Source organism: Pinus tabuliformis, chromosome 6 (assembly GCF_031772625.1).
Source record: "Pinus tabuliformis cultivar Carrire ecotype Pingquan chromosome 6, CPIR1, whole genome shotgun sequence".
In the NCBI taxonomy this organism is placed as follows: domain Eukaryota; kingdom Viridiplantae; phylum Streptophyta; class Pinopsida; order Pinales; family Pinaceae; genus Pinus; species Pinus tabuliformis.
This window is the reverse complement of record NC_142292.1, coordinates 625127705-625199793: the sequence shown is the minus strand read 5'-3', so window position 1 is coordinate 625199793 and position 72089 is coordinate 625127705. Positions and strand designations below refer to the sequence as shown.

The 72089-nt window shown below is 35.6% G+C and overlaps 1 long non-coding RNA gene across 1 annotated transcript; it reads left to right on the top strand.

Annotated features, from left to right (window-relative positions):
- The first annotated feature begins 39733 nt into the window (after positions 1–39733).
- Positions 39734–57768, top strand: LOC149260173 (uncharacterized). The gene is made up of 6 exons (XR_016248041.1): positions 39734–39988; positions 40176–40272; positions 47760–47804; positions 48246–48341; positions 57403–57564; positions 57685–57768. It is a non-coding gene; the product is annotated as an uncharacterized LOC149260173 (long non-coding RNA).
- Positions 57769–72089: the final 14321 nt, after the last annotated feature.

The following is a 72089-nucleotide window of genomic DNA, read 5'->3' as shown; positions in this document are numbered from 1 at the left end:
TAGACAATCATCTCTCAGAGTGTGATATCCATCCAATGAAATGTACTCCCAGAGGACATTGTGGGATTGAATTGTTTCTTTTAGTGGACAAGTCGTGATATATTTTCTTAAGCCTTAGTGTTCTGCTTCCCTAAGGTTTTGACACTACCCACAGCTACCACCTTCATTTGACTGAGTGAGGTACTCATCATGGAAAGTTGAATCATTTTGTCTCCACAATCGAATATGATGTTGGATCAGTCTCATGATCCTAAAAACATAGGTCATAATAATGAGGAACTTTTACTATGGGCAAAACAATATCCAAATTTAAGGAACATGACTCTTTTAGAACAAGCAATAAGGATATTTTTTACACTGGTCTTTTCCTTTTCCATTTGTTTTGACAAGTAATCTATTGCCTTATATTTTTAACATGTAACTTAGTTGGTATGATTGTGCCTAAGGTTTTTTTGAAGGTTGAATACTAAGTTCCTAAGGTGTTATTTTCTATGGTGACATTTTATTTTCTTTGTTTATATAGTTCATTGAGCTGCATAGTAGCCACTATTGAATGTTGAGGGATATGTCGTATAAATATTTTATAGTATACTTTATTTTATATTCAAGTACTCATTGTCTTTCATGTCTTATACTCGACATTGTATCTACTTTTAGTTTCAGGAGAGGACCTCAATATTGATGGTAAGAAGCAACAATTAAAGAAAGAGGAGAACAATAACACTGGAGCAACAAATAAAAAATGAGAGAGAGAAGAGAATATGTATAGTGATAACCTTACAGCCAATATCTTTCATAAGACACACACATAGAGACTAATGGTCAATCCTTCAGAGTTGTTGAATTCAATTGCAATTCTTTGGAAACACAATGATAATGTTTTTAAATGATTAAACAATATTTCATGTGTAAATTGTAGTCCAACCGACATTAAATTGGAAATTCATATTGCAATACTTGATATTTTATATAATAAAGTTTATATGGTTGAAATTTTTTTTATTTTCACTTGATATTATTTAGTCTTGTAATTAGCATATGTAACTTTGTGTTATCATATTAGATAAACATGCACATTGTATGGATTTTTTTAAAAATTTAGTCGCAACACCATACTAATTAATTCATGTTGATTAATAATGAACACCTAAAATCAATCTAAAACTACTAAATTATTAGTTTATGTTAATTAATGATGAACACGAATAAAATACACATATGAGTAAATTAGTCATTTATAATGATTATGAATGAAATTAAATGAAATAAATAAAAACTACTAAATCAATTATTTATATAATGAATATGGAAAACCCAAATAAAGGTAAATGACTAGTGTAAATGATCATCTTTTTAATTAAAATGATGACTAAATTTTGCATATATATGACTATTAGTAGCTAATTTACAGTATCTTATAACATGACTAAAATTTAGTCATATTTCTTTGGCCATAAATTTGTTTCAGATGATGACTAAAATTTGCATATATATGACTATTAGTAGCTAATTTACAATATCTTATAACACAACCAACATTTTGGTCATATTTATTTTTTCGTTAATTGGTTTTCTTGATGATTCAGATAATAATATATTTTGTTGTATATTTGGTCATTAATTGCTACAATTAATGACTAAACCAATGAAAAATTAACGACCAAATTAATGACTAATTATACTACTACATGGTAAAATTGAGAAAACCAATTAATGACTGAGCTAAAAAAGACTAAAAGTTGGTTGCGTTATAAGATACTGCAAATTAGCTACTATTGGTCACCGACTAAAAAAATGGTTGTTTATATGTAAATTTTAGTTGTTTATTAGTAATTGATTAGTCATTTTGGACTAGTGAAGGTAGGGGAGAAAGGGAGAGAGGGGAAGGACGAAAGGGAGGACTTGATAGAGAGGATTAGAGAAGGATGGATAGATAGATGTGGTTGGAGGGTTAGAGAGAGAGTGAAGAAGAAGGACATAGAAAGAGAAAAGTGGAGAGAGAGAGAGAGGGAATGAGAAGGGAGAGATGTAGAGAGAGTGTGTATGTTTTGGGGTGAGATAGAGAGACAAAGAAGGAGAGATGGAAGGAAGAGGGGAAAGAAGCAGAGAGTAGAGAGGGAGGGAGATAGTGACAAAGTTTGAAGGAGAAGAGAGAGAGGGGGATGATAGAGTTAGGTAGGAGAGAAAGGGATAGAGAGTAAGGAAGAGATAGAGAACATAATAGAGAGAAGAGAGGGAGGGAAGGAGAGGGAGTTGGAGGGGGAGAGATAGGTAGGTAAGAACAAATAAATAAAGAGATAAAATTGGAGAGAGGGAGAAAGTGATAAGGCAGAGAGAGAGAGAATGATAGAGGAGAGCAGGAGGGAAGAGAAATAGAAGGGGGAGAGAGGGAGAGGTAGAGTAAAAGGGAGGGAGAGATAGATAGGTATGGAGAAAGAATGTATATTATTTGGGGGTGATATATAGAGAAAAATGAGAGGTAGAGGGATATAGAGATATAGATGGGTGGTGAAGAGAGGGAAGAAGAGAGAGATAGAGAGAGGGAGTGAGCGAGCGAGCGAGGGAAATATATATATATATATATATATATATATATATATATATATATATATATTCGAGAGAGAGAGAGAGAGAGAGAGAGAGAGAGAGAGAGAGAGCATGTGTGTTTGGTGGGGTGATATAGAGAGACAAAGAAGGAGAGATGAAGGGAGATTTAGATATAGATGGAGGGGGGAGAGAGGGAATAAGATTTCTTGCACAATATGTATTTTTCAGTGGAGATCATGACTTATAATCCTATTTTATTTCTTGCACTAGATGCATTGATTTTAGCATAGATGTTGATATCTAATTATATTTGATTGTTTGCACTAGATGCATTGATTTAAGTGTAGATGTTTATTTCTATTCCTATTTGATTGCTTGCTCTAGTGTTGGGTGTGGAGCATGACTATTTAGAGGTCTTTGCTTCAGCTGGATGTATACCCCAGGAAGTTTGTACACCCCTCCACACAGGGGGGTGCGGAGGGGACTTGTCCCTCTCATGGGGGTTTGGGGGGGGGGCATCCCCCTCAGCTGGGGGGTTCAGGGGTTAGCGGTCCCCCGGTAGGTGTTTCGGGGGCAGCGTCCCCAAAGCTAAAAACATATGTAAAATTGCCTTGTAAAAGTATAGTAATTTCTAGTCAATCTAGGTCGTTCATTAGGCGGATGATCTAACGGTAGAACTTATGCTTAGTTTAGGGTATTTTTCCCTAGAAGGAAACCCCTCTCTTCATATGAGGGCATTGTGTTGATGCTGTGTGATAGATGTGTATTCTTTGAGCGAGAAATAGAGAGGTGAGACTGTGAGAGAAAACAGAGGATATTACAACGGATTTGCTGTAGGTTGTGTCTCTTCATTTTGCTAGATAATAGAAAGGAAGGACTGACTATTTGGGGTGGATGTGGCCCAAACTGGGTGAACCACGTATATCTGTGTCTCTTTGGTTTTATGTGTTTTTTGTGTTTATATTTATGCAGTATTCTATGTGTTCCATTGCTTTGTAATATATAATTTTCTAACAACTGGTATCAAAGCCGAAGGTCTATTTGGATGATAAACTCGCAGGAAAGAAGGGTTCCTCATTCAAGTGGGAGCAATGACGGAAGATGTTAAGTTTAGGGTTGAAAAATTTAACGGCAAAAACTTCTTGCTGTGGAAGATGCAGATGGAAGATTATCTGTATCAGAAAGATCTGTACCTACCATTGGGCGGAAAAACAAAGATGCTGATGGGTATGACAGATGAAGAGTGGAACCTTCTTGATAGAAAGGCACTCAGAACAGTATGGTTGTGCCTCACAACGTCAGTCACCTTCATCATTTTGAAGGAAACAACGACAGAGGGTTTGATTAAGGCATTGGCGAAACTATATGAAAAACCCTCAGCCTCAAACAAGGTATTCCTTCTGAAACGATTATTTAATATGAAGATGTCGGAAGGTGGATCTATTGCAGAAAATTTAAATGATTTTAATACTGTTACAAGTCAGTTAATTTCTATAGGGGTAAACTTTGATGATGAAGTTAGAGCTCTGTTATTCGTGTGCTCATTGCCAGAGAGTTGGAATGGTTTAGTAATGGCCATTAGAAACTCTGTTTTTGGATCTAGTACTTTAAAGTTTGATGATGTTGTCGTTTCTATCCTTAGCGAGGAAATGTGACGGAAAAGCTCTGGTGAGACATGGGGTAATGCTTTGAGTGCAGAGTCTAGGGGAAGAAAAATGGAAAGAGAAAAGAGCTCAGGATATCGCAATAAATAAAGGAAAGGTAGATCCAAGCCCAGATCGGGGATAGTGTGCTGGAAATGCGGAAAGAAAGGACACCTAAAGAAAGACTATAGATCTTGGAAGGGAAAAGAAGGAGATGCACAACAAGAAAATAATCATGATGCAAATGTGACACGTGAGGTGTTACAAGATGTTTTGATTCTTTCTTTCAAAAATGTTACTGATTCCTAGGTGGTAGATTCAGGGGCCTCATTCCATGCCACACCTGATAAGAAATACTTTCATGACTATGTTCAAGGAGATTTTGGACAAGTCCATTTGGTTGATAATAAACCCTATAAAATTGTTGTAATGGGTAAGGTTCTTGTAAAATAGCAGAATGTAAACCAATGGCTACTAAAGGAGGTAAGACATGTTCCAGATCTGAAGAAAAATCTGATTTCAATAGGGCAGTTAGGCGGTGAAGGTTGTGTGACAAATTTCATAGATAAAGCTTGGAAGGTCACCAAAGGAGCCCTGGTAATAGCAAAAGGAGAAAAGGTTGGTACATTGTATTTATGCAATAGTATTTCTAACTCGGTTAATGCTTTAACTTCCAAAGGAGCAGATGCAACATTATGGCATCATAGGCTCGGACACATGAGTGAGAAGGGGATGAATATTCTTCACTCAAGGAGTTTGTTGCCGGGTTTGAAGAATGTTGATTTGGACTTCTGCGAGAATTGCATTTATGGAAAACAGAAGAGAGTCAAATTTCTTAGAGTTGGGAAAGAAAAGAAGAGTGAAAAATTAGAGCTTGTGCATACAGATGTATGGGGACCTACTCAAGTATCATCTCTCGGTGGCTCTCATTATTATGTTACTTTTATTGATGATGCAACTAGAAAAACTTGGATTTATTGTATTAAGAATAAATCTGATGTATTTGATACCTTCAAGAAATGGAAAGCTTTGGTTGAGATTGAGATAGGAAAGAAATTGAAGTGTCTTAGATCAGACAATGGAGGTGAATATTGCAGCAAAATGTTTGATAGGTATTGTTCAGAGCATGGAATTTGCAAAGAGAAGACAATTCCAAGAACACCACAAGAAAATTGTGTGTTAAAAAGGATGAATAGAACAATCATGGAATGTGCAAGGTGCATGAGATTGCATGCAGGATTGTCTTTACAATTTTAGGTAGATGCTGTAGATATAATTGTTTATCTAATAAACAGAGGGCCTTCAAGTTCCTTGGATGGTGGTGTTCCAGAGGAAACATGGACAGGTAAAAAGGTAAACTACTCTTTTTTAAATCCTTTTGGTTGTGAGGCCTTTGTCCATATTAATAAAGAAAATAGAACAAAGCTTGAGGCAAACTCAAAGAAATGTACCTTTATTGGATATGGTGTTAATGATTTTTGTTATTGCTTATATGATTATGAAAATCACAAAATCATTAGGAGAAGAGATGTAAATATACAATGAAAAAGTCTTGTATAAGAATTAGTTGCAGGAAAAGAAATAGGAAAAAGAAAACAAGGAATACACAGTTCTTGATGAGATCACTGAAAAAGTAAAGGTGCCTAAAAATAATAATAATCAACAACCACAAGAACAACAACCACCACAGCAGCAACAGCCACCCCAACCACCTGAAAGTGGTGTTAGAGGATCTACTAGGATAAGTATACCCCCTGAACAATACTCTTCTTCATTATATTATTTATTATTGATTGATTCTGGTGAACCTGAATGTTATGAAGAAGTAATGCATGTTGAAAGTAGGAAGAAGTGGGAGCTAACCATGGAAGAAGAGATGGAATCCTTAATGCATAACCAGACTTGGGACTTAGTCAGGTTGCTTGCAGGTAAAACTACATTGCAGAATAAATGGGTTTATAGGCTGAAGGAAGAAGATGGAGGAAAATAGAGGTACAAAGCTAGACTTGTGGTGAAGGGGTTTGCACAGAAGAAAGGTATTGATTTTGATGAAATATTTTCTCTTGTTATTAAAATGACTTCAATCAGAACTATTTTATGTCTAGTAGAATTTGAAGATTTGCATCTTGAGCAGTTAGATGTAAAGACAACCTTTCTCCATGGGGATTTGGAGGAAGAGATATATATGCAGCAGCCACAAGGATATGAGGTGAAAGGGAAGGAGAAACTAGTGTGTAGGTTGAAGAAGAGCTTGTATGGCTTAAAACAGGCTCCAAGGCAATGGTATCTAAAATTTGACAAGTTTATGTCTGAACAAGGTTATACTAGATGTCACTCTGATCATCGTGTTTATCTGAAAAAGCAAAATGATGGAAGCTATATTATATTGTTATTGTATGTAGATGACATGCTTGTTGCAGGGTCTAACATGCAAGAAATAAATGTGCTCAAGAGAAAATTGGCAAATTCATTTGCAACGAAGGAATTCGAAGCTGCAAAACAAATCCTTTGTATGAGAATAACTAGAGACAGAAAAATCACAAATTAACATTGTCTCAAAATGAGTACATACAAAAGGTGTTGAAAAGATTTAATATGCACAATGCAAAACTAGTTAGTACACCTTTTGCTAGCCATTTCAAACTTAGTAGGGAAATGTGGCCAAAGACCCAAGAAGACATGGATTATATGTCTAAAGTTCCATATGCATCAGCAGTTGGAAGCTTAATGTATGCAATGGTCTGCACAAGGCCTGATATTGCACATGCAGTGGGAGTTTTAAGCGGGCACATGAACAATCCAAGAAAAGAACATTGGATGGCAATGAAATGGATTCTCAGATATTTGAAAGGTACCACAAATCAAGCATTATGATTTGGTGGTTCAAACATTTCTCTACAAGGATATGTTGACGCAGATATGGTAGGTGACAAAGATAATAGGAGGAGCACTAGAAGATATGTATTTACTGTAGGTGGAATAGCTGTCAGTTTGGTTTCAAAAACCCAAAGTGTTGTTATAGTTTCAACAATAGAAGCAGAGTATGTTGCTGCTACAGAGACTAGTAAAGAAATGATTTGGTTACAAAGGTTTATGAGTGAATTGGGTAAGAAGCATGATATGGACACAATATACAGTGATAGCCAAAGTACCATTCATATTGCAAAGAACTTAGCATTTCATTCCAGTACTAAACACATACAGCTCAAGTACCATTTCATACGATCATTGTTGGAAGATGGAGAGTTGAAGATGGAAAAAATACACACTAGCCAGAATCCTGCAGATATGCTAACAAAAGTTGTAACCAAGGAGAAATTGAGAATATGATCAGTTTTAATTGGTCTTCAAGGATGACGATGAAGATGAGAAACAACCAGGTCCAAAGAGGAGTCATTGTCCAGCAAATAAAGCAGTGGTGGAGTTGCTACAATCATTCTCCAAGTGGGAGATTTTTGGGTGTCGAGCATGATTATTTAGAGGTCTTTGTTTCAGCCAGATGTATACCCTAGGAATTTTGTACACCCCTCCACGCGGGGGGGTGCAGGGGGCGGCCATCCCCCCCAAGTGGGGGGTCCAGGGGCTAGTGGTCCCCCAATGGGAGTTTTAGGGGCAGCACCCCCGAAGCTAAAAACAAATGTAAAATTTCCTTGTAAAAGTATAGTAATTTCTAGTCAATCTGGGTCGTTCATTAGGCGGATGATTTGACGATAGAACTTATGTTTAGTTTAGGATTTTTTGCCCTAGAAGGAAACCTCTCTCTTTGTATGAGGGCATTGTATTGAGGATGTGTGATAGACGTGTATTCTCCGAGCGAAAAATAGAGAGGTGAGATTGTGAGAGAAAACAGAGGATATTACAGTGGATTTGTTGTAGGTTGTGTCTGTTCATTTTGCTGGATAATAGAGAGGAAGGACTAGCTGTTCGGGGTGGATGTAGCCCAAACTGGGTGAACCACATATATCTGTGTCTCTCTAGTTTTATGCATTTTCTGTGTTTATATTTATGCAATATTCTATGTGTTCCATTGCTTTGTAATATATAACTTTCTAACATCTAGATGCATTTATTCCAGTGTAGATGATGATTTCTAATCCTGTTTCATTGCTTACACTTGATGTATTTATTTCAATGTAGATGTTGATTTCTAATTATAGTTGATTGCTTGCACTACATGTATTGATTTCATTGTAAATGTTGATTTATAATCTTATTTCATTGCTTGCATTAGACACATTAATTTCAGTGCAGATATTTTTTTCTAACCCTATTTGATTTCTCTCATTAGATGGATTGGATGTTGTTAATCTTGAGACTGTAAATTATTAAAAATAATTTTCAATATTAGGTTGATGGGAGAGAGGGAATAATATTTCTTGCACTAGATGCATTGATTTCAATGTAGATGATGTTTTCTTTGAATTATATTGAATTCTTTGCACTAGATGCATTGATTTCAGTATAGATGTTGATTTCTAATCCTATTTTATTTCTTGCTCTAAATGCATTGATTTTAGTGTAGATATTGATATCTAATACTTTTTTATTGCTTGCACTAGATTAATTTATTTTAGTGTAGACTTGGATTTGAAATTCTATTTGATTTGTTTCACTAGATGCATTGATTTTAGTGTAGATATTGATTTCTAATCTCATTTGATTTCTTGCATTAGATGCATTGATTTCAGTGTAGATGTTGTTTTGTAATCTTATTTGATTTCTTGTGTTAGATGAATTAGATGTTTTTAATCTTGATGATGTAGATTATTAAGAAAAATTATTTTCAATATATATATGTAGTAATACCCAAAAGGAAACCATTAAGAATTAATTAGGTGTCAAAAATTGTGATACCTAGAATTAAAATGAAATAGATGTGTAGAATCAATCCTCCTTCAAAGTGAAAATTAATCCTTTATAAGATAATCTCCCTTCTACATCAACAACTAATTACTATTAAACATTTACATATATTCAAAGTTACATATATTTAAATTTACTAATAGATAATTTTGGTAAAAAATTATAGCTGTTGGATGTTTTGCTCTGACTATTTAACATGCAATCTAGATTTCATTCTTCAACTTGTCCTGACGATCAACACCACTGGTTGGTTCGAAATGCATCAACAAATGAAATATCATGTGATTTATGCCAAAAAATCTCTCATAAACTTGATATGGATCACAGAAGCCTCAATTCAACAGATAATTTCATATGATAATGTACTCATAACATTTAGAAGAGGAAAATGTATATTTATAAACATTGAAAACAAAACAAAATATTCTTGAAGGATATGTCATAATTGTTTGGAGAAACAAATAATGTAGAGATTTTGTAATTATAGCCTGTCATTAAATACAAAAATTCAAAAATACATTATTTCTTGTTGTTGACTATATTATAGATAAAAAAATCCTCAAAATATTCTTGAAGGAAATAAATTATTTCAAACATTAGCATAAATTTCTTTATTTCAAGAGTAATCTTGACACAATAAATTATTAAAACTACTCTTCAAGATATATTTACTAATACTTGGAGCGACACTATTGAGAATTAATTAGTTGTTAGAAGTTATGATGCATAAAATTAAATGAAATAGATTTGTAGTACCAATCCTCGTGTAAACTATTGACAATATTTTCTCCCTTCTTCATCACCAACTAATTACTAATAAACAATTACATACACATATAAAAATATAACACAAGAACCGTAAAATTAAAAAACTTTATCATCCAAATCCAAATACATAAACACACAAACCACTCAAAGCATCCAAACAAAGATGTACAAACCATTTAAGGCAAGCAACACAGACTAAGTTAAAGAAGAGAATGATATGGTCATACCAAGCAAAAAAAACATTATGTGAATTCCGATGTTAATCTCAAACATATACATAATAATGATAGTCTAAAAATGTGACATTGCTTCCCTCAACTGGAACCAACTTAGATCCATCTAACATTGGATCTATCATGCGTCGAGAGGGATCAAATCCCTCGAGGTGCCAACCTTTCCTCTAGTTATAGACTCCAAAAAGAAGGTTTTCACCTCGAGGCATTTGATCCCTCTCGGTGCATGATATATATGGTGTTAGATGTATCTAAGCTGGTTTTAGGTTGTTGGATGGAGTGACTATTATGTTTTTATGTTACCCGCCTAGGTTAAATCAATTAGAGTTATCTTAGGTGGTTAGTCAAGATGAATATTATGTTGAAACGATGAGTTAAATACTTTGATTAATAAAAAAATACTTTAAAATATATTAATAAAAAAAAGACAATTGAATGTAGGCAATTTGATATATAAATAAAATATTCCACCAACCATATTAAATAAAATAATCGACTTTTATTTAAAAATATATGAACAAAAATGACATTTTAATCTAGAGATTCATAAAAATAATAGTTTGATGTCAATTAAATCACTATTCTACATTTTGACTCTTAAGTTATATTTAGAATTACAAGCTTAACATATGTAGTCTACATAATTCAAGTGGCCAAGAAATTTTTCGAAGCATTGAAAATATATATATATATATATATATATATATATATATATATATATATATATATATATATATATATATATATATATAGTGGCCAAAAGTATATATATATATATATATATATATATATATATATATATATATGCTAACTTTTATTTTCTAAAAAAAAGGTTTATACCTTAAGAGAATTATAACTCATATTTTTTTATTATATAAAAATATTTTATTTTAATTAAAAAAACATGTATCAACTCGATATTATACATTTTCTTCCTAATAAATTGTAAATTATATATATATATATATATATTGATGATGATGATGATGATGATGATGTCCACTGAGACCAAACTTTGGTCTATCGGACTTAGAGAAACAAATTATTTAGTTTGATTTAAGGTTTTATTTCTATGCTCGAAAAGCTTGGAGAGAAGCCTCCCAAGCTCACTGTAATTTGGACATTGTAAAAGGCTAGGAAGGTTAGTATTGTGATAAATATTATGAAACTGAGATATAATGTGGTTGTACGCGGGGCACTCTAAGAGGAAGTGGTTTTCATCCTCAATGTTCCTATTATCACAGAGATGGCAGATTCTTTCCATCCATGGTGTTTTAGGAATTGTCCAACGACCTCTTTCACTATGGAGCTCATGAGAGTTCGTTCTAAACTTTGCTAAATTAATTTTCTTCTTTGAGCTAGCTAAAACAGAGAGATACTTTTGATCTTCTAGGGTGGGGTTGATGACCTTCTTATAGTAACTCGATTTTCTTTTAGCCGCTAAATCTTTCTCACACCACATTTTTTCTTTGAACTTAGAAGTAACAATATCTCTAATGTTATTAATGTTTTGTAGTGCATCGTTCTCGTTGATCTGCCAATGGTTCATCCAAGCCCTCGTGTCTTTATACCACCCCCGTTTGAGCCTTAGATGGTTTTGGCTGGAATTTAAAGCTAGCTTGGGAAGTCTATGATCTCCTATGTTATTAAGCTTGTGGTTGTACAACAAAATCCTGGTCATAGCTAGGCTTTCGATATGGGAAAGACCTACTTCTATAAGGAGAATAGGGTAGGGTGTATTGCTTTTAATTTTCAGGTTATACGTTATAAAGCGCTTTTGGATTTGCTCAATATTTCTCCACGATTCTCTAGAGATGTTGCAACCCCAAACCTCACATCCTTATAAGATAACAGGAGTGACTAAAGTTTCAAAGAGGAACTTCTTTTTATCCCACATTACGAGGTTTTTCGTTTTACAATTATTTTCAAGACCAAAGTAAGCTTTCCACCCCCATTAATCCTTTTCTAAATGCTATAGTTCCAGTTGAGTTTGTTATGAATATCAATTCCTAGGTACTTGTAAGAATATACTTCTTCCAAGTTATTATTGTCATATATAAAATTACATAGGTGTTCTTCTTGGATTTGATAATCATAACTTCTGTTTTGTCAGTGTTAACAGTCATACCCATGGTAGAGAAGAAATCCTTAAGAAGTCTAAGCTGCTTATCGAGATTAGATGGACACCTTACGAGGAGAACAATATCGTTAGCACAGAGAAGAAGGATGACAACTAGCACAACTAAGAGCATGCCAGCACATCCTGCTTCCTCTAAATAACCTTCGAGCTTGTCAATGTAAATGAAAAATAGGTTAGGGGAGAGGGGGCAACCTTGTTTAACTCTGATATTACACTTAATATCTTTCAACCACCCCTCATTGCTTTTTACCTTGGCAATGACATTCTCGTATAATCTAATAGTGGCAGCTCTCAACTCGAAAGGAACCTTTAGCTCTTCTAATCTATTCCAAAGGTTGTTTCTAGGAACCATATCGAAAGCCTTTCTAAAGTCCACAAAGCAACAAAAGAGATTGGATTTATCATTGCGACATTCCTCCACAATGATTCTAAGCGTAACGAGGTGGTCTATTGTTGAGTGATGCCCTCTAAAACCCATTTGGCCTTTAGCCCGCTTATCTTCACTTTCAAGCCATATGCTCAACTTCTTTTCCAAAATACTACCATATAACTTAGCTAAGAGAGGGATGATTATAATTGTTCGATAGTTAGAGGGGTTATTTGTATCCCCATTTTTAAAAATAGGGATAATGAGGCTCTCAGTCCATAACTTAGGGAACCCTTGCTTGACTGCTTAATTGAAAAGCTTGTGGATGTGGGGGATGAGGACAGGGCTTCCAATTTTTAATATTTCTGCCTGGTAGCCTTCAATATCCTTAGCTTTCCCATTATCCAGACGCTTAACCCCAAAATCAATGTCTTCTAGAGAGAAGACTTCTTTCATTGTGGGCAGGGTTTCAAAGCTATTCATGATATTCGAAGATTCATAGAGCTTTTTAATATAGGAATTCCAATTGTGTAAAGCAATTTTATTATTATCCTTAGATTTCCTAGTTAGGATCTTCCTCCAATTTTTTTTGGAGATGCCTTAGAGAAGTGTAAGAGATTCTCTTGTCTTTTACGAATGTACTACCTCTTTTTTCTTTTAGTTAGGGCTTTGTATATTTTTATCTGGTCCATTTTAAGAGATTCATCAACAACTTCCTTAATAGCTCTCCTCGCATTTTTACAGTCTTTGTCATACCATGGGTTGCTTTTTCTATTTCTTTTATTATTTGAAACATCAATTGAGAACTTATTAATATAATATGGGAGGGTTGTAGTAAAATTATGGTAGAGGTCTTCTATGTTGCCTATGCTAGATAAAGGAAGCAAATTAGTTTTTAATTCTTTTAGAAAGAGATTGTTTTTATTTCTATCAAATATTAAAGTCTTTTGGCTATAAGTATTATTTTCTATGGGATCCCCATGCATGACAAAGTTGAGAGTTATAAGTAAAGGCCTATGATCAGAGTCAGGCTCGTGGTCATTTAAGATGTCAAGATTTATTATTTCGTTGTATAAAGGGAGATCAGAAATAACATAGTCTACCACACTGCTACCAAGCCCATGGATGCAGGTCATCTGGCTAGAATTGGGCCACTTCTTTAGACCGTTGCAAATTATGAGATCCTGAGCACTACAAAGCTTGACTAGCTCTGACCCAAACAGATTCTCCCTGAGGTCTTCAGAGCTTCTTTTGTACCTACTAGCCAGAGTAGGGTCTTCGTCCAACCAAAGAGGATTAGGGTTTGAATGATTGCTTAGAATAATAGCTTGCTTGCTTGAAGTTCGAGCATTAAAGTCACCTATTAAAAGGATATTACCTTCATTCCTTAGGCTAGAAATATCATTCTCCAAACCAATGTAAGGACTATTTTTATCTAGATTCTTCTTCTTATAGAAGTTAGAATTGATGGGGGGAAATAACATATTGCTATGTAGGTCTTTTTATTATTAATGTCGGTGATCTCTATCCAACTATATTGGTTGTAAGGGTTGTTTTTATAAATCCTAGCATGGCGGGGGGATGTTATTTTTAATGTAACAAGCTATTCCCCCAATGCCTCTACAAGAGGTTTGCTTGTTCCAGGTAGACCATAGTGTAAAGCCATTTATGTTAGGGACCTTAGATTCTTCGTGCTCCCAAGTTTCAACAAGCAAAATAGAGATCAAGCTTAGCTTGGGCCTTTGTTCCATGGAAAGCCCCAGCAGTTCCAAGAAAGAATCCGGAGCATGTTGAATTGTTATTTAGTACTATCTTTTTGGTTTCTATCTCAAATAAAGGCTTTTCTATTTCTGATTATTACCCATTTTCCTTCCTTTCTATCTTCTTTTACCTTTTGAACCTCCTTTCTTAATTCTACTTGATCTTCTGGGATGAGATCTTCATTTATAAATATTCCTGTTCCTTTTAGACTTGAGGTTTTGCTAAGTATGTCATACATATGATCAGTAGAGCTCACCTTTATTCGGATTAGTCTTCCTTTATTTTAAGTTAATTTCCCCAACCTTGTTGCTTCTGTGAGACACGTTGTATCAATTTGTAATTTATTATGTAGTTCTATCTTGGCTATGGCTAAAGTATCCTCATTTACCTCCTCTTTTAAACTGAAGATTATAAGGTTCAAGGTCCTTTTGTTACGCTCATGGTCTAATTCTATTAATTTGTTCATTTCATCTTTAATTGGTTTGATGGCTAATTTATCTACCATATTATTTAGGGTGAGACAGATATTAACTTTTTTTTCTAGATTTTTAATAATGTCCTTCATTTTAAAACTCTCTAAAGCATCCCCTTGCTAGGATGTTTGGTTAGTATCTTGGTTTTATTTTTCTATAACCTGCAACCTAGTCTCTATTGCCACCATTTTATTCTCCAATAGTTCTATTTTATTTTCTATTTGTTTTTGGATTGTGTCTTCAAGAGATGCAAATTTATTTGCCAACATGGCTTCTAACTCTATTTGTAGCTTCACTTCTCTTTCTTCTCTACGTTTCTCTACAGATTCTATGTACTCATAGAGGCCTTGTAGAGTAACAGTGCTAGGCCTGCCTTTGGTAATCTTTGGAAGCTGTGGTGAAATATTCATATTTGAAAATATATGAGCAAATATGTATTAGAAAAAGATAAGGAAAGGAAAGTGTGCACCTGATATCAACCCTGTATGTAGATCGCACGTGCCCACCACAGCCCGCAGACCTGATTGGATCGAGTTCAGAAGATGTCGTCGATGGACCCAAGATCACCAAAAAGACCCTTATTATTTGAATGCAAGCCTCAGAACCAAGATCACCGAAGGGCGAGCAAGCCTCAGAACCAAGATCACCGAATGCGTTTACATATGTGAGCCTCACAACCAAGATCAAATGCGAGGATTATATATACAGTTTATGCGATACTGGAGCCTCAGAACCGAAGCGGGACCGAATGCGTTTAAATAGATCACCGAATATATGCGAGCCTCACAACCAAGATCGAATGCGAGGATTATATATACCGAATCCGGTCAAATGCAAGGATTATATATACAGTTTAAATAGATCACCGAATGCGTTTAAATAAATCACCGAAAAAGTGCGAAACCAAATGCGTTTATATAGATCACCGAATAAATGCGAGCCTCACAACCAAGATCGAATGCGAGGATTATGTATACAACTAAAATAAATCACCAAATATATGCGAGACCGAATGCGTTTAAATAGATCACTGAAAAAGTGTGTTGATATAGATCACCGAATAAATGCGAGCCTCACAACCAAGATCGAATGCGAGGATTATGTATACAACTTAAATAGATCACCGAATATATGCATTTAAATAGATCACCGAATATATGCGAGACCGAATGCGTTTAAATTGATCGCGAGCCTCACAATCAAGAACGAATGCGAGGTTATATATACGGTTTACATGATACTGGAGCCTCAGAACCGAAGCGGGACCGAATGCGTTTAAATAGATCACCGAATATATGCGAGCCTCTCAACCAAGATCAAATGTGTTTAAAACAACTCTGAATGTTATTATTATTAATTAAATTTTATAAACTATAATACCAGATCAAAAAAATTCTATTTTTACTTAACTTCACTTGCAATATCTCACATCAATATCATACATTTTCTTCCTAATAAATTATAAATTATATCTCTTTTATATATATAACAACTCCGAATGTTATTATTATTAATTAAATTTAACAAATTATAATACCAAATCAGAAAATTCTAGTTTAACTTAACTTTACTTGCAATATGTCACATTTAACGTTACTTGCGCTAGGTCACATTTAGCTCATTCCTTTTTAATGTCTATTAATTATGATAATCACGTTTAACCATTTCCTTGTAACATTTTATTTCATTTTAAAAGTATTATTTATTACTTCTATCGTGCACAGTTTTCAAATATGCCTTTATTTTTAAACTAAAATGTGGCAATTCCCTTAGTAAGCTAGCAGCCTACTTTGGTAAATGGTATTTGGATAAAGTGCCTTAATAAATCATATTTTTGGTGTTACTTTAATAAATTACGTTCAAATTAGATTCCCAAGATTAATGGACCTCCATTCATTTACTTTGACATTATACAAATGAAAATAGAGGGAGCGAAACCAAGAGCACGGGAAATTATGTGACTTGCACCGAGAAAAATATAATATTCATTTTTCGCTCTAAACATCTCCTGCTCATAGCAAAATTTGAGAGAGGGAGGATATATATATATAGTTTTTCTTATAATTAATAAATGGAATCTTTTGCATTTTCACATTAAAAATGACTCTTGTGGTATAAATGATGGATCTTTTGTTATATTTTTCAAAACTCGCTGTTATAAATAGTAACCACGAATGAAACAATTCGATACCAATGCATACTTCTAAATGCAAATTCGATGTGGTCATTCGAGAGAGTCGTGTTTCACTCCCGAATGCGGATTCGATATGGACATTGAAGAGAGTCGTGTTTCACTCTCACCACCGATCATATTTTCAAACAGTGAAGCATGACTCGTATTAGACCATGGTTTGGCAGGTTCTACGCTGAGTCGGGTCATTCGCATAGAATCCGCGTTTAATATTCGGATTCGACAGGTATCTTATAAAACTCTTATATCTGTATAAGACTCATGTGTCTTGGTGGGTTCTATACCGAGTTGGGTCACTTGCATAGAATCCGCGTTTAATGCTCGAGCTCGGCATGTATCTAATAGAAGTTGTCTGCCCATATAAGAACTGCAGTTATTCTATAGGACTTCTATCGGACCCGTATAGAACCCATCAAGACTCAAAAGGCACAAAATGTTCAGTTTTTTTGTCTTTTTTTATTTATATTTTTTTTTTCGGAAATGAGGTGGACGGAAAGGGAAATGGGAGGAAAGAAAATGCTTTATAAGCACCTCTCTCCCTTCCATCTATCATTCACTTGCCATTTGAGTGTTTGACTAATTTGTATGAGTGTTGAGTGACTTCATTGCACAATGAAGGGGCTCTTGGAGGAGGCTAAACGAGGCTTCATCGAATTAGACCTAGCTTCAAGTCGGCTTCAAGAACCTTGTTTGAATGTTTTCCATGTAATCTTTTTGTATTCAATTTAGTTCTCCTTTTTTTTTTCTTTTTTCTTTTTTTATGTTTGGACCTGTAGCTAAGTTTTTCAGCCACACAACAGCCCTGTGTGATTGAGAAACGCAACCATAGGGCTTGCAGCCTAAGGAGGACTGTTTCCTCAAGTCGTAGGCCATGTAGTTGAGTTTTTAAATCACACATAGCCGTTATGTAGGGTTGCTGTGTGGCTTAGAAACTCGGTGACATGGCAAAAAAAAATGGAAATTAAAAAAAAATGAAAACCAAAAAAGAAAACAAATTCTTCTAGATTTTTTCACCATGTCACCAAAGGGTTCTAAAAAGTCTTGTCATCCGGCATGGACGCATGGTCAATGAATCATTGTCGGTAATGATGACCATATCAAGTTAAATTATTGCAATGCCACAATGCATGCAAACATAAATAGGATTGAATACCACCTAGCCAAAATTCTTGGGAATGGTGTGGGATGTTGTTAAGGTTGCCCTAATGAAGTCACTACTGAAATGGCAGTTGCTTTGTAATCCATTACATAGGAAAGTTCTAAGAGGCCAAAAGGTAAGGATGAGATTGTTGGAATAAGTAGATCTTCAATGCAAAGTGAAACACAGATTCAAAGTCCAGGTATTGGTAACTCATCTTCAAGTGTTGTGGCAAACAGGAGTATAACTTTTTCTTTCTTTAGTTCTCCTACAACTCTAGGATCTCAACCAACCTTGGATAGTTTGAATGAAAAGAAAAGGAAGGAGGAAAATATGGTAGTGAGGAGGTTTTGGTACCATAACAATCTTTCATTCAACTATGCAAAGTCTTATTTTTATCAGCCCATGGTGGATGCCATCACAAGTGTTGGCCCTTGATAAAAAAACCCTATCTTATAATTCACTTAAGGGGAAAGAGCTAAATGAGGAGGTTGAGTGTGTCAAGGAACAATTGGAAAGCATTAAAATCTCACAGAAATTTACACGTTGTACAATTATGTTTGATGGGTGAACAGATTAGAGAGAACAATAACAAATTTTGTTGTAGCTTTCCCTAAAGGAACGATGTTCTAAAATAAATTGGTGCATTTGCAAATGTAAAAGACGCACATTTCATTTTTTCATTGTTGGCTAATGTGGTGGAGGAATTTGGGGTTACAAATTTTGTCCAAGTAGTCATGGAAAATGCAGAAAAATATGTGGCAACTAGAAGGCTACTTTGTGCCAAATATCCCACCATTTTTTGGACTCCATGCACTGCCCATTTGATAGAATTGATTCTAGAGGACACTGGGAATTTGGAGTGGGTGCAAGATGTTGTGCAAGAATGCAAACAAATTACCAAGTATATTTATAATCATGATTGGGTGTTTAAACTTACGAGGGAATTCACACAGCCCAGCGGTCACACAATTGGCTACAAACTTTATTTTCCTCCAAATACTTTTGTATGAGTACCAAGATTTGAGAAGAATATTTTGTAGCCAACAATGGGTATTTTGGAATGATAGCACAAAACGAAAAGCATTGTCTATGAAATCATTTGTCTTTGGTGATAGTTTGTGGAACAAAGTCACAAAGATTGTTAGCTTCACTCAACCCCTTGTGAAAGTCTTGATATTGATGAATGGAGAGAAACCTACAGTGGGATATATTTATGGGGGCATGGACAGGGCCAAAGAGGCCATCAATATTTTCTACAAGGAAAATGAATCTAAGTATGTCTCTATATGGTGAATTATTGATTCCAGGTGGGACAGGAAACTACATTCACCATTGCATACAGTAGGTGCATATCTCGATATGAGCTTATTATATAATGAGCGGTCTAGCATTCAAAAAGATCTCGAGGTCGTGAGAGGTGTCATGATATGCATTTATAAGATGTTAACAGATCAAGATATTCAAGACAAAATCAACATACAATAGATATGTACAAGGAAGCAGCTCGCATGTTTAGATTCAGCTCAAGACAACATCTCAAGGAAAAGAAAATGCCTTGTAAGTGTAAATTTTTATAACTTAGCTTGTAATTTTTCTAGTTCTCTTTTATATGTTTGGCATTGCAAACTGATCTTCTTTGTTGTTATTTTTTTGCAACTCATTGGTGGATATATTGTGGCACTAAGGCACCACATTTACAAAAATTTTCCATCAGATTTTTGATTCAAACCTGCAATTCTTCTTCTTATGTGTCACGCCCCTACACCTTCGGTAGTCTTCCAACCGCTTATAGCGAGGTGCGACACCACCGAACGCTTTCTTTTCACCAATACTAACATTCATGGACTACGCCTAATTCACTTGTCCTTACATAGTTTGTGTTTCGCAGCCAAGTAAACATGCATTTATCCTTTATACCAATGAAGCCCATACTCATTCATTACCCATAGCAATTATAAAAGACAATAACAATTGCACAGTATAAAGGGGAGGGGCAACTCCCGAACAAGTCTGCCCGACAATATATATTATAAGCAATCTTTCTTCATAATACAATCATACAAGTAATGCTTGGCAAGCTCCAAGCCAATACTTAGAATATTTTACAACATAGGCAAATTAGCCTTTTACAATAACATATGCACACCTTGCACAAAGGATGAGTGCCCACCCGGGTCACCAAGACATCCTTGTCAAGTCCAACACAAATCTGCGTAGAAGACAGCCCCAGGCATACCTTGGCCAACTCTTAACCGGCTCCAAGTAACAATAGAACTGCACCTTTGAAATATGCGCATGAGGTATGTGCACCTCTCTCCAAATCTGCGCACTACTTTACCCCTGAGCTTAGTGTGAGTTGTCTTTGCGCAAAACTGCTTGCTTGAATGAGGTTTGAATGCACATATATATATGTGTCTTAACATGGTTCCACCGTGGGTGGTGGCACTCCAGCCGACCCCCACAACAATGCTATCGCACCCTTGCAAGCGCCCAAGTATGGTCGGCCAACCCGTAGTTATATGTCGGCTCGTGCCCATTCTTTTCTCCACGCTCATGGGTATATAAGCCTCATCGCACATTTGCCTCAGTTATTTTACCGTCGCACTTTGTCGCATGCCTGCTCGAGCTCATGCACCCGTGCTCCCGTCATGCCTCCGTTCGTCGTGCTCTCGTCGTGCCCGCCTTCGCCCATCGTGCGCCAGTCGTGCCTTTGCCCACCGTACACCCATCCTACGCCCGTGCACCCATCGTGCGCCCGTGCGCCCATCGTGCGCCCGCGTCTCGGTTAGAACTTGAGGACCTTACATCCTCCTCCACCTAAAGTCATTGTCATCCTCGACAACATACCATCCTGGTAACCATCCACCAAGATCATCCATGATGTCAACTCCTCCACATACTGCAAACATCACTACAACATATGTAGAACCACCGTCTCCACCATGTCTCACCTCGACAACCATCTGTCACCAAGATAACCATACCAAGGTACACCCATTGGTATGTCATACATCAGAGATCATCTCGATCCATGATCATCGATCACCCTGTCACAATCTCCACATGCTGCTTCACCATGGAAGGCTGGTCCCTCCATCCAAGCTACATACCTACTGCAACATCCCGTGTCGACCTCATCATGTGTCATCATGTGAACTGCTGCCATGATACTCCAACGAAATGTTAACACATCTCTGTACACTACGCGTCCCCATGTCTGAACTAGTTGGGTAGCTAATCCAACTATCACGCTCAAACCATGAGAGTGAACATCCTCATGCCACCATCAGTCGTTTCTCAAAACATCCTACGACATCCTCAACTCAATCAAGACTCCATCTCCATATAAGTGTAAGCCATTCTCAGGTCCATGAAGTAGTCTTCATCTCATCTGCAACATGTTGTCCATGATGTTTGGTGTCAATGTGATACATGAAATCAGCCACATCTATCCCAACATCATCCATATGTGTATCTCCTCCATATGAAGAGACCATCTCATCAAACTCCAACTCTCGGTGTGTCACATCCAAGTCCATGAAGCTACCTCCATCATATCTGCAATGTGTCATCCTCAAGTCTGCCATAGAAACAAGTATACACCTGTCCCATCTATCCATGTGATGCCCATGATCATAGATCAATCAGCTCCATGTGTCAAAAGTAGTTGAGTCTTGGCTCAGCCCATGCCCAAGTGTTGCCACCAAGGCATCATCATCATTGTAACTCCATGACTCCAAAGTGTCTCATATCGATCCTCCACATCAAGTCAGTCTTTCAAGCCATTCCCATACATGTACTTAAAAGTATGCACCCCATCCTGCATCAAAGTCTCTGACCTCAGCTCCTCAATGCATCAGATCCTCCAAGTCCACCATATATGAAGTCCCTCTAGAAGTCACAACAATCTCATGTCATCATGAGCTCCATAAGTCATCCCCAACCAACATCTAGCAAGCATACAAGTCTCAGCCCAAAGGTCTCTGCAAGATGCCTCAGCTCTCCATGTAGTAGGAATGCTCCATAGTCTACTCACAACTCCATCCAAGTCCATGGCCTTGTTGTACAAAAGTGCACAACCTTTCCATCGGTTCATAAGTAAACCATCTCCATGTCACATCAGCAAATCCATCTGCACAACATCCTGCCTTGGCACTCCTCATCGGATACCCATAAGTGACACCCTACAAGTGCTCCTGCACAATGTCCCTGCATAAGACTGCCACGCTCCATGTCCCCAACCTGATGTCCATGACTATGTTGTCCATGTAGTCCAACCAAGTAGACCCATCACAACAATCGGTCATCCTCATTCAAGTCTGCTATCTTCAGTCTAGTGAACTCGATCACCCAACCATATCATCATGTCATGAGTCCCCCCATCATAGCTCCTACACCAAAGTGTCCACCAAGACTATCTCTTGGTCTCGGCCATGAGAAGTCCACCCAAGGGTGTGCCCTCCAATCTGTCCATGAGTCATGCTGGGCACTTAGCCATGTGGCTAAAGCATGACCCATTCATCCACAAAAGTCATCAAGTTCCACCCTTGTCATGGGCCTTCGTACCTCCTACCATAAGGTCACAAACAACCCCAACAAGTCCTACAACAGTCAACAATCCTTGCTTCCCCATATAAGGTCTCATCATAGTCATCCATGGCAAGATCCTCCATAGCATCGGTAAATTGGCTTTGCCCTTCCCTGCATACAGTCCATCTACCAAATGCTCAAGTGAAACACAAGTATCAATACTTACTTCATCATCATCTTGAAGCTCCTCCATGTGAGTCTCCTCATCCATCCATGTCTGCAAACTGCACGATCCTGGTTCAACTTGATCAATCTCAAGTTCATCCTCCATCGTTGTCACATCTGCAACATCCTCAATCATCACAACTTCCTCTTCCTTGTTAGCACAATCTACAACTTCACCTTGCTTCGTTGTCCAACCAAGTTGAAGAAGTTCGTCTTCAACATTATTTTCCAAGACTTCAAGTTCCTTTCGAATTCGGGGATTCTCTTCTTTCATCCGCTTAAACCTATATAAGGTAAGCAAGCTTCCCTTCGCATTCTTCCAAACCTGCCATGCCTTGTCGTTAAGCTTGGTCCAAGTACTAAGCTTCACCTCTGCTAAACCTTTCACCAAGTTCCCTGCAATCATGAACCGGCCCTTGTTCGACTTGTATGTGAAACTAGCTTCCTTCACCTGCAAGTACCTGCTTCCACTATCATCAACTATCAAGTGCATCCACACCTACACTTCGTCGCGAGCAACCTCCTCACCAGCTCCAATCGAGCTCTGATACCACCTGTCACGCCCCTACACCTGCGGTAGTCTTCCAACTGCTTATAGTGAAGTGCGGCACCACTGAACGCTTTCTTTTCACCAATACTAACATTCATGGACTACGCCTAATTCACTTGTCCTTACTTAGTTTGTGTTTCGCAACCAAGTAAACATGCATTTATCCTTTATACCAATGAAGCCCATACTCATTCATTACCCATAGCAATTATAAAAGACAATAACAATTGCACAGTATAAAGGGGAGGGGCAACTCCGAACAAGTCTGCCCGACAATATATATTATAAGCAATCTTTCTTCATAATACAATCATACAAGTAATGCTTGGCAAGCTCCAAGCCAATACTTAGAATATTTTACAACATAGGCAAATCAACCTTTTACAATAACATGTGCACACCTTGCACAAAGGATGAGTGCCCACCCGGGTCACCAAGACATCTTTGTCAAGTCCAACACAAACCTGCGTAGAAGACAGCCCCAGGCATACCTTGGCCAACTCTTAACCAGCTCCAAGTAACAATAGAACTGTGCCTTTGAAATATGCGCATGAGGTATGCACACCTCTCTCCAAATCTTCGCACTACTTTACCCCTGAGCTTAGTGCGAGTTGTCTTTGCACAAAACTTCTTGCTTGAATGAGGTTTGAACGCACATATATATATGTGTCTTAACATGGTTCCAACGTGGGTGGTGGCACTCTAGCCGACCCCCACAACAATGCTATCGCACCCTTGCAAGCGCCCAAGTATGGTCAGCTAGCCCATAGTTATATGTCGACCCGTGCCCATTCTTTTCTCCACGCTCATGGGTATATAAGCCTCATCGCACATTTACCTTAGTTATTTTACCGTCGCACTTTGCGCATGCCTGCCCGAGCTCGTGCACCCACGCGCCTGTCGTGCCTCCGTTCACCGCGCGCCCATCGTGCCTCCGTTCACCGCGCGCCCATCGTGCCCGCCTTCGCCCATCTTGCGCCAGTCGTGCCTTTTCCCACCGTGTGCCCATCGTGCGCCCACGCGCCCATCGTGTGCCCACGTCTTGGTTAGAACTCGAGGACCTTACATTATGGGTGCAATTGTTCAGTGCTTGAGAACGTCAATAACAAAAACAGAAATAGATTAGAGCATGAGAGGTTGGAGAAATTGGTTTTCATCTACTACAACCTTCGAATGCTCACAAAACAAGTGCAACCAAAGGATACCGATCCAATTTTATTGGATACTATTAATTTAGAGTCTGATCGGCTTGTGGAAGAGGCCCCCCCTGATTTGAGTTGGCTTGAGGAAGACACTGAGAATCTCTCTAGTTTTCCATATCAAATGAAGACTCCAAATACACCTTCCTCACGGTTGCTTCAGCCTTTCGATGTTAGCACTAGCTCCATGAGGGCTTATTGTATGTATGGTCGTCCATGAGTGATGAAACTCAAAATTGTTATGAGACAATCATTTATCATTTATGACATATGTATTTGAATTTTGAACTTGCTGACATATTTTATTTTAATTATGGAATCATGAGTCCTTTTCTTATTCAGTATCTAAATGTTTTGCTTGAAAAAATAGAATATGTTATGTTGTACTTTTATAGATATGAGATGATGTTATGAATTATTGCATATATTGTGGTTTTTATAACTTATAACGATTGAAATTGTCATTAGTTTCTTTCTTGTGCTTAAAATTTTCCATATTTTAATGTTTTGTTGTATTTTGACGAGTCTTTTACGAGTCTTATAAGGGTCATTCCCAAGCCTTATACGAGTCGACGAGTCAATGTCACGATGAGTCTTATATGAGTATGAGTCGTGCAACATTGATTTTAATCACAGTTCTATATCTTGGGATTTGCACTTTCTTTTATCCTCACTCCTTTTGTCACATTTTTGCTGCATCGATTCCAGCGGCTTCCTTCCATTAGTAGTTTTGCATCTTCAATGCATGGGTTATTTTTGTTGCAATAGAAGAAATATAAAACCGTATGAGCGAACCCCAACGGAACTCCAATAAAATTTGGTGCCTACACAAAATATGAATCCAACACAAAGAAACAAATAACCTAGCAATAGATTCAAGGAGCGATTCTTGAGTGATTCTTACTTTTTGATATTGTTAGGTCTTATAACCCGATCATATGAATTTTATCATCCAAACTATTGAGCACACTTTGATTCTTAAACTCGTCATCTAAAATTGCATAAGTTTTATGATCTAAAATCACATAAATAAGCACAAGCTAATTATGATATTACCATGATGACAATATCTATGCACGGAGCACCATTGTTAGTGCCTTACAATGAGCACCCATGATGGGTTGGTTCAACTCAGCATGGAAGGTAGTTTGGGTGCACATGCACGGAGGAAGGGCACCCAAGGGAAACACACATATGACCATAACACAAACTTATGAAAAGAAGAAGGAAGAAATACCGCAAGTTGGATTGATGAAGGTATTGAATGTTTTTGTTGCAACCGAGGTCATTCTGAAACATAATCTGGAGAGACACAGGTTGGAATATGTTGACATGAGGATTGATGAGGGAACACCACCCACGATGTTGGATAATGGCTCGAATCATAACTTCATGAGGGAGGAATCTGCGAGGAAGGTTAGGTTGAAGTTTGTACCAACTGAAGTAAGACTTAAGGCAGTGAACTCACGACCGGACCATATCCTTAGAGTTGCAAAGGAAGTTCAAGTCAAGATTGGTGAAAGGAAGGGAAACGTCAACTTCACATTCGTGTCCTTCGATGACTATGAAGCAGTTTTGGGGATGGAATTTATGAAACAATATGAAGCCATGGTGGTACCGAACATGAAGAGGTTATTCATCTATGATGGAAGGTATCAATGGTGGAGTATCCCTACCATTGAATACATGAAGAATGGATGGAGGATGACCTTGATGAATGTGGAGGAGAAATAATGAAGCGATGAGATTTATGAGAGGTTGCGACATGTAAAGGAAAAACTCATGAAGCAGACTAAGGTCGTGAAGGCATTATTGGATGATAAGGTATGTGTTTTGGGTGTGCCTGCATAGAGGCAAGGTGATACACATACGGCACAGAGGTCAAGAAACGTGTGCATCTAAGTCACCCTAAGTGGGCAGGACAATTGGACGCATGAGCACGCATAGACCACATTGGTGAGATAGATGAGGCAAGCGATGAGTGAGTCATGTGCGTTGGGCAAGCCGAGCACTTTGGGTGAGTCAAGCTTGACGGGAAAGCCAATCGCATCGGGCGTGTCAGGCAAAGGGCATTGGGCATTTCCAATGTGCATGTACACAAAATTATTATGAAGAAGAGTTAAATTTCCTTGAAGCATGGCTTGCAACACCATGCCTTGATAAAGTCTTCATAGAAGCTTCATAAATGAATCTTGAAGACAACTTGGATGATGAACAAATTAATGAAATTTCTAGGTATTGGAGTATTGAAGAGATGAAATTTCATTATCGTCATATGTTGAAGTAGATTGATGATGAAAAGCACATTATAGAAGATAATATGTGGCAGAAACCAACATACAATCCTATTTTTGAAGAAGTATAGGACTTTCTTGGACAACGTGGAATGATGGAAGACCTACATCGACAATTGAAGAAAATAAAATTTGAAGCCTACAACAAGAAGAAAATGTTGTAATAATTTAGAGGCTATAGAATCTGTAAGGAGAGGAGAAGAAAAATAAATGTAGTTGAAGTCAATTATTTAAATTGTAAGCCTACCTGAGACATAGACCAGTAGGCATCTTAATTTAATTTTTATGTGGTCGTAATTAACGGGGGGTATTGGAGAATCTAATTCCAACCATCGATTAGGTGTCAAAACCATCCCTCCAATTGTCCTAGTTCAGTTTCATTTAGTCCAGTTTAGTTGAGTTTCACTCTAGTCATTTATCACTCATGTTTCCAATGTAATCTTACTTAAATGATTTGTAATATTGAGAAATGTAATCCTGTCAAGTTTCACTCGAGTCATTTATCACTGATGTTTCTAATGTAATCTTACTTTAGTGATTTGTAATACTGAGAAGAGTAATCCTTTGCTTGACCTCATTTTGGTTTTCATTCTTTGTCATTCGCTTGGGAGAAGGGGTAGTTGGCCTAATTTTTGTAGCAAGACCTAGACTTATGTTTGTTTGGGTAAGTTCATTTTGGGGTTTCTCTGTGATGCACCAAAACTTAAGGTTGCGCTCGAGTGGGTTGTTTTGTTGTGTGCACTGCGTTACGGTGTGGCACCCCTGTTGTATTGATTTTGTAAATAATGAATGGGCACAATTAGCCCATTATATTCTGGTACATTGGATTTAATAATAGTTGGGAAATTTGAATGGGAGTTCCCCTCCCAAGTTGTTATAATTCATGTTATATTTCTTTTCCGCTATATAACTAAGAAAATTAACACTCAATGAAATAAGTAAGTGTGTGTCTAAAAATTGAATAGTGGTGAAACAAAAAGGTGATCTGAAACTTGAATAGTGGTGAAACAAAAGAGCCGTGTAGCATGAGTTGCCAACGGGTTGGGTTGGGTAGTGGCGCTGGACGTCGCCATGACAACCATACACCATCCACGACACACTTCGGAGGAAAGCGAACAACAAGAAATAGAAGCTCGGCATGAATTCTGCGTTTTTTGTTTGGATTACAAATCTCTCACGAGTAATAAACATAGTAAAAAGACATTAACCATAGGCACTATCAGTAGCAATAACGGACGCTGAAAGCTGTTGAGCCTTTTAAGATTTTTATTAAACGGCTCGTATAGTGTGCCATAATTATCAAAATTGAATAGAGCAATGTAAAGCTTAAATAACCGATAGCAGCAATGTGTACAATAGCTATCGCTACCGCTCCTGTAGTTCCTAATAGCACCTAAGCGTACAATAACTATCGCCGCCATTCCTGCAGTTCCTACAAGCACCTTCTTATGCTTGTGGTAATCTACAGAACAGAATAAAGCTAACACAATAGTCTCAAACACCACAAACGCAAACGCGACCATCCGGACCATTTTCATCTACAAATATTTATAGAGAGAGAGAGAATGTCCAGTCCCTCCAGGTTGCATTAATTTTACCGAAGTGGGTCATCAATTTCTAATTACATTAGAGGAAATATTTTGAAATTCCAATATTACCTTGGGTTTAGGTGGAGCGAATATAAGAACGAAGTAGCACTCGAGAAGGAGGCCAATGTCATTAACAACCATGACCATGATGTTATACCACCCATTTCTAATCAGAGGGGACCCATATACGGTAATCCCAAAAATCTCTTAGTAGTTCTCTTTTCTATCACTCTCTTGAATGTTGTATTGTTCACCATTATCACAAAAAATAAAATTAGACCTATACCCACTATGGTGCTTTACTTTATTCCTAGTTGAATTTTAGTCAATTCAGTGAAATTAGTGGACATCACTAACATTTTAGTTCATTCATATATGACTAACACGACCATCTCAAATGCAAAATTATAAGTTAGATGTGATGTCTAAAAACAAAAATTCATATCTTTAATGATAGAGCACTGGGATATATGTTAATATTAGCACAACCACATTTACCAATGTGATTGACGTACACAGATAGGCATATATGAAGCATATATACAACCACATTTGCCAATGTAGTTAATATATGTCGATAGGTTATATCGACCACATTAATAATTTTTATGTATATTTTTTTAAAAACCAACTATAATTATTATGTGTATTGTTTTAAATACCAACTATTTATTATGTGTATTTTTTCAAAAACCAACTATATAAATAATAACAACTATATTCTTATATATTTATAATAATTATTATGTTATTATAATAATAATAATATTAACACATAATAATATTAGTAATATTAATTAACAATAATTATTTTCTTAACAATAATTATTTAAGAATAACATTAATTATTTTAGTAAATGTGGCTCATATACTCATATGGCTTCATTTCTATCTATCACACAAATCATTGCAAATGTATAATAATAATGATAATAATTTGTTATTCATTTTTTATAAAATGTAAATAAATAGTTACTTATTTTATTAAAAAACATTAAATTTTAATATTGTTTTTAGAAAAAATATAAATATTTTTATTTTATTTAATAATAATAATAATTTACTAATAAAATAAATAAATAATAGTTAAAAAGTTAATTATTGTTAAGCAATAATACTATTTTTTCAATTGAATAATTGAATATTATTAAATAATAATAATATGGATATTAATTAATTAATTAATAATAACAATAATTAATCTATATTTATGTAATAATAATTAATAATGACAATAGTTAATTCTTTGTCACACTATGACGTTAGACAATGGTTGACCTTGGTTGGCCATGATTCATTTCCATATTGAGACAATCTTTGTCACAAAGTGACATTTGAGCATGGATGACCATGGTTGATCCAAAGGAATAACAAACTATTGGGATTAATACAAAAATCCAATATTGACCATGGTTGACCATGTTTGATTCTATAAAACATGCTTGACCATGATCAACCATGGGTGACCATGGTTGACAACAATTGTCCATGATTTTTATATGGAGACAATTTTTTTCACAATGTGACAACCCACCATAGTTGGTTATGGTTGACCATGATTGATGTTATAAACCCAAGTTAATAATAACTCCAAGTGAAATATAATATGAACCCAAGGGATTAATACTAAAATACTAAAACACCATGATTGATCTTATAAATCGAAGCAAATAATAAACCCTAGAGATTAGTACTAAAACCCCAAGGCAATATGAACTCAAGGGAATAATATTAAACCGAAGGTATACAAACCCTCAGATAAATATTAAAAATACTAAAATAAACATGGTTGAACACGGTTCATTTTCATATTGAGACAATCCTTGTCACAATGCGACATTGGACCATGGTTGATTATGGTTAACCATTGTTGAATAATATCAAACCCTAGGAATATTAACCATTAGATCAATAAACCCAAGGGATTTAAGGGATTTATATTATAAACCCAAGGGAATTATAAACCCGAGGTATATAAACTCTAAAATAAACACGGTTGACCATGGTTGACTATGGTTGATTTCCATATAGAGATAATCCTTGTCACAATGCAATGTTGCATCATGGTCAACCATTGTTGACCATGATTGATTTTCATTTCAAGACAATATTTGTGGGATGCAACATTAGACCATGGTTGACCATGCTTGATTTCCATATCCAACCTTGTTTGACCATGGTTGAACATGGTTGGTTATGATTGACCATGGTTGAAAATGATTAATATTATAAACCTAATGGATTGATATTATAAACCCAAGGGATTAATACTAAAACCCCAAGGGATTATGAACCCAAGGGAATAATATTAAATCCAAAGGAGTAATATTATAAACCCAACATATATAAACCCTAAGATAAATATTATAGACACTAAGATAAACATGATTGAGCATTGTTGATTTTCATATTAAGGCAACCCTTATCACAATTCCATGTTCGACCATGGTTGGCCATGGTTGACATCATAATAAACCATGGTTTCATAGCAATAATAAACCCAACCGATTGATATTATAAACCAAAAGGAACAATAAAAATGAGGGATTAAATTAAAATCCCAGGGGATTATGAACCTAAGGGCATAATATTAAACCCAAAGGACTAATATTATAAACCCAAGGTATAAAATACCAAAGATAAATATTAAAAATACTAAAATAAACATGGCTGAGCATGATTGATTTTCATATTAAGACAATCATTGCCACAATGCAACATTGGACCATGATTGACCATGGTTGAATATGGTTGACCATTGTTGAATAATATTAAACCCTAGGAATATGAGCGCTTTCATCAATAAACCCAGGGGATTCATATATAAACCCAAGGGATTGATATTATAAACCCAAGGGAATAATCAACCTAAGGTATAAAAAATATAACTCCAATGTATATAAACCCTAACATGAATATTATAAACCCTAAATTAAACATGGTTGACGATGGTTGACCATTTTTTATTTCCATATAGAGACAATCGTTGTAACAGAGCAATGTTGGACCATGGTTAGCCATGGTTGACCATGATTGATCTTCATATTGAGAAAATCTTTGTTAGAACATAACGTTGGACCATGGTTGACCATGGTCGATTTCCATATCCATATGGTTTGACCATGGTTAAACATGGTTGGCTATGATTGACCATGGTTGATTTTCATATTGAGATAATCCTTATCACAATGCCATGTTGGACCATGGTTGACCATGGTTAATTTTCATATCCAGAAAATCTTTGTCACAATGTGACACTATTTGACAACCATGACTATGATGTTATACCACCCATTGCTAATTAAATAGGACCCAGATACAGTAACTCCGAAAAGCTATCAGTAGTTCTCTTTTATATCACTCTCTTGAAAGTTGTATTGTTCACCATTATTACAAAATATCAAATTAGACCTATGCCCACTATCATGGTTTAATTTATTCCTAGTTGAATTTTAGTCAATTCATAGAAATAAGTGGACATCACTAACATTTTAGTTCATCCATATACGAAAAACACGACTATCTCAAACGCAAAAAGATAGGTCATATGTCATGTCTAAAATGAAAAATTCATATCTTTGATGAGACAGGACTGGGATACACGTTAATATTAGGGATTTGGTGGTGTTGTGATGCAGGAGCATTCAGCCCAAGAGAAAATCATTCTCTTTTAGTAGACATAGGGGGGCATGTGTTTTAAGGAAGTTGGTTTCCTAAGTCTCAAATTAATGTAATATTTAGGCTTTTAAGTGATTAGAATAGGAATTAATTAGATGTGTGAGGATGTTTGTAAATGCTCTCGAATAAAGGAGAACATGAGTGGTTAATAATGACAAAAGAGTTAGAAGTCAATTATAACTTTAAAGGTAGTTTCATGATTCAAGGAAATAGAGAGTGGTCTTAGGAACTAATTGAAGTTAGAAGTGGACATAGAGGACATTTAAGAGTCAGTTCAGTAGATCTAGGAATTGAACAAGAATTAGTTCAACAGAACCTTTTTGGTATAAATGTAAGCCTACAGGCAGAGTAAAAAAGAGGCCATTGTTATTAAAGATCACGCCTATGAGAGACAGAAAGTCTTGATATGTAATCATTTGTTTATACTTATATATACAGAGGTTTGATTCATAACTATGTAACTGTGTGAAACAAGTATTTAATGAATGAATTACATGCAAGTTATGAATTTGTAGGTTTTGTAACAAAAGGTTACAAGCAGAGTTTTGTACATAAAGAGACAAGAGAATGATTCAGAGGAATCATAAAGGATCTTTGAATCCAGCTGAAGTATCAGAGTAAGCTCTAGAGAGGTAGCGAAGGGAGAATTTTGGAGTTAAGTTCAGAGGAATCAGAAGAGAGAAAAACCGAAACCCTGATGAAAAACCCAAAACCACAAGGAAAAGCATTGAAGGACGAAGTAAAGTCAAAGGAAAGGAATGAGCGGAGAAGTGAAGAGGTGATGCATAAGAACCGTTAGATCTCATAGATAAATGGTCATCACATGAGAGAAGAGCACGAGAGATAATTGATGAAAAGACGGGTTTATAAGCAGAAGTGATATTTCAGGTGAGGTTTAAATGGTAAGTGGTATGGAAGGGTGAGCACCCAATTCTACTCACCATTCAACACGTAGCACAAAGGTGGTGAGGGGAAACTTCTTTATCGGGCGGTTAATACTTGTGCTCGTTGTCTATCTGAAACCAACATCAATAGTCAGATATGAAGAAGGAAGATCGACAGTGGAGGGTCATCGTTCTATTCTGTTGATCGGGTGCAAGTACTACCGTCGGATCGAGTCTAGATCGACTGTCATAATTTGATCGCTGATCGGAGTTTGAATGGAGAGTGCAACAGAAAGGTGATGTATGAGTGCGGACCTGGAAAAAGTTATGAATGTGGGTTTATAATGTTTGAAGTCCGGCCTATGTGTTTCGATCAGCTTATTCCTTTGTATTATGATATAATTGGAGTTTCTGTGCTTAAAGGTAAGTTTATGCGATAAATGCTATGTAACCAATGTTTAAAGAGGGAAGGTTATATATATGTGGTTAAAGGGTTAGCAAAAGCTTAAACTAAGGTTTATGGGAGTGAATGAGTCCCGATAGAAGGGTTTAATGAAAGGCTTTAATAAAGTCACAAATGAAGGCTTGAGGATTGATTAAAATCCCGATAAGTGGATATTGCCTAAGGGTTAGGCTATGTTGGGTTTTAACAAATTATTCTGCAGAGACTAAGAAAGGGGTCCTTAACCATTGATGGTTGAGGTTTTGACTCGTTTGAGAGTTAAAATTCTTGGGACAAATGTACTTATGCATTTTAGATGCATACTGTGGGTGTAAGCAGGGGTAACCCTGCATCATTTGGTATCAGAGCAGAATTGTAATTGAAACAATTGGTGTTAAAACAGAACAAAGAAATTCTATGTGAAAGAATTAAGAACAAAGTTATGTGTCGAATGTGTTTATGCAGGCAGGCAAGGATCAGATTCTAATTTGACGGAAAGTAGGCACACAGAGGTGATGTGTAGCAAAACTTGCAGATGCAAGAAAGAGAGGACAATCCATTCAAGCTACAGGTGGAATGGTGAAACAAGATCATGCTGAGATCTTGAAGGCGAGGTGATATGTTCTGTTTTTATTTGAGAATGTGTGTTTGTACACTGATATGCAGGTGAAAACATAAGAAGGTGTGAAGGTTGTAGCAATCTAAAGTAAGGAGTGCTTGAATTAGTTCCAAAGGAAAGAACCAAAGAGATGCTAGAAGACTGAGCTCAAAGAAGAGAAGCTTAGTGAGGCATATGTAGCAAGAAGGAGACTTGTTACCATAGTGGGATTATTGAAGATAACAAAGGAAATTCCATAAAGGATGTGGATAGAATTGCTAAGGAAATGAAGGAAGCTAGTAAGACTTTCTAAGGGAAAGAAGAGGTGGTCAGAACCAAGTATTTTATTGTGATTGAAATACAAGAGGATAGTTGTGTTTTTGAGAAGTGTAGATGAGTTGAATCCCAAAAGGAGCAGAGAGAAGTGCTCAAAGGAGGTTCCAAAGATAGAGAACCAAGGGCTTGCCAAAATACCAAGTACATACGAAATCTTGGTGAGGTAAGTTGCAACAAAGAGGACTTGTTGTTGCAGAGGCTTTAATGCAACTCATAGTGAGTGAGTGAGGAGCTCATGAAGAGAGAAAAGAAGATGGCTACTGATAGTCATAGCAGAGGTTTTGAGGAAGACCACAACAGAAGAAAGATGAAAAAAGAGAATTCCAAGGCAAAAGGCAAGAGGATGAGTCAAGAAGAGATTGACAAAGAGATTGCAGAGTTAAAAGAACAACTCAATGCACTAAGGAGAATACTAGAAGAAAACCAGAGACAAGGTGTGGTATTAAGGAAGAAGCCAATGGAGTGGCATGAGATGTAGAGAAGGATACAACAAAAGAAAGTAAAGTGGCTGAGGGAAAAACTCAAGGAAGTTTAGTCAGAAATAGAAAAGTCCATTTGTGAACCAGAATAGAGAGAAATTCTGGAAGAAAGTGAAGACTACACTGAAGCTAAAAAATGGAGATCAAGTGAAGATCTCATGGACTATTGGGATAGTTCAAAATATCATGAGGGGATGTTGACTGAAAGTGAATACTTGAAGACTGAAATTTCAAGTGAGGCCAAAGGGTCGCATGGTTTTAAATCTGACAATTTGTGTATGTTTGCAGGTGAAACATGTAAAGAATGACAATTTGTTGATATTGCCATAAAGGAGGAAGGAGACAAGTAGAATCTAAATTCTATTCTGGAAGAAGATGAGATAGATAGGTCTCATATATAGTTGGGGAAAGATATCAAGCAACCAAGTGAAGGGCTTGAGGAGATTGAAGAGGAGACCATCGAAGAATTTTTGAATTATATGAAGGATTTAGAACAACAAGGAGATATGATGGTTGAAACATCAAGTGGGAACACAGGGTCTTATGCTTTTAGGACTGATAGTTTGTCTATGGATGTAGAACAAATGAGGGATAATATTAATGCAGATGGTGGGACCAAGATTATAGCTCTTGGAGAAGGTAAACAACAATAGATTAAAGGAAAACTTGAAGAAGAGACTATGTTAGCTGAAAACATTGTAAAGGATCATCAGTTCACTATGATGATAGGCACAGTGGAAATATCCATCGAAAATATTGAGACAGTCAGTAAGAAACAAGGACATCTATTGAAAGATGTTAAGAAGGAAGAACCCTATGTAAAGGATTTAACCTTGAGAGAAGGAACACGAACAAGGGAGTGTTTTGTAGAGGATGAGCAATCTTTTGAAACTGTTATAAGTATGGAAGAGTATCTTTTAGAAGATACAAAATTTGAAGTAAAGGAGGATGGAGAATGTCTCTTAAATGAGAGAAGCAGCGATTTATTGTAGTAGAAAGAACTTAATAATGCATTGATATTTGAAACTATGACAATACATGAAGAATTTCTTGTGAAAGAAGGAGATGAAATTCAGTCTGAAGAGATGATATGTGAAGCAACAATTGACACTGTTGAACCTTGTGATTTTCAAATTGATAATTTCTTTATAAATGCAGGAATTATAAGTGATGATGAAATACTTAAGTATCATAGACAAATTGCATTGCTGGAATATTTGCTGGAAAATTCAGAGTATGACAGTGTTATTGTAGAAAAAGGATTTCACTACAGTGGAAAAGAGCATGAAGACATCATTATAGTAGATGGTGTGGAAGAGAGACTAGTTGACAGTCTCATGAATTCTTTTGAGAATTCAAAACATCATACTGATGTGCTGACAGAGGAGAAAGAAATAGTGCAATAAAATGAACTGTTACCAAATGAAGATAAGGAACAAGAGCCTTATGTTTTTTATTTAACAAGTGTTTTGTGACTGCAGGTTTAGCTGCAGATGCTGGAGGAAATTTGGCATAGATGAGCAGCCAAATAAAAATGGAAGAAGAAGATTCCATGGAAGAATTAATCCATGGAACAGAGATGCTCAATTGCTGGAAATAATGCTGGAAAATCATGATTCAGTGTAGACATAAATAATCATGAAAGAGGGTAAGGATGAAAGGGAGGCAACAAGAATAACAGAACAAGTAAGAATGAGAGGAAGAGTAAGAGTAAGTGATAGCATACGACAAATCCGAGAAGAAGAACAATAGATTGAAGAGTTGGTGACAACAGCAACAACCTGAAACGAAGAGAAAGAAACGGAAATAAGTGGCAAAGTATGGACCAGACCAAGAATCTGTTGGACACAGAGATTGAAGAAATGTGGCAGTTAATGATGAAGTAGTCCATATGGAGGAAAATGATAGCAACGGGAAGGATGATTAATCAGAACTTGAACCCGATTGACAAGGAGAGGAAGAAGAAACAAAATACGGTAGACATACAACAAAAACAAAGGTGCAAGGCATTTGGCTAGTTACAAAACAAAGTATGGGATCTAGGAAGACAAAGATCAGAACCACATGATCAGGAGATCATGAATGTTTTCTACATTGGGAATCTGATGTAGGAGAATTCCACCCAAGAGAAAATAATTGTATTTTAGTAGACATAGGGGGTCATTTGTTTTAAGGAAGTTGGTTTCCTTAGTCTCAAATTAATGTAATATTTAGGCTTTTAAGTGATTAGAATAAGAATTAATTAGATGTGTGAGGATGTTTGTAAATGCTCTCGAATAAAGGAGAACGTGAATGGTTAATAATGACAAGAGAATTAGAAGTCAATTATAACTCTAAAGGTAGTTTCATGATTCGAGGAACTAGAAAGAGTTCCTAGGAATTAATTGATGTTAGAAGTGGATATAGAGGACATTTAGGAGTCAGTTCAGTAAATCTAAGAACTGAACAAGAGTTAATTCAACAGAACCTTTCTAGTATAAATATAAGCCTACAGGTAGAGTAAAAAAGAGGCCATTGATATTGAAGATCAGGCTTGTGAGAGACAGAAAGTCTCGATATGTAATCATTTGTTTATACTTATATATACAGAGGTTTATTTCCTAACTGTGTAAGTGTGTGAAACGAGTATTTAATGAATGAATTACATGTAAGTTATGAATTCGTAGGTCCCGTAATAGAAGGTTGCAGGAAGAGTTCTGTAGATACACAGACGAGACAATGATTCAGAGGAATCATAAGGGATCTTTGAATCTAGCTAAAGGATTAGAGTAAGCTCTAGAGAGGTAGAGAAGGGAGAATTCGTGGAGTTAAGTTCAAAGTAAGCGGAAGAGAGAAAAGCAAAAACCCTGAGGAAAAACCCAAAACCACAAGGAAAAACACTGAAGGACGAAGTAAAGTCAAAGGAAAGGAATGAGCGAAGAAGTGAAGAGGTGATGCATAAGAATCGTTAGATCTCATAGATCAACAGTCATTGCATGAGAGAAAACTGTAGGAGATAATTGACGAAAAGGCGGGCTTATAAGCGGAAGTGGTATTTCGGGCGAGGTTTAAATGGTAAGTGGTATGGAAGGGTGAGCACCCGATTCCACTCACCATTCGACACGTAGCACAAAGGTGGTGAGGGGAAACTGCTTTATTAGGTGGATAATCCCCGTGATCGTTGTCTATCCAAAACCAACATCAACCATCAGATATGAAGAAAGAAGATCAACGGCGGAGGGTTGTCGCTCTCTTTTTTTGATCAGGTGTAAGTCCTACTGTCAGATCGAGTCTAGATCAATGGTCATAATTTGATCGTTGATCGGAGTTTTAATGGAGAGTGCAATGGAAAGGCGATGGTTGAGTGCGGACCCGATGACAATTATGAACGCAGGTTGATAATGTTTGAAGTCCGACCTACGTGTTTCGTTCAAGTTCTTCTTTTGTATTCCGATATAATTGGAGTTTTCACGTTTAAAGGTAAGTTTATGCGATAAATGCTATGTAACCAATTTTTAAAGAGGGAAGGTTATATATATGTGGTTAAAGGGTTAGCAAAATCTTAAACTAAGGTTTGTGGGAGTGAATGAGTCCCGATAGAAGGGTTTAATGAAAGGCTTTAATAAATTCACAAATGAAGACCTGAGAAATGATTAAAATCCTGATAAGTGGATATTTCTTAAGGGTTAGGCTATATTGGGTTTTAACAAATTATTCTGCAGAGACTAAGAAAGGTGTCCTTAAACATTGATGGTTGAGATTTTGACTCGTTTGAGAGTTAAAATTCTTGAGACAAACGTACTTATGCATTTTAGATACATACTGTGAGTGTAAGTAGGGAAACCCTGCATCATGCCGAGAAACCTAAAATTCCAACCCCCAAGCTCAAGAAGTTGTTCATCATTTTTTTTATTCCCAAACACCGAGTTCTCACGAAGAAAGCAAGAAAAGAACAATCCCTCTTAGCCGGAAGGTGGTGCAAGTCCTATGCTTGCATTTGGAGTATGGGCATACAACTATGAAATGGTGGGCTGGGTGTATACTTATACCCGTTTAATCACTTGCAATTTACTTTGTTTTCTCTGTCTCTGCAGGGACATTCTCTTACTGGATGGACGCCGATGCCAAAATACGTTATGTAGAATGAGAAAGTGGACTTGAGCACATTAAGAAAAGATAAAAGTACATATTATTCATATGGTTTTGGTTTATGGTACCTCTACAAATTCCTTTCATGCCTTCTTGGCAATGTCAACAACAAAATGTTTAATATTGCATTTTTTATGCAGAAAGTGTCACCACCTTTGCTCTTTTTTGTTGACAGCATATGCCGTGGGCATCTTACTTTCCCCACATATATACGAATGGTTCTCAGGTCATCTCACTCAGTTGAATCTTTGCTCTATCTGTTTTATAGATATCTTAGAGTCATTTTTATAGGTACGTGGGATTCATTTTGGAGGTAAAAATGTGTCTATATGCTTTTATCGGTTTAGTTGTCCCTAAAAAGTATTGCGTATTTTTACGCCGTAAGGCGTTCCCTCTGAGAGAGACATCCCTGAAATGTGACGTGTGCAATCGTGAGCCATTGATTTGGTGTGTTAGATGATTGGAGTGTTTTGGGCCGTTCGTTTAATCTGTTTTATTTATAAAAAAAATGTATTTTCCCACTAATAGACCATGAAAAGCCAGACCTCGCCTGCTGGCGATGAGACTCTTCTACTGCCTTCGCATAGACTGCCTGCTGGCAAATAGACTCTGCCATAAGACTCTTCTGCTGCCTTCGCATGCTGGCAAAGAGACTCTGCGATTAGACTCTTCTGCTGCCTTCCCATGCTGGCAAAGAGACTCTGCGATGAGACTCTTCTGCTGCCTTCGCATGCTGGCAGAGATTCTTTGTCGACAGTTATTTGGCCTCCATGATTAGTAGCTATTTAAGGTTCGACCCACAGCTATCAAACCCTTTTACGTTTTCCTACTGTTCCCTTTTACGTTTTCCTACTGTTCATACTACATAGCTGTCTCTTTTATAAGCTTACATGCTTTCTGGGTTCCAGTTATGATCCAAGTCCTCCAAGGTATGAACTCTCTATCCAGTGAAGGGTATCATGCATTGATTAATCAATTTTCCAACACGAGATAGAGGGATGCTCTTCTTCTGCACACATAATCCTTTGATATCATTTTTTTTATTTTACTTAAATCGCTGCAGAGGGGAAGGTAGCCTTCCCAACTTATTTTTTTTCCTGTTCAATGTTTTTCCAGGTATGCAGTACACTTTGGTTGATGGCATGAGCCTCGGCTCTTTCTAACTACATTGGCGCTTCTCACCTTCATCTCTATGATTTCGATGGTTTTCAAGGTTGGTCACCTGAATGGTTAGTCCTAGATACTTGGGACAAATTTCTGTGCTGAAATTCCTGATGCTGAAATACTTTCGCTGTTTGAATTACAAAATTTGTAAAGTGTGTGCTTGAATGTCGAGAACAGAGTACTATTCTAATTGCTGCCTATTTTAATTGCTGCCGATTTTTCTTTTTGGGATCTTGCTTTTTGAATTAAACAGAGACAACTCCAAAATTTCACCTTTTTGTCATTGCTGGTCGTAGCTGAAATAGTTGTGAGACCACTTTATGTTGCGAGAGGCTGAGGTGCCTAAACCGTATCAGTGATATCCCCATCATGAGCTTTATCTGCTGTATCAAGAATTATCTCACTGATGAAGAGCTCAGATGGTTTCACCATTTTGTGTAGAATCTACTGTTATACTAGATCCTCAGAATTTAGCATCACAAGCTGAAAAGTCATTCATATATCCCTGGTACCTGCTTTTGATTTCTTTGCTTGCATAATGACCTTTAAAACAGATCCCTAAACTTCTCGTTTCTCTTAACTCAGGTTCCTGGATTGTTAGATACATGTGCTTCTTAAAACTCTGAACAATACAGATATATGAATTTCCACCATATCTGTCATTTGCAAAATATGCAGTGTTTAAGGATTCTGCCATGCAAAATTTGAGTAGGAATTATGATGTTAATATCCTGGTCAACCAAAGAATGATTTGTAATTTAGTCAAGTTACTCAATCTTGAGGGTAGATATGGAGGGGAAAAGAAATTCCAAGAGAGAAACAAGGTTGTTAACTTAGAGAGATTACCAATTTGGGGAGGAATTGAACCACTGAACTGGCAGACTGAGACATTCAGGTACTCAAGCTTTGCAAGTCTTCCTATGCTTTCTGGCAAGGCCCCTGAAAATTGGTTAGTTGATATATCTAAATAAGCTAGATTGCGAAAATCAGAAATAGTTTCAGGCAGAGGACCCCCGAAGCCATTGAAACTCAAATCCAACTTGGCTAATTTAGTGTAGTTAGAGAACCATGCTGGAAAGGGACCATTGAAATTGTTGCCTGCAAACTCCAAGTCTGTAAGTTTCGGAAGCTGGTAGATTACAGGAGACAAAAAGCCTGAAAGTCCTTTGTAGCTCAAGTTAAGGCCTCTAATAACTGTATTAGAAGAATCACAAACAACGCCAGTCCAATTACAAGGAGGTTTGGCATTATAATTCCAGTCACTCAAGAAGAAGCTTACCTGCTTATGTATCAAATCCATTCATGCGTATTGTAATCACTACTGATAGCATGAATGACCAAAATTACATTGATTTGCACATCTATCCAGAGTACTGGTCTATGCAACTGCATGATGCTTTTAGGTAAGGACTAATGTGTCTATATAAAATAAAATGTAAAAAAAATGTTTTTATCAAATACTTCTTCTCTTTTAGAATTTTGACTTTAATGACCATACAAGGAAGCAAAGATTTAACAATACTATCTCACAATGCCCATAAGGCTACAATATGCAGCTTAATTGATTGAATTGGAAAGATAACCATCCTAGAAGAGTGATGGGAAAAGTAAACATACAATGAAAGGCAACAGTATGCTTACCCGGGGCAATGTATCCAACAGAACCTGGAACACCTGAAACTGTGCACCCCATGGGATGTATGTTATCAAGGATCTTTGCAATTCCAAAATCAGGTAAATGCGGTTCCAACTCATCATCAAGCAGAATATTGTCTGGCTTTACATCTCGATGCACAATGGGGGGTACACAGTCATGGTGCAAGTAGGACAAGGCATGAGCAGTGCCAAGTGCAATCTTGTACCGTATATTGTAGTCAAGCACATGTGCGTTACTGCCTCTCAGAAAGTCACCTAAGCTTCCATTTGGCATGTACTGATATACTTAAGTTGCCAGTTAACTGATTCATGAACAGAGCAATATCATATAAATGATCAAGCTCAGCAAGACCTTCTGGTATCTGACCTGTCAGGCTGTTGTTCCAGAGGTGTACAAGACCTAAATTTTTCAATGAAGATATCTCCTTAGGAATGATCCCTGTGAGGTAATTACTATCCAAGTCAAGAGCGGTTAGGGATGTGAGGTTCCCAATCTCAGCAGGAATCTCCCCAGTCAATTGATTTATATACAATAACAACTGTTTCAATTTGGGGAAGATGCACAAGAGCACTATAATTGTGTAGTAGAAAGGAAATTGGTATTCTTCAGCTTTCACAAGCTGAAAAGTCATTCATATATCCCTGGTACCTGCTTTTGATTTCTTTGCTTGCATAATGACCTTTAAAACAGATCCCTAAACTTCTCGTTTCTCTTAACTCAGGTTCCTGGATTCTTAGATACATGTGCTTCTTAAAACTCTGAACAATACAGATATATGAATTTCCACCATATCTGTCATTTGCAAAATATGCAGTGTTTAAGGATTCTGCCATGCAACATTTGAGTAGGAATTATGATGTTAATATCCTGGTCAACCAAAGAATCGAATCTATGCATTAGTGACATATCCAACAGAAGTGCAATATGTTCATTGCTGAGGATTTTCATTCTCTCCCAAAGTCTTGTATCACTGAACCTAATGAGATGCAAACAATAGCTGTTGTCCACACAGAAGCTGTCCATTTACACAATCAACTTAAATCTTAAGTAATCTTCTGCCTACTGATCCTCTGCCACCTATCTTCACCAGCTGTCCTTTATCCTATTTTGGAGGAATATATATTTCACCTCTTAACTAAATTCTTTACCTTAACATTCTATATTCAACAAATAATTTTCTCATCATCTCAGAGCTACATTATCTACTTCATTTTCCATGTAGAATATCCATAATTAATAATGAGAAGATATTTCTGCTAGGTGTTCGTAATTGAGTTGTTCATATGTTACCTCAACAGGTCACTTACTTTTTTGTCAAGGCACACAGTCCATTCAACTAAACAGAGACAACTCCAAAATTTCACCTTTTTGTCATTGCTGGATAATGACCTTTAAAACAGATCCCTAAACTTCTCGTTTCTCTTAACTCAGGTTCCTGGATTCTTAGATACATGTGCTTCTTAAAACTCTGAACAATACAGATATATGAATTTCCACCATATCTGTCATTTGCAAAATATGCAGTGTTTAAGGATTCTGCCATGCAAAATTTGAGTAGGAATTATGATGTTAATATCCTGGTCAACCAAAGAATCGAATCTATGCATTAGTGACGTATCCAACAGAAGTGCAATATGTTCATGGCTGAGGATTTTCATTCTCTCCCAAAGTCTTGTATCACTGAACCTAATGAGATGCAAACAATAGCTGTTGTTCACACAGAAGCTGTCCATTTACACAATCAACTTAAATCTTAAGTAATCTTCTGCCTACTGATCCTCTGCCACCTATCTTCACCAGCTGTCTTTATCCTATTTTGGAGGAATATATTTTTCACCTCTTAACTAAATTCTTTACCTTAACATTCTATATTCAACAAATAATTTTCTCATCATCTCAGAGCTACATTATCTACTTCATTTTCCATGTAGAATATCCATAATTAATAATGAGAAGATATTTCTGCTAGGTGTTCGTAATTGAGTTGTTCATATGTTACCTCAACAGGTCACTTACTTTTTTGTCAAGGCACACAGTCCATTCAATTAAACAGAGACAACTCCAAAATTTCACCTTTTTGTCATTGCTGGTCGTAGCTGAAATAGTTGTGAGACCACTTTATGTTGCAAGAGGCTGAGGTGCCTAAACCGTATCAGTGATATCCCCATCATGAGCTTTATCTGCTGTATCAAGAATTTCTCTTACTGATGAAGAGCTCAGATGGTTTCACCATTTTGTGTAGAATCTACTGTTATACCAGATCCTCAGAATTTAGCATCAGAATATCCATAATTAATAATGAGAAGATATTTCTGCTAGGTGTTCGTAATTGAGTTGTTCATATGTTACCTCAACAGGTCACTTACTTTTTTGTCAAGGCACACAGTCCATTCAACTAAACAGAGACAACTCCAAAATTTCACCTTTTTGTCATTGCTGGATAATGACCTTTAAAACAGATCCCTAAACTTCTCGTTTCTCTTAACTCAGGTTCCTGGATTCTTAGATACATGTGCTTCTTAAAACTCTGAACAATACAGATATATGAATTTCCACCATATCTGTCATTTGCAAAATATGCAGTGTTTAAGGATTCTGCCATGCAAAATTTGAGTAGGAATTATGATGTTAATATCCTGGTCAACCAAAGAATCGAATCTATGCATTAGTGACGTATCCAACAGAAGTGCAATATGTTCATGGCTGAGGATTTTCATTCTCTCCCAAAGTCTTGTATCACTGAACCTAATGAGATGCAAACAATAGCTGTTGTTCGCACAGAAGTTGTCCATTTACACAATCAACTTAAATCTTAAGTAATCTTCTGCCTACTGATCCTCTGCCACCTATCTTCACCAGCTGTCCTTTATCCTATTTTGGAGGAATATATTTTTCACCTCTTAACTAAATTCTTTACCTTAACATTCTATATTCAACAAATAATTTTCTCATCATATCAGAGCTACATTATCTACTTCATTTTCCATGTAGAATATCCATAATTAATAATGAGAAGATATTTCTGCTAGGTGTTCGTAATTGAGTTGTTCATATGTTACCTCAACAGGTCACTTACTTTTTTGTCAAGGCACACAGTCCATTCAATTAAACAGAGACAACTCCAAACATACATTGAAAGCATAAAATCCTTCGATGGACCTCAAGTCACAAACATGAGTGGGATTGTTTGGAATTTTTTTAGAATAAAATGCAAACTGGCAATACTTATTGACTGTTCATTGAAGAAATGTAGACCTGAACCACAATAACAAAGATTGGCCTCGGAATTATGCAGAAATTGTTATTAAAGATTTAATGCTCAAGAAGGTATTGTCCTATTCTTGATTGTCCTCAAATTAAACAGAAATAACATGCCATCAAATTATACCCCGTTACATGGCACATAATGTTAATAGTCAAAAGGGTCAAATGAACAAAAACTGCGTTTAGGGGAATGTTTAGCATATAAAACTGGGATAAGCTAATCGTGTAGAAAACAGAGCCCCCCCTTCCCAGTCAATTTTTTCAAAGCACTCATTTCAGCTGGAGTTTGATAGCACATCATTGTTACATTGAATTCTATTCAATGGCTAGGCTATGCATATGGTTATTTTCTGCTATTGCATGTAAAACTTGTGAATTGATGTCTTCAAGCATGCATTTCAGCTGGAGGAGTTTGATAGCACATCACTGTTAGGTTGAATCAAATAGCATTAACAATTTCATGATTTCTGTTGGCACCTATTGGCACCATACTACCATCTCCAAGCCTGCTTCAAGAGAGGCTACAATTTTGCTCCAAAAGTTAACCCAAGGTCTGCCCCAAAATGTACTTCTTCTACTTCTGGTTCAAGATTTGTTCACTAGCCTTCAAGATTTCTCCAAAAAACTCTCAGAGCGATGGTGATTACACACACTAATATCACTAAACCTAATGAGATGCAAACAATAGCTGTTGTTCACACAGAAGCTGTCCATTTACACAATCAATTGTGCAGCTTATGTTGGGGTTGTTCCGGAACTAATGTATACAGTCTTTATAGATTTTTTAGGCTATGTCTAACTAGAACAGTGTGCCCTGCACCATGAGTATAGTCCCCATAGATGAGTGCTTGCCGATGCATTCTTCTCATCCTAGAGCTTCTGGTAATCATTGCCCTGTGTTGGCCTCAGCATAGGGTAGGCCAAGCTTTTTGTGAACATCAAGAGAGGCGAAGTTGCTGGTTTGTACTCCAGGGCTCAAAAGTTCCCCAGTTTGATAAATTTTGACCATCCTTCTAGCCATTTCTGAGCTAGAGTGATGTGAAGAGTCCAAGAAGGAAGCTATGGATGAAAATCCATTGTGACTGATCCTAAACCTGCAAGTTATGGATGGAGGCATAGAACCTTGAGGATAAAGAGCCCTCTCCCAATGTGGGCATGATTCCACCAACTTCTTGATATGACATATTACTATGGTTAGCTGGCCTGTTATCTGCATTAATTTATGTTTTTATGCCTTGGGAGTTATGACAGTTAAAGAAATATTATAGTGGACCTGAAATGCTGAAAAACTCAGAAATCAACAACCTTAAAAACTCGAAACTAGAACAAAATAATTTAAGAAAAAGCCAACTAAACAACAAACCAAGTGCACCAAAAGGTCCACAAGTAAGCAGAGAAGCAAATTAGCATGGAAAGATATACATTCTCTAACCGAACTCTGAGAAGAAAACTAACCACAAAAATGTTGAAATTCAACACGTAGAGGGTCAGCAGCCAAACATACATTGAAAGCATAAAATCCTTCGATGGACCTCAAGTCACAAACATGAGTGGGATTGTTTGGAATTTTTTTAGAATAAAATGCAAACTGGCAATACTTATTGACTGTTCATTGAAGAAATGAAGACCTGAACCACAAGAACAGAGATTGCCCTCGGAATTATGCAGAAATTGTTATCAAAGATTTAATGCTCAAGAAGGTATTGTCCTATTCTTGATTGTCCTCAAATTAAACAGCAATAACATGCCATCAAATTATACCCCGTTACATGGCACATAATGTTAATACTCAAAAGGGCCAAATTTCACACAACATGGCAGTGGATTAGACTTTTGAGTTGGTGTTTTGACCTATGCTCTCAGGTTGTTCAATCAGGCTTTGTTGACTTTGTCAGTGGTTTATCCTATGCTTTCTGCCAAATTTGTGCAACATTAAATATAAATCTAGGCTTCAACTTGGTGTTTTGAACTATGCTCTCAGGTTATTCAATCAGGCTTTGTTAACTTTGTCAGTGGTTTATCCTATGCTTTATGCCAAATTTGTGCAACATTAAATATAAATCTAGGCTTCAACTTGGTGTTTTGAACTATGCTCCCGGGTTATTCAATCAGGCTTTGATGTGCATATATATATATTTCCCATGTAACGAAGTACAGCCTTATATTCTAGCTATAATCTCAATTACAGAGTATAAGTAGGGTAAAATGTTTTTAAATATGAAGGTCTTACAATAAGATGGCTGGAGGTTCTTGTAACGAGATCCAATCTTGTTAACTTTGGAAGTAATTTGACTCATACAATGTATTTATATATTTTACTTCTGAAATCGCTATTTAAGTTTGCAAAGTTATGCATATTCTATTTTTTGTGTGCAAAGTCATGCATATTCTATCTGTAAATTTGAATTGATAACTTTTGAATGATGCAACATATTTTTTTAACCATCAAATTATATTAAAAGATGATATTAAACTACTCGTTCTCGGATCATCTTGCATGTAGTTTAATCTCTGTTTTGTTATTGAATTTCTCCCTACCTTTATCTGACAATATCCATTTTTTACTATATGTGAAGCAGTTGCAAACTAATTTGTAGTTGCTGTTCAACTTTCAGCGTTGAAGGACATTTCTAGACGTTCTCTGTATTGCTTCAACACCGGTAACAACCTTAATCTCCTTTCCGAGTTTTTGCTTCATTTCTATTTCATCCATGGACCATGATAGAAAATCCTCTTCCATCAATTGTACATTAGCCACTCAGCAACTATAGAGTCTTACTTGAAAGCAGAAAGTGTTTTTCATATATTTAACATTATGTATATTATAGAAGTAAAAGTTCAATCTTTTATCATATTGTTCAAGTTCCTTTGGAGACAATGCTTAATAGTAAGTGGGTATTATGGTAAACATTTTTATTTGCTGGGGCACCCACATTTGCCTAGGATTTTATAACATAAGAAAACCTTTAAATCCCTACAAAACCTTCCTTGCGAGGATTAGATTGTGTGGATTATGTTGGGTTTTCTTCTCGCAAAGACTATTAATTTGCATAGCACTATGCAGCTTGTGTTGGTTACTCACACAACAATATTGAATACAGATACTTTGCCTTGGCCTACTCTGTTTTGTCACTGGGCAATCCAACTTTCAGCATTGACGGACATTTCTGGGCGTTTTCTATATTGCATCATCTCCGGTAACAACCTTAGTCTCTTTTCCGAGTTTTTGCTTCATTTATATTTCATCCATGGGCCATGATACAAAATCCTCTTCCATCAATTGTACATTAGCCACTGAGCAACTAAAGAGTCTTATAAATTTCATTCAAAATTATTTTCCGATTGAAATGATTCAGTTATATATATGCTTTCTTGATAATTTAAACTTTATTCCTTTGTGTTTAACTAATGCAAAGTGGTGCCATCGTGGCTGCCTTGTTTTTTAGTGTGTATTGATATTATATTCCACTTGGCATTTTTTTTGTCATCCACACATTAAGAAAGCGGAAAACAAATACATGCATGTACATTTGCATTTAGAATGCATGCGAAAATTGATTTAGGACTTTGCATGTGCTCTCTGCTCTATGTTCAAACAGTTTCACTTCTCTTTCCTTAGTAGCTAGGATTTTCATTGCAAAAAAAGAAAGTAAACGATTGTTTATCATCTTAGATTGCATATTTAGGAATTGTATGTGTACATCACGTGATCAACCTTAAAGGCAAACTTCTTAAGAAAGATCAACTGTAAAATACATTTCAATGAACATAAAAACGCTTTGGAACCTAACGCACACCATTTAGAAGTCTAGGCTAGAGACGTGTTCCGGCGTCGTAAAGCCTGGTAACTATCACTTTCATCGTAGGTTGTGTGATTCCTCCTCTTTGAAATGACAAGTGCCAGTACGGACTTGTGCTCCCACGTACCGTCGAGTATATATTGGGAGACCACAGTAGGCTATATCCTTTATCCTTAGGAAGCCGTGTCTGCCGCCCTATCGATCGCAAAGCACTGAACACAGCATTCGGGAAGATTGACTGCCGTACCATAAAAAGTATTCTGCAGTTTTGCGATTGGTTTGGTAATCCCCCTGTCTAGATATCCAGAGTAGTCACTTTTGTTCCTTTTCAGACTCCTTAAAAGAAAAGGACCATCTGAGCACTTGTCACTTCAGGCTCGTTAAAAATCGAAGGCGACTAGAGTCATCTTTAGCTTTTTCTCGACTCTTAAAAAATGAAAAAGCATGAGCACTTGTCACTTCAGGCTCGTTAAAAATCGAAGGCGACTAGAGTCACCTTTAGCTTTTTCTCGACTCTTAAAAAATGAAAAAGCAAATTGTGTCAAAGTGTCATAAAATTTATTTAAATCGGAATAACCTCACTGTTCCCTCGTTGGTCTTAGGGTGGGAAAATGGAGTCCACCATTCAAGGATTTCCCCATGGAGGAATCCTGCTCCCTTTTCCTCTAGGGGAGATGTTGGTGCACCTCATATGGCTACATTGACCCTTCCAGGGCTTGCAATTGGCCTGCCAATATGTTTTTTCTCACCCTCTGCCGTTCAAAACACCGTGATTCTCGAGCAATCAACTCAACAACCAGATGATACTAGAGTTGCCCAAATCGAAGGCGACTAGAATCGAAGGCGACTAGAATCGTCTTTAGCTTTTTCTCGGCTCTTAAAAATTGAAAAAGCAAGTTGTGTCAAAGTGTCATACAATTTATTCAAATCGGAATAACATCACTGCTCCCTCGTTGGTCTCAGTTTGACAAAATGGAGTCCACCAATCAAGGATTTCCCCTCGGGGGAATCCTGCTCCCTTTTCCTCTAGGGAGATGTTGGTGTACCTCATATGGCTACATTGTCCCTTCCAGGGCTTGCACTTCACCTGCTGGTATGGCTTTTCTCGACCTCTGTCGTTCAAAACACCATGATTTTTTGGCAATCAAATCAGCAACCAGATGCTACTAGAGTTACCCCCAAACCTTCTATTTCATTTGTTTCTCCCTCTCCTTCCTCTGCGCTTCGTGGAAGTATGCTTAAAAAAATGAACGTATAAAAGTTGTTGGTAATAACTATCTTTCTTCATTATGTTTACAAGCTTAGATGCCCACTCATTTAGAAAAAAACTAAACATGCTTCTTTCAACATTTTTGTGTTTTGTTTTGTACCAAAAAATGACATCAAACCTCACTGAAAATGCAATTTCCTCAATGTTATCTGGATCAACTCATATTCAACCATACCTACAAATTGCTGAACTTGAGCCAATACAATCAATGCAAAATTCAACTCCACAATATCGTACTGCAATTTCAGACGGAACACATAAGAAACACATCATGCTTCCAAAAGATTTCAATGATCTCGTAGCAACGGGCTTGCTACAAAAGGGTTCTATTATAAATGTTAAAAGTTGGACTACCTCAGCTATTGGTCCTTCAACGTAAGTTTGTTATAAATTTCTTATTTCAAATTTAACATTTTTTTACTTTTAACACAACCGCTCCTAACAGTTATTCCTTTGACTCTCATTTGTCGTGTAGGTCTATAAAGCTAATAGACTTTGAAATATCTACTTCATTTGCACCCTTGATTGGCAATCCAAAAACTATGAGTATCCCCATCACATCTCATGAAAACTCTCCATCCTCATCGGATCCACATCCTCCATCAAAAAGGCAATGCCCTCTTCCAACTACTCCAACCCCGTCCGTTCAACCGGTTCAAATTCCCATCAAATCGTTAAACCCTTACCACTCAAACTGGTGCATAAAAGGATACGTCCAAAGGAAAACAGCTCTTCGACATTTTCAGAATCAGTACGGACCCGGTAAAGTGTTTGGTTTTGACCTGTTCGATGCAGAGGGTGGAGAAATACATATCACATGTTTCAACAATGTCGCGGATTATTTTTTCGACAAAATCCAAAATGGAAATGTCTACATTGTTTCTAAAGGGAATGTGAAAATGGCTAATAAGCAATACAACCACTTGAACAATGACTGGGAAGTTTTGTTGAATGCAACATCTACCATAGAACATGTTGCCAGTGAAAAAAAACATAATCCAACAGTGCAATTCAGTATAAAATCAATTGATGATATCAGAACAACAAACGTCAACTCCATTGTTGATATTCTTGGTGTTGTCACAGACATTTCCAGTGTATGCACTATACGTAGAAGAGATGGCTCTGAAGTCAATAAACAAACAGTACAGCTCCAAGACATGTCAGGGTATAGTATAGATGCAATCTTTTGGGGAGATAATTTTAATGCCATTTCACAGGAAATCTCCTCCCTATGTGCTACAGGAAATAACCCCATCATTGCAATCAAATCTGCACGTGTTGGAGAATTTAATGGGAAAAATATCGGCACTACAACAAGATCCATTGTTCTTGTAGATCCTGACATTGAAGAGGCCCATGCGCTAAAGTCGTGGTTTAAAAAAGAAGGCTCGACTGCTGCTTCAACATCTTTGACAACAAGATCTCCTTTATGCCACCAACAAAAAAAATTAACAATTGCTGACATTTACAGTATGGATTCCTTAGAGAAACCAACATTTTTCCAACTAAAGGGCACAATAACAAAAATTGGTATGGATAGTTTTTACTACATTTCTTGCCCGTCGATTGTTGGTGGGAGAAAATGCATGAAAAAACTTATTCCACAAAATACAGGGGTTTGGTTCTGTCCAAAATGCAACGCTGAAGTAAGCGACTGTGATTACAGATACTTATTGAAAATCGACATACAAGATCACACTGGTGAATTGGCTTCAACTGTTGCTTTCGAAGACGCGGGCTCTACAATTCTTGGAAATAATGCCAAAGACTTCTATCTATTGTCTTCAGATCCAGAACTAATCAAGGAAATTGTCTCTAGAGCTCTATGGACAGATCATATCTTCACACTATCGGTGAAGACAGAAACTTTTAAAGAAGTCCCGCGCTTGAAATGCGTTATCATAAAAGAAGAAAAACTGCATTTCCCGACAGAATGCAAAAACATCCTTCGAGAAATTCAGAGCATCTCGACATTGTAAATAAATATTGCAGAATGTGTTCCTTGCTTTTTGGCAATTCCTATTGTCCAATTTTATAAATACAACTTTACAAGATATATTGTTGCATGTCTTCTTATGAAATTTTCTTATATACCATTGAAAAAAATATTTGTTCTCCATTGTATCTAGCATTATGTTAGTAGACAAAATCACATTTTTTTTTTCCTTTTACCAGCTTTACACATGAAACTACCTACATGTATGCAGAAAAAATACTAATACGTTCTTTCAAAAACATTTCTCAAATAAAAAAATTCACATGGCACTGTTCAGAACTTACATTTTTTCCCCTTCTTTTGCTTTCGCTTGCATTTTTTACCCTTCTTTCGCTTTCATACAATAACGTGGTTGTTGTCTCTAAATAACATTCTTCTTTTCCCCTCCCTTGCTTATAGGTGCCATAAATTTTGCGGATGGCTTCTTCTTCTAATAATGAACGTGCTCGAAGATACTATGCAACAAATAAAGAACGAATAAATGCACGGCGCCGTGAGCTTTACCAAGCAAAGAAAAACATCGTAGAATGTCAAAAACACAAAAAACAAAAGGGTGACCAACCTTCCTCGTCTGAAATGGCCCACCCTGAAAACAATCCTCCCTTGCAATTATCAGACTCTTTATCTTCTCAGCAAACCTCTCAAACAAATGCATCCATGCCTCATTGCCCTAACCCCTCCTTTGCACATGCTTTCAGCAACGTTTATACTGATCAAGCACATCGAGATTTCCGTTCAAAGCTTGATACACTTCCACCTAAATGCCCATGCTCCATTTGTCTTGAATCATATCCTGGAATACATATCCGCAATTCCAACCACATGTCTTGCTGCTCCAGATGCGCCTCTGAAACAAAGGGTCATCGCTTCTCATTATCAAACAACATGGACCCTGGCCCTCTACCAGTTGCCCTTACGTCTCTTTCACAAATAGAAGAAATGCTCATTGCTAGGGTTAACCCTATACTGCAGGTAACACATGCACGTGGTGGCCAGTATAAATACAGTGGCCACACAATTTGTTTTCCTCAAGACATAACAAAAATCGCAAACATGTTGCCACGCCGTGTTGAGCACTTGGACATCCTAATTGTCACGCGTCATAGTAGTGACCATAAGGCTTATGATTTCATTGTCAGTAGACATCGCGTTCTCGCTGCATTGGAATACAAATTGGCTAATGACCCATACTATAAGAATGTTCGTATTGATTCCAATGCACTGGCATCCTTACCAGCAATCCCCACCGATGTCTCCTCCTCCCTTCACCATTCCAATACTACAGAAACCACTGTTCGCCTTCCACTTGAACCACCCCATGAGCTCACCGAAGATTTCACAGACCCATCCGCTGGCCAAACATCATCGTTCGTACCCATCATACCCAATACAAATACAGAAATCCAAGAAATCCGCCATTATTTGCATGCTTACAACCACCAATCTGATACTACAATTGAGTGGCCAACAATTGGTTTATCGCCAGTCAATGAATACAACACAGAAGGTCTACTCTCCATGGCTTTCCCCGCCCTTTTCCCGACAGGCGCTGCAATGCCAAATCAGCCAAGAATGAAAGCAGTGCAGTTACATGAATATGCACTTCATCTCATACGTTACTCCGATAACAGATTTGGAAGCCACCCACGCTTTCGTTATTACATATATAATCTCATGATGCGGCATCGCAGTCAAGCAACAGCGTCGTTTTTTGTGAAAAAAAACATCACAGATAACTTTCCAATATCTATTCAAGATCTGAACATTCGATTAGAACAATTTCCAGATGAGCAATTAGCAGAGCAAGTCATGCGATTCGGCAGCTCTTTACGTGGAACAAGGTCATTTTGGCACAAAGCTAAAAATGAACTAATGGACATGATATCTCAACTCGATTGCCCGACGTTCTTCTTCACATTAAGTGCAGCTGATACAAAATGGCCTGATCTTCATGCAGTCATGCCCGGATGTCTTCCTACTGATATTGGAAAACAACAAAAGTGGAGAAATGATAACATTATCTCTAACCCACATTTAACATCACTATATATGCACCATAGATTCACAGCATTTCGTGAGATTATCTTGGAGAAACACCTGAATACAAAAGATTACTGGTACAGGTACGCATTCTACCTCATTTTTTTTCCTCCAAGAACTCTAAACAACATTCCTCACCTATTGCAAAATTATCTTACAAAAACGCATACTTGTTAGGTATGAATGGCAACATAGGGGATCTGCGCACATCCATGGTTTCCTTTGGATAGAAAATGCACCTGATATGGAGAATCTCAACTGGGAAGACACAGAAGCAGTCGATATTGCAAGGCAGTTCTTCGACAAATATATTTCCGCTTGGAACCCTCGTGCTCCTTCGAATTCAAACCAACCAAATGCTTGGACAAATCCTGAAGACCCTTGCCTGTTGTCCACACCGCAAATCTTCAGAACCAATCCTTTCAGTGACTATGAACAACTCGTCAATTGTGTTGAACGTCACACAAAATGCTCACAAAGCACGTGCTTAAGAAAAAATGGATCCTCACTCCAATGTCGTTATAAAGCACTGTGGGAATTACATCCAAAATCGGCCTTATTCATTGATTCCAATGGCCAAAAAACATACACCCCTGCTTGGAACGACGATCGACTCAATAGCCATAACCCTACCATCCTATCTATTTGGCGTGCAAATGTTGACTGCCAACCAGTACTCTCCATACACGCTGTTCAAAAATATATCGCCAAATATGCATCCAAAGCAGAAAAAAAATCTGAAAACTTCCACGACATGCTACGTAGAATTGTCCTGGCTTCACCCATTGCTGACCCAGCAACATCCGCATTTCGAAAATTTCTTGCAGAAACCCTTGTTGATCGTGACATTGGAGCCCAAGAAACCTGCCATATGCTACAAAAATTACCGTTAACCTTATGTAGTCGCCCATTCATTTCTTTAAATGTAAACCAAAAAATTCTTATGCGCCTTCCACAGACGGACACCGCCTCCACTACATCCCTGCACTTCATAGATACATATATCCAGCGCCCTTCTACCCTAGAGTCCACATCCCTAATAGAGTTGGCAAGATCCTGGTCATATGATCCTCGTCGCAAAATAAACAAATGGAAACAAAGGCCTACAAAGGCAATTGTTCGGGTCATACCACGTTACTCCTCCATACCATCCACAACAGAACCTTGCTACGCTGACTTTTGCAGGGTTGAGCTTATGCTATACAAACCTTTTCGCCGTATCGTACAAGATATAGGAGATTCTGCTGCAGAATTCATCGCAAATTGGCAAGCATTTCGCCCATTCTACAATCCTTGGCATCAACACCGCACACTATCTGATATTGAATCTGTCGCAAATGATACCTCAGCTATGAATGAAGCCAATCCAGCAGACGCCATGGAAATAAATGAATGGGAATTACTTTCCCAATTACACCCTACAAATGAGCTTCTCATAAACGACCTTGACATGCTTGGTCTTCGTGGCTTTGATGACACCCATAACTGGAATCATACCACTATCCCATTGGATCTACAGAATAATGCAATACAATTCATTGAGAATAGCCGCTCCATCCACCGCATTCTTCAAACACATCAACATACCCTGCCGACCCTTCCTACTTTATCTCCAATGCAAAGAAAAGCTCTAAATATTATTCTTAATCATTTTGCTAGGAAAGATTATTTACCCGCTCTCAGAATGATAATACAAGGCACTGCTGGTACGGGAAAATCCCTCCTTATTAATTGCATCAAAGATATGCTCATAGGCCTTGCAAGCCTGGAACCTTCACCGATCATGCTCCTCGCCCCTACAGGGGTTGCTGCCTTCAACATACAAGCGTCGACAATCCATTCTGCTTTGCACCTTCCTATAAAGGATCTTATGCCGTTGGAAGGTAGTGCTCTTGCAAAATTCCAGGAAGAACTCAGGCATATAAGATACATACTGATCGATGAAATGAGCTTCATTGGGCCAAAGCTTCTCAGCCATATTGATGAACGTCTTCGCGAGGCTTTTCCCCACCAAAGAAACACTTCTTTCGGTGGTTGTTCCATAATATTGGTTGGTGATCTCGGTCAGCTACCACCCGTCAAAGACATACCTCTATATGCAGGGACGAGCCACGGAAGCGCACTATGGAACACCTTCAACACAGTCATCACATTGGACACAATATTTCGTCAACAGGGCGACGACATCGCACAGGTTACTTTCAGGAACATTCTCCAGAACATTAGAGATGCAAATCCAACAATCGACGACTACAACGTACTCATGTCGCGCACAGATTCCTTTTTATCAGAAGAAGAAATATGTTCATTCCATGATTCCATGCATCTATTTCCAACAAATGCTCAAACAACGGTCCATAATAAGCAAATGATGAAATCTCTAAACACTCCTATCGCACGATCCATTGCTGAAGATGACAACACATATTCCAGTCTTTCCTCTGAAGATGAGCAACTTGAGCGAATTGTATTGCTATGCAATGGCGAAAAAGTTATGTTGACTTCCAACCTTTGGGTTTCAGCCGGTCTTGTTAATGGTTCCCTTGGAAAAATTGTAACCATCTTTTACAAAGAATCAACTGCACCACCACAAATTCCAACATTTGTTGTCGTGGATTTCCCCAAGTACATTGGGCCTCCTTGGGATGAAAGAAACCCCACTCACTTGCCTATTCCAGCAGTAAAAAGAAATGGTCGTGCACAAATTCCACTGAAGATGGCTTGGGCTTTAACCATACACAAATCTCAGGGTATGACCCTTCCAAAAGCAACAATTGACATTGGAAAAACAGAACGTCAAGGTCTCACATTCACAGCTATTTCAAGAGTGCCTTCTCTGCAAGATCTCCGAATTAACCCCGCATTCAGTTTCGATCGTTACAGTAAAATGAAGGACAACAAAAACATTGCTCGCAGAAAACACACGGAAGAAATTCTCCATTCAATGCCGCCTCCAGATAATCTGCTCCAACCCGTACTTTGACATCACCGAAATGTTTCCTCCATTTATTTACCTCATTCTATTTCATAACATACTTTTCATATCTTTCAACAACAACAAACTTTGATCATTATTAGTAAATAAACAAATATTGGAATGTCTTTATATTATCTGTACATCTCATTCTTACCTTTTCTTTCTTTTGCAGCAGGCCACATGGGCTCAGAAATAACATACCTACACAACTACATGTATATTGGCATGCAAAAAAAACTGCGTCTCCAGCTATGCGTTGCCCTCCAATGGTGTTCAATATGCCGTTATTCACCATGCATCTTCCACTAACAATATATGGATCCCCATAGCAAAGGTAACTTCTTTACCATTCATTCCAGATTCATTTTAACACAACTCACCTTCAGAGTATTACTAGTAAATTTCTGCAACTGATTTACATATTACTAATTCTAACAAAATATATATTTTGCAGGTCCATTGCTGCTTCTTCAGGCCTTCGCTGCCTCCACCATGTATTCGTAGAACTTCATATATAGAATGACAAGCACAATGTTCTTTAGACTACTATATTCCTCCTCGAACCTCTTTTGTTACAATTCACTGTTTGTATTTTCCATTTCAAACTTGAAAAAGGATGTTTCAAGATCGAATACCGTTTTCATTCTTTGTTTCCTCACAACTATTTGTGTTTTCCATTTCAATCTTTAAAAAGGATGTTACAACACACTTTCTATTTTCCATTTCAAACTTTAAAAAGGATGTTACAATACACTATTTGTATTTTCCATTTCACACTTAAAAAAGGATGTTTCAACATCAAATACCATTTTGATAGTTCATGTCCTCGCAACTATTTGTGTTTCCCGTTTCAAGCTTAAAAAGGGATGTTTCGAGATCAATGCCATTTTTGTAGTTTATGTCCTCACAACCATTTCATTGTCAATGAGTTTTAACATATTTTGTTTGCAAAATCAATTGACTTTAATGATTATAATACATGTTTTCAATATATCTTCATATTGATTTAATTTTCAATTTCAGTAATGGTTTCTTAAATAGCCCTTTCCAAATCAATATGGTCGCCCGATTGTTGTTCGCATATTAATTTAATTTCCCACTTGAATAATGATTTCTTAAATAGCCCTTTCCAAATCAATATGGTTGCCCGGTTGTTGTTCGCATGGATTCATTCATTTATCTTCACCTTTAACTCCACAATTTTTTCCAGCAACAAACAAAGGTCTCTAAACAAGTTCGATGCATATTTATGGCTGCTTGCATTCCATTTCAACAATTTTCGGCATCGCTCCCTCAAATAAAAGCTCGAATTCATCGACCCTTGCTTCGAAAAAAGCCCGCAAAAGCCTATTCACGTTTCAATATTCTTCCACACACTATGCCTTACGGCGTTTCCTTTGCAACACTAGGTGCAAATGCTAGTTTTATTCCAACGCTTAGCCCGCCAGACCTCTTCTCCATCGCTTTTTAAGTCGGATCTTTCTTCTACTTGTATCGGGAATATCATTCGTGTCGTGAATTCCTTTTAGTAGTAAAATATGTGGCTGGTGCTTTTGGCTCGACTGTTTAAATCCAGCCTTCAATTACTGTTTAATTTATTCCAGTCAATTCGTGGATACGGCTTCCACCTTTATTCCTATCATTTTTTATATATGGTACAGTCTTCTATTACACGCTCCATAGTGGACGTAATAGGTCATCTTTTGCATTTTATATATCAAAATTTTATTAACATAATTTATAAAAGTTGACATTGGAGAGAGTTGACATATTAATGGTACGAAGTATTGTTTATTAATTATACTTTTCATAAATAAAAAATATATATAGAAACTTACTTTGCAGTGGGTTTAAATATTAATTATTAATGTTGTTATATATATCATAAATTGTTATTCAATGCTAATTAATTAATTTTCAGAAGAAAAATAAATGAAATAAAAAATTTATAAATGTTTGAAATAAGATATTTATTAAAAATGATGGTAAAATTTTTAATAATAGAATTGTAACTAATCATACTATAATTTTAAGCAACAATTTTAAATATAATTATTTATGGTTTTAAAAGATTTTTATATTAGTTAACTAAATAAGTTATACAATTAGAAAGATCCAATAATTTCATGATTTTTATCCGTAGGTTCCTATTGTGAAATATGTGATATTAGATATTATTGTATAGAATTTTGAGTAATCATTATCATTACTTTAATTATAGGTCTTTAACCTTATAAATTAAACTTTGTTAGGCATAAAGTCATTTTGAAGAGAATTTAAATAACAAAAGTAATTTCTTTTGGAAAAAAGATAAAAATTGATCTTTTCTTAAAGGACTTAAATACAAAATTAAATCTCACATTATATAAGAATAATATTGAAGACCTCTATCATAATTTTATGATAACTCTCACTACTTCCATATGAAAATTATCACTTGGAGTGTTGTATGAAAGGAAAATCAAATTCTCAACCTTTGGTATAATAACATGTACAAAATTATTAGATAATTCACTAGGAATACCCCTAATAATTCCTTGAAATCTTACTAGATAAAAAGATACAAATCCCTAATTAAGATGAGAAAAAACGAAAAAAAAAAATCTACATAACTAGAAAGTAAGATAAGCCTTTGCACCTATGTAAGTCAGATCCGAAGACATTTTGGAAGCAAATTTTGACTCGTAAAACTAAATAAAATGATATATTATTTTGACAAATTAGAATTCCTACCTTTAAAATGTTGATGAATTGCCTAATATTCTAGACAAAATTTCAGACATTTCTAGGTAGGACGGTTTTTCCCCCAAAAGACGCAAAGTTTGGGGTTAGGTGACTCACAAAAGGGAAAATTAAGGACATTGAATATTACCGAGCTAAATTTTATTGGATGGCTTATACTCATCCTTCTCACACTCACACTCTTCAATTTTGTAGCTATGTAGTGATTCCCTAAGCATTGGGTTCAAAGCCTCATTGTACCTAATTTTTAAACAGGGGGTAAAAGCAGTTACTCTAATTATAGGACCACTGTGATTAACACCATTTTGGTGAATTTTTGTGGAAATTCTTTGAAAAACAAGATCAACATATGGCTATAAATCTACACGCCAAATAAGAGCTGAAGGCTAGGACAAACATAGAACATGTCATTCATTACTATAGACCACATTATCATGCATAGAATGATTGCAAAGGAGTGTAACAATAATAAAACCAAACTTATTTTTTGTCTCATTGACTTTAGAAAATATATTGACATAATGCCACAACTAACCTTTGGAATATGTTAAAAGATATAAAATCTCCCTTTTTGAGTTAAGAGTTGTCGTAGTAAGGTTATGTGATAATGTTATTAGAAGCACTAAGGGGTGATCAAAATAAATTAACTAGAAAGTAGGATTCAAGTAGGGCTCCCCCATTTCCTACCATTTTTGACATATACATTGACAACATAGAGATATGTTTGGAAGATGTAGGTTTGTTCGGTCTAATGCCTACTAGTATAGTCATCATCCTTCTTCTTTATGTCCATGATATTTTTCTCTTCGCAAGGAGTCACTATATGACCTCAATAATAAATTTAGAATCCTTAAGGAATTTTTTCGTAGTAAGCTAATGAGCACGAGTATTGAAAAAATCAAGGTTAGGATAATTAAATAATAATAATAAAAAATCATATGATACTTTTAGATATGATAAAAATATCTTCAAGGAAGTGATCTTGTACGACTGTATATAGATGTGACATTATCTTAATATATAAATGCGAATTTTTGAGATATAGTGTATCTTAAGAATTTTGGAGAAAGATATAGTAGATCCAATAAAAAACACCAATGATTTAGGAGGGGATGGAATCAAGATGCATGAGTCTTGGCTAAATCATTGGGGAATGAAAGAACAACTTATTTTTTAGAATATTGATTGCATTAAAAATATAATTTTAGTTACTTTTAAGGATAATCTAGGGTGAATTGAAGAATTAGATAATAAAAGAAAATTAACATACTAAAAGGAGATTAGTAGGGCTAGTCTTGAAAATGAAAAGTGTTTTTTTGTTTTGATACAGTGCAGAAAATGATCAAAATTGCTAAAACAATAACTAACTCTATTGAGTTGCATAGTGAAATTTGGCTTCCAATAATTCTAAAACAATGTGGCATGAAAGAATTTACCACCTTTATGATGCTAATACGATTGAATATGAAAAGAACATTCTGGATTTAAGACCTTTGTGGTTAATATCTTGTAACTTAGTAACCGGAGAACCCACTGTAAAAACCATTTTTCCGTCAATGTTTCAAATCCCAACAGGGATCCATCATCAGGACAATTTTGAATGTTGATAGTAGAAGAGCTCAATTTTGAGATTTAAATAGTTATGAGGTGAGTTGTTTTTATTTAAGGAAAATGAAGGTCGACTGCTTAATAATTAATTTTATCCAAATATTTATGTTTTTATTAAATTAGGTTTTTTATTTAATTTTTATTTGTGATAATAACTAATATAAATAGTAAAGAAGAAATTTCATTATAGTAATTAATAATTTGTCTAATAATTAATAATTTTTTTTTAATAATTAATAATTTTTATATAATAATTTAAAATAATTTATAATCAAAATAACTAATAATTTTTAATAATTTTTAATTAATTTATAATAATTTATGATATTTTATAAAAATAATAAATAATAAAATAATAGTAATACTAATAATTGTTATAATTGTTATAAATATTCACTACTAAATTATTAATATTTATAGTTATAAATAGTAAATAGTAAATATTAGTAATAATTAATGTCATAATACATATTATTATTATAGTATTACTAATATTATAATAATAATATTACTAATATTATAATAATAATTTTACTATAATATTAAAATTAATATTATAATATTAGTAATATTATTATAATAATATTACTAATATTATGTATTATAACATTAATTATTACTCATATTTGCTATTTACTATTTATAACTATAAATATTAATAATTTAGTAGTGAATATTTATAACAATTATAATACTTATTATTTTATTATTTATTATTTTTATAAATTATCATAAATTATTATTATAAATTATTTTAAAATTATTAAAAATTATTAAATATTTCCACTATAAACTATTTTAAATTATTATATAAAATTTATTAGTTTTTATAAAAATTATTAGTTACTAAAAAAATATTAATTATTAGAAAAATTATTAATTACTATAATAAAATTTCACCTTTACTATTTATATTAGTTATCATCAGAAATAAAAACTAAATAAAAAACTTAGTTTAATAAAAACTTAAATATTTGGATAAAATTAATTATTTTCATTTTCTTTAAATCAAAACAGCTCACCTCATAACTATTTAAATCTCAAAATTGAGCTCTTCTACTATCAACATTCGAAATTGCCCCGATAATGGATCCCTATTGGAATTTGAAACATTGACGGAAAAATAGTTTTTACTGTAGAGTCTCCGGTTACTAAGTTAAAAAAACATTCTCTTAAAGTGCTTTGTTTATACCCAAATTAAATCTCAATTTCAAAATAATTATCACAATACAACCTTCCTAAACTTATAAGTCATCAAAACTATAATCATCTTTCGATTACTCTCATAATACATTTCAACCTCTCAAATGAAATATGAAAAAAATTACAAATAATCTTTAATATTTATAGAGTCTCATAAACCAACTTTTATTTTAATAAAGGTTGTCCATCATTATTATCATAAATTTTAAAGAAATAAAACAACTTTTCAAAATATAATTCTATTCTTTTAATTATAATTATTTTTATTAATATTTCCTAATAATATTATTTAATTATTAACCTAAAATAATTTATCATATGATATATAACTGCATTATATAGAAACTAAATATATGTATATGGGGGTGGTATTAAGGCTAACGTTTTCATTCATAAAACATGACTAACATGTCGATCATATGAATGGTGCACAAGGTCGATGCTCTTGGTTCAACAGCCATGTTCTCCACCTATCATCGCTTACTTCTTGCATGGAACCCTCACCATTCACAAGCCTCAAATACCCATTCTAGGCATGTCGGCTTAAATGTGTGCAAATGCTTGCATTTGGATTGCGTAGGAAATTCCTTTTGACACCAGGTTTCATCACTTAACACCTGAGATGGGTAGGCTTTTTCATGGCACATTGGTCATGGATTGAGGAATTCATGACACATGTTGTAGAGCTCATTCATGACCATGATTCTTGGTTTTATTAGGCTTGTTAAGGAAGGTGCCCCATTGTACATCTTCCTTGCCATGATTTTTTCACACTTTGGTCATTTTACTCAATGAATTTATCCTCTCACGTCCTCGTCCTATTAAATATCCATGGGTAAGCTCTTAGGGTGTAACATTTCTATGTTTTAGGTTGTGTTGGTGAACGATTACAAGCATCAAGCTGCTCCTAGATGACTAGGGTAGTCTCTTTGGGCCCTGAGGGAGTTTTGTTTTCTTGTCATTCTCATTATTTTCCTTGCATTTTTTCACCGGTTATTGACTCAGTGCATTAGTACTTTCTCTGTAGCTCAGTGACCTATTGTAAGGGTCAATGTTTTCTATGCTCTTTTTACATAATCAGGGGTATGTTCCTTCTCTCCAACTAGTCATTATGTTGACCACTACATTACCTCAAGTCTCTGACTTTGACGGAATTTTTTTCAGTTGTCTAATGATGGTTTGTGGACTTTGGTAACTTTGTACCTTCTCCATTTGGTTTTGAAAATTGCTATTGCTCAGTTAGAACTACAGTAGCCCTAAAGTCTCTACCCTCACTTTCTCTCTATCCCCTCAAAGTTCTGGGTTTGAGAGAGTTAAGTTTGTCTTTTGTTTTGAAGCTTCGTTGCTTCCTTTTCTGCCTTCCCTTGCCACACAGTTCACTCTTCCTTGTTACCATAGTGGCTAGTGTCTTCCTTGAATAGAGTTCCTACACACCATTGACACTATGTATCACTATCCCTCTACACTCAAACACAATATTTTTCTTTCAAATCCAAAGTTCATAGGTAACCGTCACCCCTAGGCAAAGATTGCCTAGCCATCGTGGTGGTGCATTAGATTCATCTTCTTCTCATCATTGGAATTTGTTTGGATGGGAATTAGTGCCCAACCACTTCAGCTCAGGTCCTCTTGAAGTGAGGAAGGAAATTCTTCACCTAGAGGTAAAGGAGTTTGGGGACCATATATATTTTTTTGATTCCAAGATTGTAGGCAGTAACCTCAAGTGGGTTCCTCATCCACAGGAATTCCGCAAGCGAAGGGTTCACTTCCTCCATTCTATTTATTTGAATCGTTACAATGAGATCAAGAGCATTATATGGGATATTCACTACAACTTGTATGACATCGTGTCGAGGCTAACTAGGGTGGAGAAGTTTGTTATATCTAACTTTGATACTAACTCGAATGAGCAGCATGAGATTCCCTCAGTTATTAATGCTTTTGTTGGGATCTCTCCGCAGCAAAGCTCCTCTCCCCTCTCTCTAGTCATCATTTTGGACTAACAATCCACCAAGGGTATCACACTTATTTCTATTGTTGGTTATTACTTGCTTATGCACCAAGTTTTTATAGTGGGTTGAAAATATTTCCAATGCATTGACGATATGTTATTGTGGAACATTGTTTTATCCCTTTGTCTATGTCTATTTCAAAGTCAAATGGAGGCAATTTGATTGTTAACATTTTTTATGTAGTTACCTTGTTTTGTATTTCCTCGGGATATTCTCAATCTAGTTGTTTTTTACCTATGGTAGTAATGGTGTTTATGTGTTCAGCCTTGGTTAAAGAAATTATCTCCTAGGGTGTTTTCTTAGTGCATGAAGAGGTCTCATTGTAATATCTTTTATCATTAATGGAAATCATTTGACAAAGCTTACCAGAAAGAGAATCTAGATATATGTATAATGATGATTTCACGTCATCTTTTAGATTTTTAGATTTTAAATTTAACAAAGTTCACATCGTAATAACTAAATTCACCATGTTTTATGTTATTTTTACATTGAATATGACAATTTTCATGGTAATGTTTTATTATAATATTCATTTAACATCATAATAAGTTAATGCATTACACAATATCTATATTTTATTAAAGTTTTAAATAAATAAATAAAACAATTTTCAAATGGATAATTTTGTTTATAATCTTTTATTATGATATATTTTTTAATGCGTTGTTTATAGAGAAGACAATATTTCCTCGATGACCATGTCTTACCAGAATCTAACTATTTAAAAAAAAAAATTTGTGAGTGTTTGAATCAACTGTATTATTGTGGAAAGGGATTCAATACCATCAAAAACCATTTGGGCACCCAAAATCATAAAGCTCGACAATTGTAACATGGATTTCAAGAAAAAAATGCCATATTTTGTCAAAATCATGACAAAATTTCCATTATTTTCAAGTTCATTAGACTATGCGCTTTTTAAATTTATATTTTAAAATTAATTTTATTAATATTATAATAAAAATTTATTTATATCAACAACAAAAAACTCATTATAAGAATATGTAAGTTTCCATAATCCATCACTATAATAATAATGTTGTTTTTAGAGATATTCACTAAAGTGGAAGGATTATGTCCAATGTTTTGGGTCGACACTCCACCCATTCTCAAGAACCAAATGAAATCGAATGATTAGAAAAGAGTGCGATATGATTATAAAGATGTAAGGGGAGCTAAAAGGTGAGTGTTAGATTCAAAGGATTAAAGGTGAAAGGTCAAACCAAAAGAGCAAGAAATAATTAAAAAAATTAAGACATAAGATGCAATTCAATTAATTAATACATAAATAAATAGATGATAGAGGTTACGGTCAAACTAAAAGGCAAGGAAGAAAGTTAATAATTAATAATTAAGGAATAAAATGTACATCAAAAGAACTAATAAATAATTAGAGTTAGAGGTCAAACTAAAATACTAAGAAATAAAGGTTAAAAGTAGGGATTGTAAATAAAATTAATTAATAAATTATAAATAAAATTGATTAATGCAAGAATAAGGTATAAGAGAAAATATGAATAAAGATTTTTTTTTTAATAAACCAATAAAGAATTAATAAGAAGATAGGTTAATAAATATAGTTCACCTATTTAAAATAGAAATGGAATAATAAAAAGAAGGAAGGGGGTAGGGGGCATCATATTAAATTAAATTAGGAAAATGGGTTGAATGGACCAAGATAAATTATATATGAAAAGGGGGGTGATTAAGGAGTTGAATGAGTGTCTTGTAAGAATTCCTTAATATGTAGCCATCTTTGCATTTAAAATTATTCAGGTGCTTTTCGATTTTGAGGGTTTCATGAATGATTGAGGTGGAATTAAAAGGAGAAAGAAAAAGGTTTTTTGCTTGGTCAAGAATATAAGGAGCTTAGATTTATATGAGCTTTTAGCAAGAGTGATTTTGCAAACTTATTATGAATGGTATCGACTATGTGTTTTTTCAACTCAGATTTAACTAATCTACTTGTTTGGCCTATATAAGAATTCCCACATGAGAAAGGAATTTTATAATTGATTTCATGATTTCTACGGTGTGAAAAGAGTTTTAATGTTTTTGTTGGCTAATATTTTAGAGATGTGATCATTGGTCCCTTTGATATAGGGAAGGGAAATGATAGCCTGAGGGGGGAGGGTGGGTGGTTTCTTAGAGGATGGAAATCGAGTTGCTGGGAAAGTCTTGCTATTTGGGAAAATGGACACCCATTTCTTTTAATGGATTTTGAGAGGTGAGATTTATTTTTGGTGAGGAACTAAGGATGAGAGATGTGAATAGCCCTAGAAAATACGTTCTTTAGGACAACAAATTTTTGAGAATGACGGTGATGGGATTGGGCATGGAGGTACTGGTCGGTGTGGGTGTTTTTTGTAGTATACTTGATGAGAAAGAGAAACATCAGAACATTGTGATACCAACACGTCTAGAAACAGTAATTAAGAGTTTTCTTCTAGTTCGATGGTAAATTGTATGTGAGGAGATAAGTTGTTGAGGTGATTCACGAAGCCATGAGGGGAAGGAATTCCATGGGAAAAAATAACTGATGTATCATCCAAAAGTTGTTTCCAAGATTTTCACTTCAAGGGCCAAGAGTTAATGGCTTTAATTCCATTGTGGCTCCTTTATTTTTCTCATAACACATGCCTCGAATGGAAAACAAGGTGTAGGTAAGGCAAATCTTGATGAGGTTGTGTGTTTCGGGATCCAAAATATTAACGAATAAATAAGGTGTTTCAGGAATAGGGATTTTTGTGAAAAGGGATACCATGTTGAAGCTAAATAAGAAGTCATTAGGATCAAGGTGAAGGTGTGAGGATTGATAGATAAAATGTGTTGAATCCTTATGTGAGAAGGGGAGTGTCAGATAAATTGTTGGATCTCATTAGCAAGAAACTGGGAGAGGGCATGGGTAGGAGCTCCGATAGTGCTCACAATGGGCCTAAGGTGGGTGAATTTTTTATGAACATTAGGTTTCCCAAAGATTCTAGGTGTAATAGGGTGAGACAAGATAATGAATTTTTATTAAAAAAAATCGAGTAAGCTTATAAATATACAAATAATAATATTTATCTTAATCAGTCATGATTCAAGCTAAGAATTTGTTAATGTAATAAGGGTTTACCTTATAGTTTGAACTTACATTATGATCGATTTTCAACCTTCCAGTGCATAAGAATATAGAAAAAAATAATATTTTACGAGGATGTGGCTCAAAATAAAAGTAAAGAGGAAGAATGCCAATGGAACCAATAGAAAATAAAACTGAGCACCTAAGAGAGATAATAAGTTTAAATCCAAGATCGATGTTGCATGGCATGCATGTTCATTTCTACCAATAATTCCCTCTCCAGCACTCCACACATAAGTAATGAGTTAATCGGGAGGATGTTGTCTCGGCTAAAAGAGGAAAACAAAATGAAGATCGAGAAGAGAGATCAACTTGCAGAGACAAGTGGAAGGAAAAATGAAAGTCCAGTCTCTAATATAGAGGTAAGTATTTATGCCTTTGTTTTAAGGATTGAATTGCATAAATACTTTGACAGCCTTATTTTGGAAAGAATGTAAATTTCATAAAAGAATAGTATCCATTACATTACTCTCTTTTGGAAAATTTATATGTTTGGCACGCAGTTTCAGGTAGATTCCTTGAGAAAGAAATAAGTATTTCATGCATGAAATGACAGTTACTATTTTTTTCCATGAAAAAAAAAGAATATATGTATGTGTGTGTGTGTGTGAAAGAATAGCTACCATGCATTTGGTTTCTTGAAAAAAAATATGTGTTCTTGGATGGATGGAAACAAAAATAATTATGTTTTCTTTTGGAAAAAAAAATATCTATACAAGGGTACAAAACAATAGTCATGATGTAAGTTCTCTTGAGAATAGTAGGTGTTTATGTACATAGAAAGATAATGAATATGTTAATTTTCATGGAAAAGAATGTGTTCTTTGTGCTGAGTTATATATGTTGTTCTTACATGAAAAGAATAATTCATTCTGATAGATTTCTTGAAAAGAAAATATATCTATATTTGTACACAAAAAATGAATAGCTAATCTGTTAGATTTTTTTGGGAAAAGTCTATCTATTTGGATGGCTTTTATAAATTATATTATTGAAAAGTAATAAGTACTTATATGCATTAAAAATACTAAGGAAGCCTTGTTATTCCTTAAGAAAGAGAATGTGTTCAAATGTTGTAAAAATATAAAGGAGTTGTGTTAGTTTATTAATAAAGAACATGGGTCCACTTGCATGAGAACCTTGCACATAATAGATAGAGAAACCATGTTGTGTTATTGAAAATAAGTATGTGTTAGTTTCACAAAGAAATAACCATTTTATTTTAAAAAGAATACATATGTGGATGCATATAAATAATAGTTAATTGCATCAATTTTCTTGAAAAGGGGAAAGTATTATCCTATATAACAAAAATAGTTAGACCCTCTTAAAAGGAAATGTGTGTCACATACATTAAAGAGGAGATATTATGATAAGTTATTGCATGCACAAACAATAGTCATTGTGTTATTTAGATATGTCCTTTGCACAGATAGAAGAACTATCGAGCTATACTTCTTTAGAAAAATTATACGTGATTATTTTTATTAGTTTATTGAAAATAACAACATGTGCTTACACACACTTAAGTAACAGTTATATTGCTAGGCTCTTAGAAAATAATACGGGTGAGATGCACAAAGCAATAGCCATCGTGTTAATTTCTCTTAAAAGAATATGTGTTAATTTTCCACTATTTTGAAAAGATAAAAGTGTGTTTCCATGTATAAAAGAGTGGCTTCTTTGCACTTGGTCCCTTGTAGAAATAAATATTTTTTTGCATGTGAAATTTAGTTAGCTTCCTTCGAAAAGAAATCTCTATTTTGCATACAACATGAATATCTATAATAAATATCCTGTTAGTTTCTTTTGGAATAATATCATGTATATGCATGTAAGATTTGTGCTAGCTTTCTTTTTGGAAGACTATAGATTTTCATGTGGGAAATGATAGCATATTCTGTTAGCGTACATCAAAAAATATGAATTTTCTTTCCAAAAGAATCTTCCCAAAATAAATCTTAACACGATAGAGAATGAAAATACATGTTTCCTTTTCTAGAAAACTAATACAATAAATGATACAAATACATGTCTTATTTTACAAATTATTAAACGATATATATATATCTCGTTTAATATTTTGTAAAATAAGACATGTATTTGTATCATTTATTGTATTAGTTTTCTAGAAAAGGAAACATGTATTTTCATTCTCTATCGTGTTAAGATTTCTTTTGGGAAGATTCTTTTGGAAAGAAAATGCTTTTACATACATAGTAACAACATTTGTTGTGTTAGATTTCTTTCTGTATTTGTATGCATCAAAAGTAATAGCTAAAGTGCTATTTCTTTTGATAAAGTTTATGTAATTGCATGCACGAAGATCATAATTGATGTTTTAGTTTCCTTTAAAGGAATGTTTAGATAGTTGTGGTGATTTGTCTTGGAATAATGTGTTATTGTGAAAGTGGAATAATAGTTAATGTGGTATTTATTCATAGACATGCTTTGATAGTTATATGCTTATAATTAATGCTTGTGCAGTGTCATTAAAGGAATCATGTCACGATATTTTGTTTACATTTCATAAATGCATATGAATAGATGATGAGGCATCACTAGTATAGATTTATGATTGGTTTGATTAATACTTTATCTAACGATTATATCAAAGGTTGTTGATAGTAGAATTTAGAGGAAAAGGTTGCGATATATGCAAATATGGATTATGTTTAACATTATGGAAAGCAATAAGTTAGTGGTCTATGCATATTGAAGGAATTTCAACTACAAGATAATCCACTAATGGGAAGAACCTACCCTAAAGACATAATGCTCAAGGGTTTGTGAGTAAACAATGTCATGATGATTGTAATAACTTATAGCTAGTTATATTATTTTTTTAGATGATATTATTTGTAATATTTTGTGATAATGGTCAAGGGATGGACTCCCTTATAACCATTGAGTGATGGGCGAACACTCTCACTAGAATTTAATATTAAAATTAAAGTCTGTTGGTTTTCACCCTATGAGGTTTCTAGGGTATATTGACGTCTAATGATGTGGTTGTCTGTTGTGTCATTTTTATGATGTTGATCCCTCGCATGATGTGATTTTTAATTATCAAGAATGTGATTAATTAACTGAGTCAAAAGAATCATGGAATTGATGCAAGTTTACATCAAGAAGCTTAAGTTAATATGCTAAAATAAGGGTAGTTAATGATTGTGTAACTTAATAGTCCTTACTAAACATTACTCTATGTAATAACGGTGCTTTATCTACTGGTCATTAACAGAATATAGAAATTAATTCAGAAATTTATACGTTGGGAAATCTTGTAAAAAATTTCGAACTTTATGCATTTTCATGTGAGGTTACTGGGAGATGTTACATTGGTCATAAAATTATTAGGGATTTTAGGAAGATATTTATATGACGAGGATGATAAGAGCTCAATAAGTTAACGCCATAATCTAAAGAATTCATGATGACCATTGCATTAATGTTGAATGCTTTTAAGACCAAAATTTCAAGGTTATTATTAAGATCACGAATGGCAGGAAATTCCTCAATGGAAGGGTTAGGACAAGGAGTTTTTGCATGCCTAAGAATCATACCACACGCTTGATGGATCTCCTCCACTTCATGAAAAGGGAGGTTATGCATGGTGGATTCAATAGAATACAGGATACCGTCGAAATGAATTCTCTTAGGAGCGAGGATGAAATTAAAACCTCTTTCTACAAGAATAAGTGTGGTGGGAGGTAAGACAAATGATGAAATATTTACCACTATGGAATGAAGGCTAAAGGTGGGTGGAGGGGAAGGAGAAGAAGAAATAGGTGATGGGGGAGGCACTTTCAATGAGGAAAAAGGAGAGATTAAAGATGTAGGAATAGGGATAGAGTGAGAAGGAGAGGTATTAGGATGAGGGGAGGAAATCAAACCATTCGCTTATAAAATTACTTTCTCATGCAAGAGTTTTTGTTTAGTCCAAACAAATAAATTAGTAAATCCTGCTTAAAGGAACACATAGTCGATACCAATCATAATCGGTTTACAAAATATTCTCGTATTAAATACTTATATATATATATGATCGTTAAAATGTGTTAATAGTAATGTTTATTTTAAATGAGATGAAATATCCTAATTTTAAGGAATGATAGAAATGTATGCCAAATTAATTTGAATATTATATAAAAAATTGAAATATAT